Source organism: Humulus lupulus, chromosome 6 (assembly GCF_963169125.1).
Source record: "Humulus lupulus chromosome 6, drHumLupu1.1, whole genome shotgun sequence".
NCBI lineage: Eukaryota > Viridiplantae > Streptophyta > Magnoliopsida > Rosales > Cannabaceae > Humulus > Humulus lupulus.
This window is the reverse complement of record NC_084798.1, coordinates 7,781,751-7,852,675: the sequence shown is the minus strand read 5'-3', so window position 1 is coordinate 7,852,675 and position 70,925 is coordinate 7,781,751. Positions and strand designations below refer to the sequence as shown.

Sequence of the window (70,925 nt, the reverse complement as noted above, 5' to 3'; positions counted from 1 at the left end):
TATCTTTGTTATTGTGGATTTTTGGTTCAGACCGGGAATTATTTGGACACTCATAGTAGTACTTATAGATTTTCTAAGTTTAATCTATAGTTTAAGAATATTAAGTTAACCTAAGGTTTGATTAATGTGACTGATATTAAGGATTATATTATTATATTATAAGGTTTAGACATCAACCAATAGGATTTTAAGCACATGTTTTGAATGGTAATTAAGGATTAAGATTTTTGAGGATTAAATATAATAAGGAGTAAAGTTTGAATGTTATAGGGTCAGTCAGCAGCTTTGAGTACGTTGAGGGCTTAGTCAAGGCTGTTTACTCCATTCAAACTTAGCTAAAAATGTGTAATTTCGTGTTTAAATATTCAGCGAGTGCCGATATATCGCAGCTATAGGGGGCGATATGTCGCAGCACGTAGATACGGAAAACACGAAACGATGCACGGTCGCCTCGGGCATACTGGCCCAGGCGATATATCGCCTACAGGGGGCGATATATCGCCTCCTTCAGCATATGTTCAATTGTTTTTGAATTCTTTTCCTTTCAGCCATTCAAACTTCTTCATAAGTCCAGCATCTTTTGAACGAGTCTTCAGCCTCTGCTGAACGATTATTCAAATGTTCTAGAAGCGGCAATTGAAGTAGAAAGGATTCTGATGAATGTTAGTGAGGAGAAGAAGGATTAAACGATGGTTCCAGACCAAAGTCTTTGCATTGACCCAAGGAGGAACCCATGCTAGTAACAGGGATTTACAGGTCAGATCCTATCCTCGATAGTATATGTTCTAGTATCGCTTGATTGGTAACTGTATACTCGTAGATCTCGTTAGGAATGATAGAAAAACTAGACAAACCTAGTGAACTAGGTTTGTAACCGAGTTGCCTTCGGGCAAAGTAGTTCTATCATCACGAATAGTACGAGGCGTACCGATCAAGATTGCGGACATAGAACTAGAAGGAGACCTGATAGAGCTAGTGATCAAGGACTTCGACGTAATACTAGGCATGGATCGGCTAGCACGGCATGGCGCAACGATCGACAGCAAACGCAAGAAGGTGATGTTCGAGACCCCGGACGGCCAGAGACGATGCTTCATGGGACAAGCTTCAGGACTACGCACACCGTTAGTGTCACCTCTCAAAGCTCAGAGAATGATGGAGAAAGGATGCCAAGCTTTCTTAGCCAGATGTTCAATTGTTTTTGAATTCTTTTCCTTTCAGCCATTCAAACTCCTCCATAAGTCCAGCATCTTTTGAACGAGTCTTCAGCCTCTGCTGAACGATTATTCAAATGATTTTCACCTAAAAAGCCATTATTTTTATTCAAGTAAAATCAAGATCTTTTCATCTCCAAACTCTATAAATAGGACCTAGTACCCAGCCATTATTCACCATTTGCTCTAAGTTCAGAAGCTGCTAGTGTTAAGTGAGTGTGAGAGTGTAAACACCTGGTTTGGGGAAAAATCATAAGCTTAAACATCATAAGCTTATCAAACACTTTGGGAAGTGAGTTCTATAGTATTTCGGTTGTGGTTAGATTGATCTTGCAAATCATTGAGGTAACCAAAACTCTAGTTCCTTTCTGTATTATGTTTCCTTTCTCTTAGTCTTCTACTCAATTTCCTAACCTCATTCTTATTTTGGTTAGGGAATCCAAGTTCTTAAGCACTTAAGTTGTGGTAAGCATATTTTCTTTTAATGGTTTAGTCTTCCTATTCTCTTTCATTTCATCTTCTTCTTAAGACTCACTCTTTCTTATGGTTTTAGGAGTGTTCCAAAAGTCCTAACTCAGTCCATTATATCCCGGTAACTTTGGTAAGGAAAATAGGCTAGAATCAACATGTTATGTGCTTATGTTATCTATATGATTTATGTTAGTAAAAGTATTATGATATGTATATGTGTATGTTTGTAGGCTTGGGCATATGACCCATATGACTAACAAGACCCCAAATGGGTTATGGGCATATGACCTACTTAGCTAGTAGGACCCCACTAATCCCATGGGCATATGCTTGTTTAGTCTATGGGACCCCAAGTAATAATGGCCATTATAATAAGTGTATTATGTGTTATGATATGTCTTTACGTTATTATGACATTATGTTTATGTTTATGACTATGTGTTAGATTTTCCTTGCTGGGCATTAGGCTCATTCCTTTCTGTTTATGTGCAGGAAATAAGCTTTAGAGGCGGAAAGATTCGTGACGCTTAGAGGATGTGTATCGATGGTGAATGGAGTCAAGGGGCCGAGCGTTATTCGATTCGAGGATGTAGTCTTGTTTATGTTTTTTATGGTTTTAAATGTACTTTCCGCATTTTCTATGTAACTCTTTTTAGTTTTTAAGTTATTTTTGTTTTAAAGACAATGGGTACCCATATCCTACTTATTTTATGAAAGTAACCTTTGTTTCCATAAGTTTTCAATAAAATTATGGTATTTCCGCAAAAATGTAAGTTTTATGTATAGATTCGTTAATGGTCCAAGTAGTCTAGATTAGTGGGTCGTTACACACTTCTATTCTGGCACTGATAAGCTCCTGCTGAAGCGGCTTTTCTATTCCGGAAAAGACTGCTAAGTTCCCATAGCTTTTCCTACTAAGCGCGTCGGCAACTACGTTCGCCTTCCCTGGGTGGTATAGGATTTTGTAGTTGTAATCCTTGACTAATTATATCCACCTGCGCTGCCTTATGTTGAGCTCCTTCTGTGTAAAGAAGTATTTTAAACTCTTGTGGTCCGTATAAATCTCGCACCGTTCTCCGTAAAGATAATGGTGCCAGATTTGTATCGACCACCGCTGCCAACTCCATATCGTGAGTTGGGTAGCGTTGTTCATACTCCTTCAACTGTCGTGAGGCGTAGGCTATCACTTTGTCGTTTTTGCATCAACACGCTTCCCAATCCTAGCTTTGATGCATCGCATTAGACAACGAACTTATCGTCGGGTGTCGGTACACTAAGTACTGGTGTTGAGCAAGGCTTATCTTTAAGCAACTGGAAGCTTTCTTCACACTTATCGTTCCAGTTAAACTTTTGTTGCTTCCGGGTCAGGTTGGTGTGTGGAGTGGCTATCTTAGAAAAAGCCCTCTACAACTTTCTATAGTAACCTGCTAGCCCTAAGAAGCTTCTTACTTCTGACGCGTTCTTTGGTCTAGGCCAATCCTTCACGGCCTCTACCTTCGATGGATCTACTGCAACTCCGTCTTTCGATATGATGTGCCCGAGGAACGCCACTTGTGAGAGTCAAAACTCGCATTTCTTGAACTTCGCGTAGAGTTGGTGCTCCTTCAATCGCGTCAAAATCATCCTCAAATGTTCCTCGTGCTCTACTTCATCCTTGGAGTATACTAAGATATCGTCGATGAATACAACGACGAATTTATCTAAGTAATCCTTGAAGACCTTATTCATTAAGTCCATAACGCGGCTGGTGTGTTAGCAAGACCAAAAGACATAACCAACTCGTAATGTCCATAACGAGTCCTAAAGGCTATCTTAGGAATATCTTCTCCTTTTACCTTGAGCTGATGATACCCGGACCTTAAAATACAGTCGCGCCTCGGAGTTGATCGAATAAATCGTCAATCCGAGGTAGCGGGTACTTGTTCTTAATCATTACTTTGTTCAGATCACGGTAGTCTATGCACATCCGCATACTTCCGTCCTTCTTCTTCACGAATAGTACCGGAGCTCCCCATGGTTAATGGCTTGGCCTAAGTCTAGGAGTTCTTGTAGCTGCGTCTTTAACTTCTTGAGTTTTGTAGGTGCCATCCGGTATGGTGCCTTAGAGATAGGCTCGGTGCCCGGTACTAATTCTATCGTGAAGTCTATCTCTTGAGTTGGCGGCAATCCTGGCAAGTCATCGGAAAATACCTCTGGAAATTCTTGTATAACTCGAACATCTCCATCCTTAAGTGGCGTCTTCTTTTCCATGTTCGTGCTGCTGGCTAAGAATACTTGACATCCTTTCTCTATCCTTTGTTGAGCTTTGAGAGATGACACTAAATTGGTGCGTAATCCTGAAGCTTGTCCCATGAAGCATCGTCTCTGGCCGTCAGGAGTCTCGAACATCACCTTCTTGCGTTTGCTGTCGATCGTTGCGCCATGCCGTGCCAGCCAATCCATGCTTAGTATTACGTCGAAGTCCTTGATCACTAGCTCTATCAGGTCTCCTTCTAATTCTATGTCCTCAATCTTGATCGGTACGCCTCGTACTATTCGTGATAATAGAACTACTTTGCCCGAAGGCAACTCGGTTACAAACCTAGTTCTAAATCTTTCACTAGGTTTGTCTAGTTTTTCTATCGTTCCTAACGAGATATACGAGTATACTGTTACCAATCAAGCGATACAAGAACATATACTATCGAGGATAGGATCTGACCTGTAAATCCCTGTTACTAGCATGGGTTCCTCCTTGGGTCAATGCAAAGACTTTGGTCTGGAACCATCGTTTAATCCTTCTTCTCCTCACTAACATTCATCAGAATCCTTTCTACTTCAATTGCCGCTTCTAGAACATTGGCATAGGTAGTGGTTCCCAGGTTTGCTAACTTAACCCCTAATTCCATCTTTGGTCTAAGTCCTCCGATGAACTTGGTCAACCTCGTAAAGTTGGTTGGGACCAACTCTGGTGCAAACTTGACTAATCTGTTGAACTGACGAGCATATTCTTCTACCATTAGCGATGACTGCCGAGGCGTAATACTTCTTGTGGAACGGCTCCACAAATCTTGTCCATATCATGGTGGTGACATCGTTAGTCTGCTGAACTAAGTCCCACCATATTCTGGCATCCTTCTTGAGTAATGACGAGACTCAGGATATGCGGTCTGCATTACTGAGATTCATGTGCGTAAGAATTGGCTTCACATTCCTTAGCCACTCTTCTGCCTCAAAGGGGTCTATAGTCCCTTTGAAGTTTGGAGCGTGCTGTTTGCGGAACCTTTCATACACTGACTCCATATTCGGTACTGGATGTGGCGCGTAGTTCGTCACTGGCTATCCCCCATGTGGACCAACTTGTTGGGGTGCTAGGGCCATTTGTTGTAGCTGCGACTGCGGTTGCGGCGGAGGCTGAGGCTGAGTCTGCGCCTGTTGACGTTGTTGCTGCAAGAGTTCCTCGACTTGTTGTCGCCGTCTAGCGATTTCCACGGTGTTGTCAGCTGACGGTGTCGGCGCGTTGCGGCTAGTAGTAGTACGCACTCCTCTTCTGCGAACTGGAGGGCATCATTGGTCGTTGGAACAACGTTGGAGGCGTTTCCGTTGGTGCGTGCAGATCTTCGGAGCGACATCTTCACCAAAAGTTCTAACAGTCGAGAACTTGTTAGAACTTACCCTAATAGGCTCTAAGGCAAAAACTTATTCTAAAACAAACATATCTCGGACCTATTTATTATGACTTCTTATGAAAAATTATATAGGTCTTTATTTATTATTAGAGTGGGTTTCTATACTTAGAAAAACAAGTCATCTTTATTTTCTAAGTGTGTTTCTAATCATCCTATATGACTTAATTCTCAGGCTCGAAACTTATCTTTGTTCCAAAGTTAACCATATTGAGGGAGGGCTGGGATCAGTAAAATCGTTCCCACTACTAAGGCCCCCTAACTCTCAATAAGGAAACTTGGTTCATTGATTTGTATCCACCTTCACTGAACTTAGTCATTATTCATTTTTATTTATTACTCATTATGATTGCGAAAAAAATCAAACTCATACATGAAAATAAAATAACATGAACTTAATTTGGAAAAAAAAATAATTTTCACTTATTACAATCATAACATAAAGAAATAAACAAAACAAACATTGAAAAAACTAGCTATTCTTAAAAATCGGGATCTTCTACATCCGATCCTTCATCTAGCATATCATTATCTATCTCCTTATAATCATCATTGTTTTGAGCCTCAAAATTTCCTCGGGGAAGATTTAAGAAGATCCTATGTTGTTGCTCATTAGTGAATTGAAACTCTAAATCATAGGTGAACTTAAGTATGAGAGAATAATATCTTAGGGCTGCTTGTAAGTCATCGTCATTATTTATATTCTCCCATATTTCTTCTAAAGTTAAAATTGCTGACGGAAAATCTTTTAAAAGCCTAATTACTAGGACATATTGTTCTGCAGCTCTCATCATGATTTGCTTAGACTCTTGAAGGTGACTTATCTCTTTGTGGAACAAAATCAATCTTTGAGTGATCTTTTCTAGTGCTCCTATGGTGTTTCTTGGCTCCCTTATTCTTTTTAAAGCCTTAATGGCTCGGATATCCTCATTGCTTAAAGCTCCATTCATTCTTAACTGAAACATAAACACTAAAGTCGTTAGCTATACACATAGATAAGGTAACTTGTAACTTGTAACTTAAACACTTACTTGGCGGTCCGATTTGGAGCTTTGAGCATGTGTATCGAGGAGAACTTCATGCGAAGGAACCGTTTTCTCTGATACCAACTGTAACGACCCACTAATCTAGACTACTTGGACCATTAACGAATCTATACATAGATCTTACATTTTTGCAGAAATACCATAATTTTATTGAAAACTTATGGAAACAAAGGTTACTTTCATAAAATAAGTAGGATATGGGTACCCATTGTCTTTAAAACAAAAATAACTTAAAAACTAAAAAGAGTTACATAGAAAATGCGGAAAATACTTCTAAAACCATAAAAACATAAACAAGACTACATCCTCGAATCGAATAACGCTCGGCCCCTTGACTCCATTCACCATCGATACACATCCTCTAAGCGTCACGAATCTTTCCGCCTCTAAAGCTTATTTCCTGCACATAAACAGAAAGGAATGAGCCTAATGCCCAGCAAGGAAAAATCTAACACATAGTCATAAACATAAACATAATTTCATAATAACGTAAAGACATATCATAACACATAATTCACTTATTATAATGGCCATTATTACTTGGGGTCCCATAGACTAAACAAGCATATGCCCATGGGATTAATGGGGTCCTACTAGCTAAGTAGGTCATATGCCCATAACCCATTTGGGGTCTTGTTAGTCATATGGGTCATATGCCCAAGCCTACAAACATACACATATACATATCATAACACTTTTAATAACATAAAACATATAGATAACATAAGCACATAACATATTAATTCTAGCCTATTTTCCTTACCAAAGTTACCGGGATTATGGACTGAGTTGGGACTTTTGGAACACTCCTAAAACCATAAGAAAGAGTGAGTCTAAAGAAAGGAGATGAAATGAAAGAGATGGAAAGACTAAACCATAAAAACATACTTACCAACTTATATGCTTAAGAGCTTGGATTCCCTAACCAAAATAAGAATAAGGTTAGGGGACTGAGTAGAAGGTTTTGAGAAAAGAAATAACATAGAATACAGAAAGGACTAGAGTTTTGGGTTTACCTCAAAGATTGCAAGATCAATCTAACATCCACCGAAATACTATAACACTCACTTACTTCCCAAGTGTTTGATAAGCTTATGATGTTTAAGCTTATAGTTTTTCCCCAAACCAAGTGTTTACACTCTCACACTCACTTAACACTAGCAGCTTCTGAACTTAGAGCAAATGGTGAATAATGGCTGGGTACTAGGTCCTATTTATAGAGTTTGGGAATGAAAATATCTTGATTTTACTTGAATAAAAATAATGGCTTTTTAGGTGAAAATCATTTGAATAATCGTTCAGCAGAGGCTGAAGACTCGTTCACAAGATGCTGGACTGTTGAAGGAGTTTGAATGGCTGAAAGGAAATGAATTCAAAAGAGTTTGAATCCATGCTGAAGGAGGCGATATATCGCCCCATGTAGGCGATATATCGCCTGGGCCAGTATGCCCGAGGCGACTGTGCATCGTTTCGTGTTTTCCGTATCTACGTGCTGCGACATATCGCCCCCTATAGCTGCGATATATCGGCACACGCTGAATATTTAAACACGAAATTACACATTTTTAGCTAAGTTTGAATGGAGTAAACAGCCTTGACTAAGCCCTCAACGTACTCAAAGCTGCTGACTGACCCTATAACATTCAAACTTTACTCCTTATTATATTTAATCCTCAAAAATCTTAATCCTTAATTACCATTCAAAACATGTGCTTAAAATCCTATTGGTTGATGTCTAAACCTTATAATATAATAATATAATCCTTAATATCAGTCACATTAATCAAACCTTAGGTTATACTTAATATTCTTAAACTATAGGTTAAACTTAGAAAATCTATAAGTACTACTATGAGTGTCCAAATAACTCCCGGTCTGAACCAAAAATCCAAAGTAACAAAGATAATGCTATAAATACTATCATACTACTATCTATCTTAGCTAAGTAAAGTTCTTGGACTCTACACTTATCTACTTTGCTAATGTTATGGAAATAACATAACACTGTAATGTGTAAGTAGATCATATCATAGATTGGCAAGTCAGTGTAAATCATGTGCACTGACTACTCACTAATCTTAGGACTAACTTATTTTGAACATATAATCATATTTATTACGTCACTATACATAATATTAGCTATATGCTCGAGATTTAATAGAAGTTTATATTAAACAAATAATCATGAAAATAAAACATGTGAGCAAAATGATTGACCAAGTCAAAAAATGATTTCTATTCTTTTATTGATAATAAAATGAGATTACAAAGAATTTGAGTTTTAATTAGGGCATAAAACCCCAACAAAGTATTATCAAGAGATTGAACTAGATCAGGAACATAGTCTTCCTCACCAAGCCTTTGATCAACCAAGAACTAGTGTGGGTTGGTTCTCAATATGTGAGATAGAGATCTAGAAGAGAAGAAGAAGAGATGGTGGCTAAGAAAGGATTAGACGGTCTAGGTTTTCACTTATCCAATCATTGAGACTGACTTCCTTATGAAAACCCTAAATATCATATTCCTTATATAGGAAACTTAATGGGCTTTATTTAAATTTAAATTAATTACAAATAATAAGCAAAAATAAAAACCTTGGGCTGCCATAAATGGACTTGGGCCCAATCTCTTTGTTTTGAATTTAAATCCCAATTGGGCATAAATTCAAAACATTTTAATTATTTATTTTTTAATTAATTAATTAAATCCTTATTCAAATAAACTAATTATAATTTGAAACTTGATTTATTATTATTTATTTATATTGACACAAATTTATCAATATTAATAAATTTACCCAAAAAATCTCTATTATTCTCTAAATCTCATATCTCTAAAAAATTTCCAAAATTGATCTAATCAACTTTAAAAATCCTAATGGATAATTAAATCAATTAATTGAGACATTCTAGATGATTTACTCAAAGGTGATGCGGGGACCATGGATCCATGAAATCAAGCTCCAACAAGTTACTGTGAATTTATTTACGAGTAATTTCACTATCTTATTAATTTTTCGTGACTCACTATAGAATCTGAATTGAACTCTTGAATCCATAGAACGTATTTTCAAAACTATAAATACGTTATCCATTATTATAACTATTACAGTCAGTCATTCCTCTATCGATGACTTACTAACGAGGTGTGTGTAAATTACTATTTTACCCCTCATCAGTATTTTATCCTTAACTCCCACTAAGTTCCTTATAAATGATATTTCTGTGAACTTAATCACAGAAATGGCATCTCATATCTATGTAATTAAGGAAATCATCTTTTCACTTCTCATACAAAAGTTATATATTCGTATCTATGTAAGTATGGGCAAGACCGTAGGGTAAGCTAATAACAAACAAGTCAACAGATTTAAATAATATAATTAGCAGAATATTATCATTCAGAATTAAGATCAACTTAACATATGGTAAACGTTGTGACATTGATTAGATTCGATAACAACAACAATTTTTTATCAATCAATAATCAATATCGGTCCTAGTCCGATGTAACTAAATACATTCGATCTTATCTACTTGGTCAATGCCTTGGAAAAGACATCACACCCCAAATGTGTAAGTAGATCATATCGTAGATTGCCTAATCAGTAAAAATCCAATGCACTGATCTAATCTTAGGACTCGTTCTTTTGAACATACAATTACAACTATAATCTACTGTGACCTAGTCACTATAATTGTAACTATCCATGTTTGTATTATTTCAATAATCATGTAATAAAACAAGCAAGCAACACGGTTCTAAAACTAAATGGTTTCTAATATTTTTATTGACAATATGAAATCGTGTAACATGTCCGACATGGTTTTATAAGTGCATAAAACCCAGCAAACTCACACTTGCCATTTAAAAACAAATGGGACATGTTTCTCAAAACCATGCATTCTACATGCTTCACAATTATTCTCTCTGCTTGTATCTTTGTTAAGGGATGTGAAAGATTGCCTTCCAATGCTGTCTTCATCACCTTCACATTACGCCTTCACCACACATCCTCGATAATGTGGTGCTTTCTCTCTTTATGCTTTGCTCTTTTGTAGCTTCGAGGTTCTTTAGAATTTTCTATTGCCTCATTACTGTCACTAGACAAAATGAGTTGTTTATCCATTTCTGGAATAACACCATCCGTACAGAACTTTCTTAGCCAGACTATTTCCTTAGCCGCCATAGATGCAGCTATGTACTCAGCCTCCAAGGTGGATTCTAAAATGGCAGGTAGCCTAACGCTTCTCCAAATCACAACTACTGAGATGGAAGACAACTTATCGCTTCTCCAAATCATAGCTCCACCTCCAAGAGTAAACACATTTTTTCAGAAGTAGACTTCTTGTCATTAACATCAGTCTATAATCTAAATCTGTGTAGCCTAACAGGTTCAAAGATCCACCTGAAAAGACTAACATATAGTTTCTACTCTATTAAAGATACCAACCCCCAAATTTTACTGACACTTGCTCACCACTCCCACTACATAGCAGATCTTCAGTCACAACATACATCATAGTATGCATTAGACTTTTAATTTCAAATGCATAAGGAATTCGTTACTTCTTTTCTTTCTCTTGAGGAGCCTGTGGAGACTGCTGCTTAGAAAAATAAATTCCATGTCAAGACGCTAAACATCCTTTCTCAAAATTTGTTACAGAGTAATGACCAAGCACCTTACTAAAGTAGGTTGCTTGAGTTAGAGCCAAAATTCAGTTATTCCTATCCTTAATGTTCTAGCACTACAACAAATTTGACATACAATGACTCCCTACAATGTCTTACACCATTGGTGTAAGACATTAAAACTTATCAGGGGTTTTAAATGTCTAATGGTGTAAGACATTGAAAGTTTTTATTAATGACTACAATTGGAAGACATTAAAAATGGTGGAAGACGTTGGAAATAGGTTGAGAAGTGGCCAGGGGGACATCTAATGTCTCCCACTGGGAGACGTGGGACACGTGGCACGTCTCCCACTGGGAGACATTGAATGTATAGAGGGGTACATCCAACGTCTCCCACTGGGAGACGTGGGACACGTGGCACGTCTCCCAATGGGAGACGTTGGATGTACCCCTCTATACATTCAATGTCTCCCAGTGGGAGACGTGCCACGTGTCCCACGTCTCCCAGTGGGAGACGTTGGATGTCCCCCTGGCCATTTAATGAATTTTGGGTCTTCTTCTTCCTCATAACACCAAACAGAGAGAGCACACCAAACAGAGAGCACGAAAGGGGTTGCGATTTTAGGGTTTTCAAGGTTAGTTTTTTTTAATTTTTATGAATTTTAGTTAATTATTTTGATAAAAAATCATAGGTTTAGCATTAGGATGAGTAATATACATGATTTTGTGTTAATTTTACATTTTTATGCATTTTTTTCTATACATTGTTAGATTTATTTGTTTTTCCATGGAGGTTTTTTTATAGATTTAAGATTTCATAGTTTTTTTTTAATTTAACCTATCACATTGTATATATTTCATTATAATATATATGTTCATGATTTTTTTTAATTTTTATCATTATTTATTTCAAAATTTAGATATATTTTTGTATGTATATTTAAACTTTTTTTTTTTTTAAATTCTAACTATTTTGTTATATATATAGTTATTATGTTAAAATAAATTTATTAAATAATTTTAAAAATATAAATATATGCAAAAATTTATGTTTTTGTTGATTATTGAGATTTTAGGTTATGAAATTTTTTATTGATTTTTTGTTTAGGTTATAATTAGTGGCTCATTGGAGTTTTTTTTTTATTTGTTTACCAATCAATTACTTATTAGGAATTTAGTGATATTTGTTTAGTAATGTTTAACATATTAATTAATTTAATTTCGTAGGTTGTGATTTTGGTGGTGAGATTTTAGAGAGTACTTTGCATCAAAACTTCTATATCTATCAATCACACATTTGAGGTAATTAAGTTTCTAAAATTATAATAATAAGTTATATATTGCTAGATATTTAGTGATATTTTATTTATTATTTATTAATTTATTTATATTGGTTTGTGGATTTAATAGCGAATTCGATTACTACTTGAAGTAATTTTGCTAGCTTTTGAATTATTAATTGCAAGAGGTAAATATATATTCTCTTACTTCTACTTTTAATATTATTAAACAAATGTTAGAAGAGTTTGAATATCTTAAATATTCATCCATAGTGAAGTAGGTTCTGAGATTAAAATTGTGTGCTGCGGTGATAACGGAAGGTTGAGAACTTGTGTGTATTAGTGAAGTAGGTTCTGAGAAATTTGACTGTGTGCTGCGGAGCTATAAGGAAGAAACTTATTGTATGTTGTTTGAATTGTTTGTTTTGCTATTCACATGTAGATGGTTAGGTCACTATTATAGGGGAAATGCTGCCCGATTTTATCTAGGATAATAAACAATTAATTTTATATAGGCATTCTATAAGGAAGAAACTTATTGTATGTTGTTTGAATTGTTTGTTTTGTTATTCACATGCAGATGGTTAGGTCACTATTATAGGGGAAATGCTGCCCGATATTATTTAGGATAATAAACGATTAGTTGAGAACGGGCATTACTTGATTGAACATGCAAGTCCCAGGCATTACTTGAGAACGGTATTATTAATTAAAATTTACAAATTATTTTTGAAACTATAAATGTAATCAAATAATTAATTAATATATTTTACTTTATATTTCTTGCAGCTAACAAGCACATCATATACAGAGGCACAAATTGATAAGTTGCGACAAGAATGGGCGACATATATGTTGCCGATAATCCAAAGTTACCGACCTCGTTGATAGGTTTTTTTTTAATTTTTTAACTCTTTCTTCATACACAATGCAATATTTGTTCATTTTGAATATTTCTAACAAATATTGTATTTCTTGTATATATCTAACAAATATATTTTTTTATTTCAATTTAAATTAATATTATTTCAATTTAATTAATTTAAATTTAGATTAAAATAATTTCAATTTAAATTAATATTATTTCAATTTAATTAATTATTAAATTAATTTCAATTTAGATTAAAATAATTTCAATTTAAATTAAAATAATTTCAATTTAAATTAATATTATTTCAATTTAAATTAATATTATTTCAATTTAATTAATTATTAAATCAAATTAAAATAATATTAATTATAAATTTATTTAATTTATTTTTTTTAAATGTGGGAGACTTTCAATGTCTCCCATTGGGAGAGGTGGGAGACTTCCCACGTCTCCCAATGGGAGAGGTGGAAAGTCAACGTTTGACTTTCCACCTCTCCCAGTGGGAGACGTGGGAAGTGAGGCACGTCTCTCAATGGGAGACGTGGGATATATACCTACAATGACCCTAGCAACAACGTCTCACTAAGTGGGAGACATTGTAGACTTCCAATGTCTCCCAATTAAAGTCATAAAACCTCTATTTTGTTGTAGTGTAGATACTAAGAACACAACTTGCTACAACAAAATCTGGAATTTCGTTTCCAGCCAGTTTTTTATGTCTGATAATTTCTTGACATTGTTTCCAATGAGTAATATATCATCTACATAAAGGATTAAGAACACCACAATGCCTTTTTCCCTAAGTTTTCAAACACAAGGGTCAACTACATTTTATTCAAAACCTTAGGTCTTAATGTTTTCATTTAACCTTAAGTTCCAGGAGCGCGAAGCCGACTTTCTTGTCCAACTACTCTAAATCCTTCTGATTAATCCATGTGAATGGTCTGATCAAGAAATCCATTAAAAGATGCTTCTTTGATGTCCATTTTCCTTATCTCTTAATCAAGAATTGTGGCTGTGGATAAGAGTATATTAAATGAATTTTAACATGGCTATCAGAGAAAAAGTTTTCTGTAAGTCAAATTTCTCTCTCCGCCACGAGTCGAGCCTTTAATGTCTCAACCTTTCCATCAGATTCTCTCTTCTTCTTATAGACCCACTTGCACCCCATGGGCCTAAAGTCCAATGGCACATCTACAAGATCTCAGAAAAATTAAGAATACTTAGACTTTATTTCCTTGTACTTGGCTTCAAGTCAAAGATCCCTTTCAAACTTATCCATTGCATGTTTAAAGGCCAACAGATCATTGTTACTTGTGTCCCCAACCAACTGGTGGGTTTCACTATCCTTTCATAGGTACTGGGTTCCGAGAAACCCTCCCACTATGACGAGGCATCGTAACTTTCTGACATGGATTAGTGGTTTCTAAATCTACCATGTTTTCATCGACTTTCATTAGTGAGGATGGAATAATAGTTTATAGTTTTTCCATCTAATACTATTTTGCTGTGAGACTTGAAATTCATTATGTAGTCGTTGTCCAGAAAAGTAGCATTTGTAGAGCCAAAAACTTTCTTGTCTATTGGACTATAAAACAGACCACCCTGAGTACCTTTAGAATATCAATCAAACAAGAAAATCCTCATTTCGTTGTTCTAGCTTTCTACCTTTTTTCCTCAAGACATAAACATGACACCGCCAAATTCCATAATGATGTAAACCAGGTTCACTTCCATTTCACAATTCTAGTGGTGTCTTGGAGACATCTTTTGAGATGGCACAAAATTTAAAAAATCTCACATGCGGTCTAGGTAGTATGTCTCCAGAAAGCAGGTGTGGATGACGTGGCAAATATTTTCAACACGTGGCTGACACCTAGTAGAGGTTCTGTTCGACCATCGATCAGGGATGTTCCCCTGACACAGCATTTGAGTTTTATATACGACCAAACTGCTCGTATACTCCGTATATTTTTGAGTAATCTTGTGCAGTTGTAATCATATCCGAGATTATTTCCCTGTATGCCTGATTATTCGATTAATTAGGTAAAAATATCTTTGATTGATTCATGTAACTCACCTTGAGCCTATAAATAGAGAGAAATAGCTCAAGGGAGGGACTTTTGGCTAATTTTTGTTTATGCTTTAGAAGAGAATATTGACTATTATCTTTTGGTTGTATTACTCATCCCTCGAAGGCTTGTGAAACTCAAGAACCCTAGTTCTTTGATCACTCCTTTGATAATCAAGATCAATAATAGCCTAAGTGGACGTAGGTCATTACCGATTCTTGGGGCCGAACCACTATAAATTGTTGTGTTGTTTATTTTTCTTTCCATTAGATCTTATTAAACACTTTCGGTCACATCAAGCATTTGACTCCGTGTCAGTTGGCCAAAACGAGGGTCAACACACAACATTTAAAAAATGTCACATGCGGTCTAGGTAGTTTGTCTCCAGAAAAGATATGGGTAAGAAGTAGAGTTGAATAGCTTATCTTAGAACACACATGTTCATAAATGCGTGATTCACGCCGTTCAGCAACACCCGTCTGTTGCGAAGTCCTTGGGGCAGTTTCTTTATACAATTCTCCAAGTTCAATTAAATGATCTTGGTTATGATTATCCAAATATCCTCCACCCCAATCAGATTGCAAGATCTGTAACATTTCACATAATATGGTTTTAAAGCCATATAATTGAATTCTTTGAAGTTCTTAACAAATTCGCAGAATTCATATGCTTTAGGTACTTACATGAGTCTCTAGAGAAATCGTCGATGAAGCTGACGAAATACTCATAACCACCCTCACTTGAACATTCATATGTCCCCAGAAATTTGAACATACTAGCCCTAGTGGTTCTTTGGTGTAGCGTCCCGGAATTTTACTTAGTTAGCTAGATAGTAGTAGTTGTAGTATTTTAGATTCTGTGGATTTTGGTTCAAACTGGGACTTAGTTGGAAACTCATAGCAATAGTTATGAATTTTATAAGTTTAACCTATAGTTTAAGAATATTAATTATAACATAAGGTCTGATTAATATTGCTGGTCCTAGGTGTATTATTTATTGTAACCTAAGGTTTAGATAGAGCCAATAATAATATGACACTTATCATAAGCATGATTATTAGGGAATTAGAGTTTGTTATTTTATGGTTAGTTAAGAAATTTGTGGATTAGGTTGTTATTTAGATAATTAAATAGATTTTCTTGTAACTTTAGGGTACTGTAATTTCCGACCTATTTTTGACCCAGTTACATTATGAATTTTGAAACATAGTATTTCTTAATAAGTTGTAGATAATTGAATTTTCTTTCTAACGGTATCAAGATGGTCTAAATCGGAGTCCTACAGCTCCAGTTATGTTGATTTTACTACAGGTGAGTTTCGAGTTACGAGATTTAGGAAGTTAGAAGTTAGGATTCTATTTTTTTAATTTTTAAAACAAGCCTTGACTCCTGAGACCAACCTTTGAACGATTTGACCGAGTCCTAAGCCTTTGACTGAAGAATATTCAAATATTTTCAATTAAATTCGTTATTTTTAGTCAACGCCAAAAAGAAGATTTTAATTCCTAGAACTCTATAAATAGGACTTAGAACCTAGCCCTTCCATTCACTCTTCAGCTGTGATCAGACTCCAAGGTGCTAGTGAGACTTTAAGAGTGATAAACACTTGGGTTGGGAAAAAGCTTTGCAATTCTTAAGCTTTATCAAACACTTGGGAAGTGAGGATTAGAGTGTTTCGATATTGGAGTTAGACCAATCCATATGGTCAACTGAGGTACCATCATTCTTAAGTTCAATTCTGTTTGATTCCTTAGTTTCTTTAGTTTTCATTCAGGTTCTAACTTTTGTTATGGTTTTGTCGTTAGGTTTTTAAGTTCTTTGAACTTAAGTTGTCTTTTCGGTAAGTTTCCTCTTGGTGGTTTAGTTCTATTCCTTTCATCTCTTTCCTTTAGAAATACTCATTATTTTTATTGCTGGTTTTAGGAGTGTTCCAAGTCCCGCATTTGTTCTCAATTATTCCGGTGTTGGTAAGGAAAATTAGATAGTTTAGTATTATGATTCAGTTTATGTAATATATGATATAGTTTATGTTTGTATGACCTAACATTTCAGGCACAATAAATGGGTAAGTGTGTATGGACCTAAGGTGTCCAATGATGTTTGACGGACTATGTCCGGTAGGCTCGGTTGCCAAAACTTTATGACGGACCTATGTCCGGTGTATGACGAACTTTTGTCCAGGGCTTAATTGCCACCCCTGTATAAGTACTTATCTTTTTATTATATCTGACTTGTTATTTTTAGTTATGATTATGATATATGACCTATAGTTATGATTTATGACCTATGATTTATGATCTATGATCTATGACCTATGACTTATGACTTAGAGTATGACTTGTGATCTATGACTTAGATTTATGATTTAGAATTATGACTTAATATATGATATGATCTAGATGTTTGTGTTTGTATGACTTTGGTGAATATATGTTATGTTTGATTATATGACTAACCCTTGTTTGTATTTTCCTTACTGGGCTTAGAAGCTCACTCCTTGTGATGTTGTTATTTCAAGAAATTAAGGATAGAAAGGCCGGTGGCGAGTGGGACCTAAGAGCTTCGTGATGTATTCGTTGGGGACCATATATAGTCGAGCAAGATCAAGCAGGCCAAATTATTTATTTAGTTATTTTAAAGTTTATTTTAAAGTTTGTTTTATTTAAATATTGCTCATTTTTATGTTAAAGAAAAGTATTTTATTTTTATAAAACCATGGATCTATGTATTTATTTTTTTAAGTTTTTATTAAATAAAAGAGCAATATTTACGATTATGATCCAACACTGTGTTCTCGGTAGTCTATGAGAAATTAGGGCGTTACATTTGGCCTTTTCTTCTATCACAGAGAATGGATGCTTTGTCATTCTGCCCTCGAGACTAGATTCACTAATAGTATCACTTGTTTAGTTTACGAGCCCCAAGTAGCAATGGCCATTATAGTATATGTGACATATGTTTATGATATGTGTTAGTATATGTTGCGATATCAATTTTATGTATATGATTTACGTGTTAGATTTTCCTTGTTGGGCATTAGGCTCATTCCTTTATGTTTATATGTGCAGGAAATTAGCTATGGAAGCAGAAAGGTTCTTAGCAGCTTAGGGGTTGTGTATTGAGGCAGGATGGAATCGGTGGATATTGAGCGTTCGATTCGAGGATGAAGTCGCTTCTTAGCCTTTTAAAAATTATGCTTTATATGTATTTTCCGCACTTTATTTTGTAATCCATTTATTTAAAGTTATGTTATGTTTTTATTTTAAAAAACAATGGGATCCCATATCCTACTTTAAATTTTATGTAGTTTAACATTTGCCTTACAAGTTTTAATGAAGTTATGATTATTTCGCTAGTGAGTTTTATTAAAGATTAGTGTCTATGTATAGTAGTCATTAATGGTCCAAAGTCTAGAGTAGTTGGGTCATTATAGTTGGTATCAGAGCAACGGTTCATTCGCATGAAGTTCTCCTCGATACACACACTCAAAGCTCCGAATCTAACCGCCAAGTAAGTATTTAAGTTATAGTTATTATGCTTATATGTATAGCTAACGATTTTAGCATTTATGTTTTCAGTTAAGTATGAACGGAGCATTAACCTATGAGGATATCTCAGCCATTAAGGCTTTAAAGAGAATAAGAGAATTTAGAAACACCGTAGGAACACTAGAGAGAATCACTCGAAGACTGTTTTTGTTCCACAGAGAAATAGGTCACCTTCAAGAGTCTAAGCAGATCATGATGAGAGCAACAGAACAATACGTTTTAGTAATTAGACTATTTAGAGATTTTCATCCCGTAGTTGCAGCCTTAGAGGAAATATGGGAAACAATGGATGATGAAGATGAACTGCCAGTAGCAATGCGATATTACTTTTCTCTTAATTAGGTTCACTTTAAAATCAGAATTTCAGTTTACAAATGAGCAAAAGCATAGGATTTTTACGAACCTTCCTCGAGGAAATTTTGAGGCACATGATAATGAAGACTATGAAGAGTTAGATGATGATATGCTAGATGAAGGATCGGATGAAGAAGATCCTAATTGTTAGAATAGTTAGTTTCATTGTTTGTTTTATGGTTGTAATTAGTGAAAAACTCTTTTCCAAATAAATATCATGTTATTTTGTTATCATATATGAGTTTGATTTTTATTTCGCAATCATAATAAATAATAAATAAAAATAAATAATGACTAAGTTCGGTGAGAGTGGATACAAATCAATGAACCAAGTTTCTATATTGAGAGTTAGGGGGCCATAGTAGTGGGAACGATTTTACTGATCCCAGCCCTCCCTCAATATGGTTAACTTTGGAACAAAGATGAGTTTCGAGCCTAAGAATTAAGTTATATAGGATGATTAGAAACAAACTTAGAAATAATAAAGATGGCTTGTTTCTCTATGTATAGAAACCCACTCTAAAAATAAAGAAGACTTATATAATTTTCATAAGAAGTCATAATCTATAGGTCCGAGATATGTTTGTTTTAGAATAAGTTTTGCCTTAGAGCTTATTAGGTAAAGTTCTGACATGTTTCTTTCAACTCTTAGAACTCTGCTGCGACGTCGCTCCGAAGATTTGCACGCACCAACAGAAACACCTCCAACGTTGCTCCAGTGAACAATGAAGCCCCTCCAGTTCAGAGAAGGGGAGTGCGTGCTACTACCAGCCGCAACGTACCAGCACCGCCAGCTGACAACACGACGGAGATCGCCATACTGCGACAACAAGTCGAGGAACTTTTGCAGCAACAGTGACAACAGGCTTAGCCCCAGACTCAGCCTCTGTAACACCCCAATTTCCCGAGACGGTACTTAGGGAGTCCGTTTAAAAATAATAAACAATAAATATTTTAAGACACTAAAAGAAAATATTTATTTAAAATTTAAATAGACAATGAGATCTCATTATTTAAAAATAAAAAAGTTGGACGCTAGGTTTAACAACAACAACATAGAGAAAATAGCCGTTCAAGTCTAAAAATTTAAAACATGACATTCATTTAAAAAAAAAACATAAAATAACTGAAGCCCAGCCTCTAACATGTCTTGTCCATGCCTCGAGGCCGCACCACTCACTGCTTGCTTTGCCTTTACCTGCACACAGAGTACCCGTGAGCTAATGCCCAGTAAGAAGAGCTATGTAGGACATACTCCCCAAACCAGAAAACATAAACCTTCAACTAAATATAAATAAACATCATAATCATAATAATCATCGTGCGATAATAAACACCATATCACACTAACATAATGTGTGTTACACTCACACACATAAATACTAACAAGTCATGTTGATCGGACATGAAAGTAATATGCCTTGCCTGCGCTGTACTCACACTCGGCATTCCCACGGTGGCACATAGTCTAGCCTGCGCTGTATTTACACTCGGTCGTTCCCTCGAGACATCGTTGCCCTGCCTGCGCTGTACTCTCACTCGGCAGTTCCGTGGTGGCATCCTATTATCCTGAGTTATACACACCCAAGATAATTCCTGCAAGTGCTATGCTCACACAAGTAGGTAGAATCTAGTAGCACACCTGCTCTATCATCTAAGCATGTCTACTAACTAAAATCCCTAGCACTATCCTCATGCTAGTCAACCTAATGCAACAATTCAAGTCACAAATATAATTACATAATTAAACAAATAAGAAAACAAGGTTGTACGCATAACGTACACCCTATGCGCAGATGTCCACTCTTCTTACCTTAAGCAGTGAATTGTCCGCTGACGTGTCCCGAACTACTTGTTGTGTCACATCGATGACCATTGGCTCCTAGACGTCCAATTACACAGTGAAAATTCAGGGAAAATAAAAATGAGCGTTAGGGTTTTATTTCGAAACCCTAATCATTGAAATAATTTAACTATGCAATTTTAACATGCATGACACGTAAATTAAAATCATTTTCCACAAATGTTCAAACTATCATGTCACATGCATAAACAATAATGTTTCTAACGTATCGCATGCATTCATATAAATATTTTTATGTGAAAATTACCAAAATACCCTTTAATATCATAATTACATTAATGACTCAACAATTTTATAAAAATTATCATATGACAACGAAATTTAATAAACAAATTTTCCAAAACCCTAAATAATCAGAAAATGCTCATATAAGACCAGAAAAATAATTTTTAACATTTATAAATTATTTTTCCTCAATTTCTCAAATAATTTAAATAATTTAAAATAATTATACAGCCAGCCTAAAATTCAAACTAATCATACATAACTATTCAAAAAGTTAAAATTAACTTATAAAAATTATTTTAGAATTTTCTGGGCAAACTAACTATTTTTCTTAATTGATTTAATAGAAAAACCAATAAATTCAAGAAAAATAGATAAACGATTTAAAAATAATATTAATATTTTTCATGTTTAAAATATAGGATAAACTAAATAAATCATGAAAATTACATAAACGATACAAATTAGAAATAAAATTACACAGAGCCTTAGAATCTTATTTTAAAAATATACGAAAATTCTCAGAGTTTTTAGAATACTTTATGTTGACTGCGTTTTTGGCCAACGACGTGAGAACGTCAAAAACAATAAAGCCTTCAAGAGAAATAAAACGAAACAAACAGTTTTTGAACAGAAAGTAAATAACACACGCAATTTTTATAGTGGTTCAGCCCCAATATGTTGGTAATAGCCTAATCCACTTAGAGTTGTGATTATAGATCTGTACTCAATATCAGATGAACTGAGCCAACTGAGTTTCTTCAGTACAGATTACAAGAATACAAGAATTTTTTCAGATACAAGCACTTTCTCTCTAGAAAATTTAGACCCAAAATTTCCCCAAAAGTCTAAAAAGAAGCAGAACCCCTTTTCTAATCCCATAAGCCATATATTTATAGGCTTAGGATCATATATCTGCTCTCCCCTAGAATCGAGATATTTCATTATATTTAAATTACAAAAATATTCAAAATGTAACAGAACACCCAATTTGTGGGAAGAATGAGAGATTCCCCTGTATGCTAAGACCAATTCTTGTTGAAGCCATTTTTGGGAATCTTGACGTAGTCTGTTTCACCTGGTTGATGAATATCACCTTCTGGTCGGCCATACCTCTACTGGACAGTCACGCACTTGGCTGGTAGGACACGCACTCCTCTGGTCTAACATGGCACTCTGGTCTAGCATGCCATATCTCTCGTCTAGCATGACACTCTGGTCTAGCATGCCATATCTCTCGTCTAACATGGCACTCTGGTCTAGCATGCTATGTCTCTGATCTAACATGGCTCTCTGGTCTAGCATGCCACATCTCTGGTCTAACATGGCTTACTGAGCTACTCCTAAGCCAAGTCACTTTATCACAACTCTGAGGAGCCAATATATTTATTGACTTATTAATGTGTCTTTTACGGACCATGTACTGCCACTTGTCACCTCTATTATCACGTCATCGATCTCCATTTTTTGGGGATAACACTTTAAATAATTTTTCCACATTTATTTTCTTAAATCACATATTTAAAAGCAAATAATTCTTAACCTGCCAAGACATAGTTTGGTGTTCTGGATTGCTGTTCAGAATCGGTTGAGAAAAAGGGAAAAGCTAAAGAACTATAACTTAATAGATGAATCTCATTGCTTGTTCTGTCGGCATCACACAGAAACAGAGGAGCATTTATTTTTCGATTGCTCTTTAGCTTGGCTTTGCCTTCAGCAAGTGAAGAACTGGCTTAGATGGGGAGCTGAATCAAGGCATCTGGGTAGTCTTCTCAGGTGGTTAGAAAGAGCCAAAATAAGTAAGTTCAAGAAACAATGCTATTCCGCTGCACTTGCAGCTTTGGTTTACCAAGTCTGACATGCCAGAAATGAACTTCTCTGGAACTCGAAGGTGATGACAGTAGATATGATTGTAAAGAAGATTAAGGAAGATATAAAGTACAGAGTTAGATGTGTTTGGCCCCAACATGTCAATACACTAGAAATAGAATGGTTCTTGGCCTTATAAAACTAATGGTGTAAAGAGGGATATTTTCTAACAGTTCACATATTTGTATAGATTTTGCTATTATTAGGTCTTCCATTGAAGATGCTATTAGCTTGTATAGTTGTTATTGGAGTAATGAAAAACTTGATGATTCATCAAAAAAAAAAAAAGCAAATAATTGAAGAAAATGATCAAATACAATCAAAACTTAAATCTAAACATACAAAACAATTCTAAATCATACAGAATTCATTCAAACATAAAATAATATTTTTCTGAGTAATAAAAATATTTTTCATAATTAATCTATATTTAAACTTAAATAAATCATAGTAATTCAAAGAAAAATCAGAAAAATACCAAACCAGTTGGAAAATCCTCTAAAATTAATGTACTAATTTTTAGGATTCAAAAATAAAGGAAAAAACCTCCATCGCCGTCGCCGGCGAGATTCTAACTCCTCTTTCCACTTGTTTTTGACACTCCTAACCGGTTGGAATTTGTTCCCAAAGATCCCAGCACCTCAAATAACCCTTGGAGCTCAAGAAAATCGACCCATGATGGCCGGATCATGGTTGTCTTCCCCGTCGCCGGTGTATCGCCAAAAATGGTGGTCAAAATACAAGATTTTGTTTCAGAGCTTTTTGAACAATTTCTTCACGTCCAAAACACTTTTTAGGGTCCCTCTAAGCTTTCTAAACACTTCAAACAAACCCGGAACCTCCCATGTTCTCTTAGATCCGAAATTATTCAAGAACACCCACTTTAATGGTGAAAACTTGTGATTTTTGAAAACGACATTTCTAGCCCCTCTTGTCACATCAAAAATATTCTTTAGATCATAGGAAAGATATTTCAAACACTCAAAACCACCCAGAAATTTTCTAGAGCTCGCAAACCCGAATTCTCCCTATCTCTCTCTAGAAAATTCAAGAACGTCTATTTTCTTCCACTAGTGCGACTCTCCCTCTCTTCCCATGATTTTGAACTGTTGAGAGGCCCTCTAAATCGTGCGTAAACAAAAAGAAATGAAGGCTTAACCACTTGGTTGTTGTTGACCGATTCTAACCCTATGCTTAAGGAATTTCTTGTATTTCTTTTAAAATAAAATAAAATAAATTGTGATATTATTATAACTGATTTAAATTTCGAATTTAATCAGTTAATCGCATTTGAAATCATATTCTAATGTCATTTAAATGCCCCTCAACTAAATTCAAACACGGGGACATTATGGTCATTTCATAATTACATGCAATTACTATTATTTAATCAATTTAAATAATAATGCAATAAACCGTATAATAAAATAAAATGAATTAATATCATGTTATTAATATTATTATGCTCATAATAATAATAACATTCACAACATAAATAAATAATTAAATTAACCCACATAATTAATTATTTATTAGGCATTATGCACATGCCGAGATTTGAATCTCATTCTAGATTCTCAAACATAAGAACTCGAGAATCTTTGTTATCATTGGAATCCATATATATTTAAACCCGTAAATATGTAAAATGAAAAAATACTCTCAGTGGAAAAATTACAAAATGACCCTTTCGAGAAAACGGATATTACAGCCTCAGCATTCACCGCAGCCGTAGCCACAGCAAATGCCTAGTCCACGAGTCTATTTTATTTAAACTTGGAGTTTTCTGGAAATCCTTCAAAGATGAATTCTCCAGAGTTTCTCCCAAGATATCCGAAGATCCCTCCTTTACAAATGTTCATGAAGTCTCTATTTATAGAGAATTCTCAGAGTTCATTCCCACATATTTCGAGAAGATACTTCTGCTTATTAATTAAAATAATGATATTAAATACTGTAACTCCTATATACAAGGAAACGTCCCTTGAAGACCAGGTAACGTGTAACAGAATTGTTAATATCCCTTTAATGTTGGGATGTTACAACAATAAGTATCTTTAAACATACGGAACGCGTTACATCAGATGACTCATCAAATCTTCGAGGTTAGCAACCAGCATCATGTCAGTCAAGGTTTACGGATAAGTTACGAACTAAATGCCTTATTCCAAGACCAGCTATGAGCAGATAAATACCATCGAGGCTGTTACATTTCGAGCTTGTACTCTTTAAGCTCGGACTACTCGATCCGAAGACACCCGACAACAGATGTATCCTGATGGTATATTCTTTCGAGCTTAGAAAGGATCTCAAGGTTACCCGTCTTGCTTCGAGGTTTTGACATCTGGACCGCGAACATGCATTTTATATATCTCGAGCTCACACTTGATGAGTCCAACTTTTCAGGTCACAATCTCAGGTCTCAAAATCTGGGTGTAACATATATTTATATCTTATGTCATTATTACATATATGTTTGGATGTTCAATACACCCAAATTTTCCCAAATGCAAGAACTCAAAAATTTCTTCTCTTTTTTTTTTTAAAAAAAAACGATAACTACCTTTTCTCTCTTCGACCCTTTGTTTGCTTCCAGTAAACACGTTTTAAAAATATTTAGAAAGGAAGTTAGCGTTTTGAAGTGGTAAGATCATTTTTTCAAGGAATTCTTTATAGTTTTTTAAAATAAATAATAAACTAATGTTCCACAATTAAATTTAGAAAATTTGACCAATTTTATGAATATTTAATCATGTTAAATCAGAAAAATAAAGTCTCTAAAATGTCCCTTGAACCAATCCCAAACTTGAGGGTATTATGGTCTTTTCAAAAATTCAATTAGTTATTATTATTTAATTCAATTAAATAATAATAATATTAAGGCAAACTAAAAATTACACATAAGATGATAAAATAATTTCAAGCATATTATTATTACTATTATGCCCATAATAATAATAATTTTTAATTAAATAAATAACAACTTAACCCGAACTGTTATTTATTCACTTGACATTATTCTCATGCTGTGATTCCACAAAAATACTCAAACATGAGAAACTATAAATTTTATTGCCATTGGAAATCATACATATCCAATATTCCATCAAAGGAAAAGAAAAAAAAAAGGCAAAGATGCACACAATAGAAAAATTATGAAATCGTCCTTCCAGAAAAATGGATATCACATATGTTGTAGATGAAAAAATAAAACCTTATAATTTAAAAAACACAAGTTTTATTTTTCGTGGATTGTTCATCTTCCAAAAATAAAAAAATAATAAAATCACACGACAAAAAAAATTACAAAATAGTAAATTTATAAAGCATCTAGATAATTTAAAAATTACAAATAAACTGATATGCTTTTAGCACTTGAACTTAAGCTCTTGAAATTTCAAACCGCCATAGCTCCAGTCCATCTTGTGAGATCATCCAAAGCTATTTTGTAAGTACACAGTTCATAAATTCAAAAAAAAAAAAAAATTAGAAAAGCAAAATAATTGATAGCAATCTCCAAGAGTGATCTTAGCGCATTTACAAAACATAGAAGGGATATAAGACTATTCCGTTAAAGTTAATGAAAAATAAACCGGTAAAACCAATAATTTTTGTTGTCTATATACTTTTTATATAAAAGAGATATATCTAGTGGTCCCATACATTGATTGTAATTTTTATTTATGATATTTATAATTAATGACTTCAAGAGTATTAGAACAAGTGGGGTGACTAAAGGGTCTTTCACCTAGCAGACTATTCCATGGGAAAGAAGACAAGGAAAAGTGACTAAGACGATAGTGAATTATTCATTTATAAATGTAACAATAATTCTTATATTGTCCAATTAAATTTATATATATGAACTATTTAACGAATTTACATAATCAAAATCGATGTGTGGATATCTAGACCAACAAAGTCTCCCATTTATAACTCTCAAAACAAAGTATAATTCAATACATAAAGTCTCTAACAAAGACTTTGCGTATATAGGACAAATTTTTTATAGGGGCTTCACGTTAAGCCCTATTGGTGGGACTTTTCACTGTTCTCGACCCGTGAACAGTTTTTGGTACGATATTTTTCTATAACCGTGTATATTGTAGTTGTTTAGAATATTCTGCAAATTTTCAGAAAATTCTAAATAATTTACAGTACCGAAAACTAGGTTCAAACATATTGTTTTCCACGCGCATAAAAAAAATTAGTCATGCGTGCAACAACATATTTGAACCTAGTTTTCAGTACTGTAAACCATTCAGAATTTTCTGAAAATTGCGTTGATGCTCTAAATAGCTACAATATACACAGTCATAAAAAAAATTCCACCGAAAACTGTTCAAAGGTCGAGAATACTGAGAGCCCCACCGGTAGGGCTTAAAGTGAAGCCCCTATAAAAGAATTGTCCTATATATATATATATATATTTATATAGTACACGAATGACTTGTATTTGATGTCTACTTTATAAAGCGAGAGACAATATATATATATATATACATATATCTCTTCTATTATAATAAGTGTGTAGATAACAGAAATTTTTAGTTTTAACAATTTTTTATTTTTTTATTGTTAATTTTAACAGAATATTCTTATATTTAACATAATATTATTATTATATTTAACAGTAATTTGTAAACACTCAAGGGGTTGTTTGGTATGAGGTAAAGTAAATGTGGGAATGTGAATCTAAATCCCTTCCTATGTTTGGTTCAAATTTTAAGAGGGCAAAGTTAATAATTTGTGTGAGCCCCACATGTATTTTAAGGGTAAAGTGAATCATTTTGTACACAAGAGTTTAATATTACTTTCATCCTAAGTCCCTCTACACTTTCTAAGGCAACTCAACTACTCAAAACAAACACCCCCTATAATTAAATAATTAAAAAAATTAAAATAGGATATTTTTGAGATATTTTACCATAATAATTATTTAAAAATAATAAATAATTAAATTAATTAAAATAGGATATTTTTTAGATATTTTACAATAATAAATATTTTTAAATAATATATAATTAAACAAATTAAAATATGATATTTTAGAGATATTTTACAAGGATAATTATTTAAAAATAATAAAATCATACGTTTTATAAGTTAAATAAAATTTAATTAAACTTAAATTCAATTATTAGAATAATATCACATTAAACCTATAATATAATCTATTGTGAATTAGCAACAAATTACTTTTACAAAAAAAACTAGGAAGAAACTTAAATTTAAAATTCACGTATAATATTTAATATTATATTAAAAATATAATAAATAATCTCTTATTATCACACCCAAATTAAAAAATTAGAACAAACATAAAATTAAACAAAAATAAATAAATTATTTAATTAAAATAGGATATTTATTTCAAAATTTATATGACATTAATATAAATTTAATAAAAATAATTAATAAATTTTATAAATAAAACCAAAAAAATGTTGCACATGTTTGTATCTAGTATATATATATATATAAAACTAGATATATATATATTGCTTGTATCTAGTATATATATATTGCACGTTGTTTGTGCAAAATATATATATATATATTTTGCAGTTTATATGTGTGGTGGTTCACTTTCCATATTGAAGTATGTTTCTAAGAAATTTCTTGTTTATATATAAGAACTATTCAAACAACCTCAAAATGGGGAAGAGAAAAAAAAATGGTGACAATGACAGTAAACTACAATTCATTTATAATTTTGAACATTTATTTATGAATGATGTTGATAATTCATCTCGACAACTCCATCAATTGTTATGGGCACTTCAATTCGGGAAGTATGAGTCATTTCAACTAACTCTGTATCAACTCAACTCATCTACAACCTTTTTCTCCAAAATAAGAGAGTAAAAATAATGGAATATTATGCATGGTTAACTAGATTTATAATTTATATATCATGTAGTGTTGCGGAGAAAGATTATTATGAGTAGTTGTATTGGTGAAATAATTTGGATTTTGGGTTCTAAACAAGATCATATATATGATCATATGCAATCGCTTTTTTTAGTTACGTTGTTTGTAAGGAAAAAAAGTGTTGTATAAACTATCATATAAACAACAAAAAGGAAACATTGTAATAACACTTCTCTTTATGAAAAAGTGTTATGCAACTACTCCGATATATGATGGCATCATTTTTCTTAAGACATCAAAACGTTTTATGATATGTATTTCATAATATTTTTTGGTATTGTTTGAAACATGTTTTCTGGTAGTACACGTACCCATATACAAAAATTACATAAAAAAAAATTATATATCATAGAAATGAAATATATATAAACATAATTTTAAAATAAGCCTTAGAATGGAAACATTATAAATTCTCATTTAATACAATAATCTAATTAGAATTTCAAATTTAAAAATTCTCATCTTATCTTAGTACATTTCATCTCTAACATTCAATCCAATAAAATTTATGCATATTCATTTCCATGTACAGTCAACTATAATTTAGAGATTTTATTTCTTCTTTGAATTAATTGAATAGAGTTAAGAGTAATCAAATATAGTCATAACGTGTTGTTTCGTTTGATGTGTACTTTATAAAGCGACAACAGACATGATCACTTTCCATAAACTATAAAGTCTAGTTCTATGAAATTTCTTAATTTTAATGTCTTGTTTATATATATATAAACTATTCCGTCAGAAAGAAGACAAAGAAAAGTGGCGACGAAGATAGTCAATTATTAATTTTTATAATTTCGAGCATTTATTTATGATGCGACACCTAATTAAACTAAATATTATGTTTCCATGTAGTAATATTTCTTTATCCAATTAAATTTATATAAGAGTTATTTAACAAATTTATATGCCAACAACGAATTTATATATGTGTTACTTTTGTTTGCCATTTGGCCTAGTGTTGTGTGAGGTATTGTGTGGTAGGCCATAAATACTACCAAATGCAGATAAAAGGGAGATGACCTTGTCCCAACGCTTTTAGTCATGCTACTAAGTTAGAGCATGACTAATGGAGTGCTATAAAGGTGGTGTATAGCTATTTTTTAGCTGATCATCATAAAATGGAACTCGAAGGTCTAAAATGTGTACTAAATTTAGCACATGCTAAAAAATGTATCAAATTTAACACAAAATATAGCATGGATCAAATATGACACAAAATAAATATCACTTTTTTTAATTACACATTTGTCACTCATTAATATGATTTATTAATTGAAAAATGATTTTAATTTTTAATTTATATTTTAATAAAAAAATAGTTGTGTTGTATATTTTTAATAAGCATTAATAACTGTATTAACTTTTTTTTTATTAGCAAGTTTGCACCTTATGCATTGGAGTAAAAATGTAAAAAGTTGGCCAAATATAACATTGACACATATTTTGGGCCAAATTTGGCACAAAATATACACCATCTATAAAGACCCGACTAACTTAAAGACATCGGACCTTTAAAAACTACTAAGACATACTACTATCTTTTGGATATATACAAAAAATAATAGAACTTTATTATAGAAAATCCAAAATACGGGATCTCATTGTTTATACATAAAATCATAAAAAAAATTAAACATTTATTATAAATGTTCAAATGCTAAATGGGGAAATCATAAATACATAAATAAAAGACTCAAATGTCAACGTCATTCTCAATCGATTCCATTGGTCCATTCCTTTAGTCCTCTCCCAATACACATGCCAAAGCCACCTAGGATCTGTCCCGCCTTCCATGTTCATTTACTTGCACCATCTAAATAAAAAGGAATTGATGAGCCTAATGCCCGATAAGGAAAAACTATTAAACATAAAACATAAAAATGGATGACAATATTAATGGTCATTAACACATTACGGTAGTATGTGATATAAACCATCTATAGTCATCTTACTACTATTTAGATGTAGGTTTAGACACAACTATAATCTACGATAATGATAAAAATCTCGGGATTTGCTATCTAAGCAACCATTTTTTCCAAGCGACTAAAAGACATAAAAACAACATACATACATACATACATACATACATACATACATACATACATACATACATACATACATACATACATACATACATACATACATAAAATCTAACTTATTTTCCTTACCAAAACTGGGGTATATTGGAGACAAGTACACGATTGGAAACTCCTAAAACCAAACAGCAAAACCATATGTTTCCTAAAGAAAAGAAGATGAAAAGAATATCTAAACCATCAAGACAAGAACTTACCGAAAACCTTAACTTTCAAAAAAATCAAACACCTAACCAAAAGCCATTATAACAAGTTAGGATTTGAGGTAAAAGAAAAGAACAAGAGGAATCGTAATGAACTAAACTTGAGGATTAAGAGTACCTTGGATAGCTTAGAACTTTGATCAACACCTCAATACCAAAATCACACTCCAACTTACTTCCCATGTGTTTATAAAAGCTTAGATTTGAAAGCTTCCAACTCCAAAATCCTAGTGTTTCTTTCTAGAACGAATTTAGCAGCTTGGAGGCTCTGAAAAGTTTTTGAAAGATGATGCAAATGGCTAAATGAAGGCTCCTATTTATAAAGTTCAAGGAGTGAAACTAACTCCCATTAAAAAGAAAAAAATGGAGTTTTCTGCTCAACAGATGCCCAGAACTTGGTCAAAATCGTTCTAGAGTAAGTCCAAGTTGTTGACAGTTGTTACTAGCTTGGATTCCACGGAGTTTCAAAATATGCAGGTGGAGCCGATATATCGCCTCTTATAGTCGATATATCACCTGCCCCATATTCCCTAGGCTCTGTGGTTTCGCTCGTGCAAAGTCGACTTATTTTCCATATCAACATAGGCAATATATCAGCCCCTATAGCTGCGATATATCGGCTTACACTGATATATTAAACACGTTTTTGCACACTTGAAGTTGTTTAAACCACTTTGACTGAGTAATACGAGATCCTTGATAAATTTATTCATCTAAAATCCTATCCTTAATAAACATACATGTGACGAATGCCACATTCTTAATTATTCTATCTAAACGATAAGTTTATGTTTTTATATTTTATGTAATGATTTACCCTACCTCAAATATTAGACAGGGGACGTAGATGGGTTATCATACACTACATGTGATCTAATCTACCTCAAATATTAGACAGGGGACGTAGATGATTTATCACATGTCATAATGGCCATTATTAGTATAGTCTTATATAGTATATGTTATGATATGATTTTATGTGTATGTTTATGTGGTTAGTAGTTTTTCATTGCTGGGCATTAGGCTCATTCCTTTATGTTTATATGTGCAGGAAAATAGTTATGGCGGCGGAAAGATTCTTGGCAGCTTGAGGATGTGTATTGAGGCAGGATGGAATCGGTGGATTGCGCGTTCGATTCGAGGATGAAGTTTTTAAGTCTTTTAGTTATGATTTCTATGTATTATTTTTCGCACTTAATTTTGTAACCAATTTATTTAAGTTATGTTTTTTTTTCAAAACAATGGGATCCCACATCCTAAATGAATTTTTATGTATTTAACCTTTACTTTGCAGTTTTTAAATTAAGTTATGGTTATTTCATATGTACGTTTTCTTAAGATTAGTATAGTAGTCATTAATGGTCAAAAGTCTAGAATAGTTGGGTCGTTACAAATAAGCTTGTGGGTTGCTGATGTTCCGCCTTTACTTCTAGCATATTAGACATTTGGACACATACTCTGCTACATCTTTCTTCATTCCCGGCTGCCACCAATTTAGTGCCTTAAGGTCATGAGTCTTCTTGGTAGATCCAGGGTGAACAAAGTATGGGGTAGTGTACGCATCTTCTAAAATATTCATCTTAATTTCATGGTTATTCGGCACGCATACCCAACCTTTATATTTCAAGAACCCTTGTCCTGTTATAGAGAAGTCTGTGGTCTTGCCTTCTTTGACTGCAGCCATATCTCTATATGTATGATCTTGGCTGGTATTAATGATTGTTTAAAAAAAAGATCCTATTCTCTATACATTCCGCTGCGTATTATGAAATTTTCTTATTTAATACCAACAATTGGGATAGCTGAGGCCCAAACTGCCAGGACAAATGAGCCACACCAGCTGCATACCAAACTCAATTAGGCCAAACAGATGGGCATGGTGTCACAACAGCAAACAAAAATTTTCGAAGAAGGGGGACTTGTTCAGTCTCAAACACAGACATCAAAATAGAGTTCAAAGAAGGCTCCAACTGAATGGAGCATGTCGCGCTTTAGAGTGTTTGTGAAATGTGACATGCTTTTGAAGGTGTGTTAGATGATCGACTTGGAAGGCTAGATCAACAAGGCCCTGCTTGAAGGTGACAAGAGCTTGGAGGACGCCCCACACGTTTTGAGTCATATTATTTGAACAAGTGTTTTAAGGTAACATTATCAAAATATAAATTTAAAATACTACATTTTGATACTATTTTCTCATCCGATATATTAAATCGAACTAGAAATTAAATTTTGATGATTCTCATCTAAGTTCTTGTGTAATTTACCATCTACCATCTACCATCTAACATCCAATCCAATAAATTTCTGCACAGATTAATTGCGTCTGCAATTCACTTTTGATGGAGATAGTAATATCTCCTCTATATAAAAATTTTGTGTAGATATCAGAAATTTTTGGTTTTAACAATTTTTATTTTTTTTCGTTAACTTTAACTGAATATTCTTATATTTAACGGTAGATTGTAAACATGACTTAAACTTAGATAAAACTATATAAACAAACAACTAAAAAAATTAAAATAAGCTATTTTTTTAAGATATTTTACAATGATAATTATTTAAAAATAATAAAATCATATGTTTTATAACTAAATAAAATTTAATGAAACTTAAACTTCACGTTTGCTTAGTTTTAAAGTTGTAAACAATGTCGATAATTTTAAAAAAATAAAATGAATTATAGTTATATAGTATATATAAATATTTATATCAATAATCTTTACATATATGACATCTAAATACAACGTTGACATATATATATATATTTACATAGCTACATGACATATATATAAAATATAATAATATTTAAAAGGAAATTAATAATAGAAAAAAAATAAGAATTGAAAAAGTCATAGTGTAGACAATAATATAATTGCATCAACTATTTTTAGTTTCTAATGTATCTCACAATGTTTTTTTGATGAAAAAAAGAGCTTCAATAACTTGATAAAAAATAAACTATCACACAAATTTATAAGCTAAAAAAAAAAATGATATGTATGCCATTATTATTTTTAAATAAATATGATTTAATTATTTAAATTATCAAAAAATATCTTAAAAATATTATATTTTAATTTATTTAGTTATTTTTGTTTAAGTTTATGTTTGTTATAGATTTTGAATTTGGTAATTAAATTTTATTTAAGTTATAAAATATATGGTTTTATTATTTTTAAATAATTATCATTGTAAAATATATCAAAAATATCATCTTTTAATTTGTTTAATTATTTATTTATTTAATTTTATTTAAGTTTAAGGATCATATTTACAATTTACATTTAAATATAAGAATATCTGGTTAAAGTTAATGAAAATAAATAAATAAAAAACCATTAAAATAAAAAAAATTCATTATCTACATACCTTTTATATAGAAGATATATATATATATATATAGTCGTCCCATACATTGATTGTAGAGAACATTTTATTTATGATATTTATAATTCATTAATCATATAAACTTATATACATATTAAATGTTTAACTAAATTATAAACAAATTGTTCTTCAGACATATAATTCATAAATTTACTGAATTACGTAAAGCATAAGGGCCGACATAGACCAACAATTTCTCAACCATTTGTAACTCAAAAAAGATAATACTCTTTAAGATATATTACAATATATTTAATAGACAAATTATGAATACTAATGATAATAATAATATGAGAATCAATTAGCTAGGGCAGCATTATTTTGAAGTAAAACTATTCAAATCTTAGCTTAGTGTCAACTGTCGACGTGTGAGAGAGAGACTTTTCTCATGTGGAACTAATTAATGACTTCAAGAGTATTAGAACAACAAGTGGGGTGACTAAAGGGTCTTTAACCTAGCAGAGTATTCCATGGGAAAGAAGACAAGGAAAAGTGACTAATACGATAGTCAATATTGTTCATTTATAAATGTGATGTGAACATTTATTTATTCATTTATCAATGTAACAATAATTCTTATATTCTCCAATTATATTTATATATATGAACTATTTAACGAATTTACATAATCAAAATCGATGTGTGGATATCTAGACCAACAAAGTCTCCCATTTATAACTCAAAACGAAGCATAGTTCAATACATAAAGTCTCAACAAAGACTTTTCGTCTAGAATTAATTTTTCTTAAAAAAAAAATATATATTTATATAGTACACGAATGACTTGTGTTTGATGTCTACTTTAATAAGCGATCGATAATATATATATACATATATATATATATGTGGTGGTTGACTTTCCATATTGAAGTATCTTTATAAGAAATTTCTTGTTTATATATAAGAACTATTCAAACATTTTCAAAATGGGGAAAGAAAAAAAAATGGTGGCAATGACAGTGAACTACTATTCATTTATAATTTTGAATAGTTATGCGTGCAACATGTTTGAATCTAGTTTTCGGTACTGTAAAATATTCAGAATTTTTTTAAAATCGCAACGATGCTCTAAATAGCTACAATATACACAGTCATAAAAAAAAATTGTGCCAAAAACTATTCAAATGTCGAGAACACTGAAAGCCCCACCGGTAGGGCTTAAAGTGAAGCCCCTATAGGAGAATTGTCCTATATTTATATAGTACACGAATGACTTGGATATGATGTCTACTTTATAAAGTGATCGACAATATATATACATATATCTCTCTTCTATATAATAAGTGTATATAACGGAAATTCTTTGTTTTAACAGTTTTTTATTTTTTATTATTAATTTTAACGGAGTATTCTTATATTTTAGAAAATATTCTTATATTTAATAGTAGTTTTTAAACACTTAAAATAAAATAAATAATTAAAAAAAATTAAAATAGGATATTTTTGAGATATTTTACCATAATAATTATTTAAAAATAATAAGTCTCAACGCTTGTTGCAGTCAGGACATTATAGTTTGTGAACCTGGGCTGGTAGGGTTGGTGTTTAGGTTGTTTGTCGGTCGGTGTTGACTTCGCTTTTTTTCTCCATTCTACTCGGCCCCTGAGGTACTCCTCTTCTTACCATTGCCCCCATTGCTGGCTTGAGGGTTTGCGATGTTCTTGCTTGTCTTGGTAGTGGTTAGATGGTTTATGCCTTTCTCTTCCTTCATGATAGCGTCATCTAGCTCATGTATTTGTCTGCTCGGTCTAGGAACTCCTGCAAGGTGTTGATGGGTTCTTGTGGATGCTATCCCACAAGGGACTATGATAAATGATTCCTGCGGAGATGGAAACGAACTTCCCTTCATCTCCTACCATGGATGCTTGGTTGCTTCTCTCATGAATCTCTGGATGTAGTCCTTTAAGGATTCATCATTCCCTTGCTTGATGTCAGCTAGCTGATTGGCATAAGCTGGTTGAATCCGTCCGACACTCAAGACTTTGCAAAATTCCTTCTTGATTTGCTCCCAGGAAGTGATGGATCCAGGTTTGAACTTCCAATACCATTCTTGAGTAGAGTCAGAGATAGTGGTAGGGAATACCCTACACCTATAGTTGTGCTCCACACCGAGTAACGCCATCTAGTCTTCGAACTTTCCAATGTGTCACATTGGGTCCTCCTTCCCAGTGTACGTTGGAAGCTTCGGGGTCTTGTACTTTAGTGATGGTTGAGCAGCTTGGATCTTGGCACTAAAAGGACTCCCACTCCTATGAGCTAGCTCGATATCAGAAGGATTCTTTGTCAGTCCCTGAACTGCTGTGGTGAGTGCATCTATCTAGACCTGCATTGCTGGTGGGATCGCTACTCCAGGTGGGGTAGAAGTCCCCAGTACCCCCTCCTGAGTGCTGGTTCTCCTGTTGATGATATCCCTCAGATCTTGAGGTTGTGCATCTTTCCCGAGCCTATCGAACACGATATTGGTGTTGTTCATCGGTTCCTTTCCCTTGCGAGACTGGGGATATAAAGGTGGTAGGTCTACCTTGTTCTTGTCGGTGCGATCCTGCCCCCGAGCCCCTCCTCTGTGACTTTAAGACTTTGATCGACCATTCTCGTATCTGTCATGTCTTTCACATGTCTGTGCCATTTCGCCTGTCCCCCTGGAAGGGGGCCTTCGGGATGGTAACCCTTTTACTTTGGGAGGAAGTGTTGTTCTTTTTAGTCATGGAGGAGGCAGTCTTGGACTGCACCTCCTCATCCTGTCTTTGGGAAAGTGGCTGTGAGAGCGTCCTTGGAGTTCGACTCCTCCCTATTGCTACTATCTCGCATTTCTGCTGCCTTAGCCAGAGTCTCCCTCATCGCCTGAGCAGCAACTTCAGCGTTCGTCGGGCTAACTGGGTAGCCGACTCCAGTGCCACAACCGCTGCCTGGTGTCTCCAGTTAGCTTCTCGCTCCCTCTGGGTCATCCTCTGGACCTGCTCATCAATCTCCTGCCATTGTTGTTCCATAACTGCCTTCTGGAGGGCAATGTCTACAGCAAAGACCTCCTACCTCGCCAGAAATTGAGCCATCTCCTCCTGGGGAGCATCTTGTGGATTCTCTGCTTCAGATTGATCTTCAACCTCTACCTGAGGTTCATTCATGGAATCGATGGGATCCTGAGAGGTTGAATCCCTAGGAACCGTCTTCTTCATCTGACTGGATTTTGGAGGCATCGTAAAAACTGATGAAAGTGTGTTTCTTGATTTCGTACTCACAATGAAAGCACCAAAATGTTGACCTATGAAATTGGCCAACGGTCGTATGTATGATATACGACACCTTTTGAATGATACAAATGTAAATATACGGCAGAGTACTAATATCTTATAACAAAACACACAAGAATTTATAGTGGTTCATCCATGTTCTTATGAACAGTAATAACCTAATCCAGTTAGTTTTTAGTATTAAATTGCTCGATGGACAATTACAAATATAAACTCGGCGTTCACTCATCACAAGTTCGTCCTAAAAGATTGATTCAAAAAGTCTCGAAAAAGAACCCATGAAATGAAGCCCTGGGTCCTTTATTTATAGTACCCAGTGGCTGTTACATGATCAGTAAGAGTGGGGATCGTGGTTTGGTACACGATCATTGGGAGTGGAGATATGTGTCCACTTTCCCATGATTATGAGACCGTGGGTCCCCTTGTTGTTTCTCTGGGTCGTGGCTAGCGATGCACGAGTGAAACCTTCAGGAAAGGCTAAGTCTTGGTTGGTTATGAGACTTAGGTGTCAGAAAATAGCTTATTGAAAATTTTGTATAGAAGCTACAGTTAGAAGCTAAAGTTGGCAAAACCTAACTTTTAGCTTTTTCTAAAAATATCGTTTTGAAATTTTTTTGCAATAAACTTATTTATTATATATTACTCAAAATAAAAATATTTGAAATAAGTTAATATGATAATGAAATAAACAATATTTAATTCTTAAATATTATTTTTTGTTCAAAAAATATTTTTATAAGCTATATTTATTAGATATTTTTTATTTTAGTAATTTTAAATTAAAAAACCACTTTCATATGGAGTTTCTATTACATTATTTTTCTGTCTCATACTATTTTTAAATTATAAGTTATTAAAAGCATATCAATCACCACAAGAAATCTGATATTTACCTACCAATATTTTACCTACCAATATATATTGGTAGGTAAAGGGAACCTTTACCCACTAATATTTATTCGTAAGATTTATTGGTAGGTAAATATTGCCAATATTATAATATTTTAGAAGGATGATTATCTACTAATAATATGGGTAAGTAAAGAGTGTTACCCTACACATATACTGGAGGGAAATTTTTTTGCATTTGGCGCCAATATTTCTCTCTTATTATTTTAATTTTTAATAAAAATGATGCTGAGTGGTGTGATGATGTGTTAAAAATATCCTACATATCATCTTACTTATTTTTAGCATGTCATATTATTTTTAACAAAGGTACAAATCTTAAAAACAAATAAACATTACAAAAACAAAAATTAAAATTAAATTAATTCTAACTACTAGTAAAAACAAAATCATAATAATATATACTTTATCATTTAATCCTTTCGGACATAAAAAAAAATGCTCTGGTTGTCTTCTCTCTCTCCCTCTTAGAGCTGGGACTCAAATTTAGGCGGAGATTCCGACACTAACCCAACACCCAATGGCTCCTTGTCTCAGCCCGACCCTTCTCTTTTCCCTCTTTCTCTTGAACAGCAAGATGCCCATCTAAAACTCCACGATGCCCAGCCCCAACCGGATACTCAAGATGCTGAAAACAACGAAGACGAGGACGATGAAGACGATGATGAAGCTGATAATGATGATGCTAATGAAAACACTGAGCGTCCTAAGCTTGACGACGGCTTCTACGAAATCGAAGCCATTCGCCGTAAAAGGGTCCGCAAGGTACTTTTTCTATACCCTTCTCTTCAATACTTTCGTGGGTTTGCTTTACTTTCTTGATTATCCCTAAAAGTCTTTTCCTTTGTTTTCCAAAACCAAAACCAACAATAGGGTCAGCTTCAGTACCTCATCAAATGGTGCGTATCCCAACCCTCTTCCTCTTTCTCCTTTTACTTAACTTTGCATTTCTTGTTCTTTTACCTGTATATGTCAAATCTAATCTGTTAATGGAATATTTGTACTTAACGTTATTTGCTTTGTAAGGCGTGGTTGGCCAGAGACAGCTAACACCTGGGAGCCTTTGGAGAATCTCCAGTCATGCTCTGATGTTATTGAGTCATTTGAAGAGAGGTATTAAATGTTATTGTCCAGAAAGCAGAAACAATAAGTAGCGTCTTGTATCCTGATGACCGCTCTCATTAGGTTTATTCATCTATCGCTTATATTTCTCTGGAAATGGATTCTTTGTTACTTATTATTCACTTTTATTCTGAGTTTTAAAATGTTCAAGGGAAGGAACTTAGATTGAAGCAACAATATTTCTTTGTCTCAGCATCCACACAGGACATCATTCGAAGATTCAAAGATGGTCACAATAACTTTGATGAGTTTCCAGAGAAGGTTCTAATTCCTATATAATTAGTGTATTTTTTAATTTCCTTGTAACCATATGAACTCAACAACCATGTAATGTTATGCCAGCTTCTTTTTCTCTGTTCGTTTCTGATTGATTTTTTTCTTTGTTATTGTTGTTCTTATTTGTGCCCAGCTGGATGTGGATATTTCTTGAATTGCACTGTTTACTGATCATAACAATAATTTACCTTTTAGATTTCGTATTTGGGATCTAGATGTATTTTCTTCCATTAATATGGTAATATGAATTTGTCTTGTTTGTTATGCTCGTAAGTTTATGTTTCTCCATCTTATTCAGGTTGCTCTACAGTTGAATGATACTCATCCATCACTTGCCATAGCTGAACTCATGAGAGTTCTTGTCGATGAAGAGAATTTGGATTGGGATAGAGCATGGGGATTGTTTGTGCTTTCTTGTTAATGGATAGCTTTGGAAGAAGGCTATGCTCATCTATTTGAAGAGAAGTGTATATGAGAAGTATATAGAATATTACTACCTCTTTATATAAGTTTCAGGTATGACTCTTCAATTTGTATTGTGTAGTTATTGAACATATTTCCTTTAGTCTTTTTGAGAGTTAATTTCTTACCAAAGTCGCTGTTTCCTTGCTGCTTCATGACCATTTTTTTCCAATTTAACAATTGTTGTTTTCAATACCATTATATAATTGGGTATTCATGTAAGTTAGGATCTAGGATCTGTTGCATATTTGGCTTTGGATGATTAGTGTCCTGTCTTAAACTGAGACTTCTATCATTGTTGTTTCTGTTCACTTTTTTTTTGTCTTTACTTAGTCAAGAAAGACTGTAAGACTTGTTCAATATTTTGAAGTCACATAAAGTTCACAAATTACGTATGTAGCTTTCTTGTTATTGCTGATTATTGAATTTTGTTTATTTGTCTACTTGTTGTATTCCTTTTACTTTTAATATTTTAAAATTTTAATATTGAATTCTCATTACGTCTCATAATTGACTGGACTTTTGACATCAGTTTTCTTAAATTTTTTGAACAAATTGGTAAGTAGTAGGTTATAGAGCTGCTGTGATTATTTCCGGAAACATATTGTTGGGGTTAGAGCAAATGATACCAAGCTTTGTTTTGTGATTACTTTGTTTAGTCAAAATGAGCTTAAACTTTGAATATATATATAGGTTTATTACAAATTTAATATTGAGTATTGAATTTCAAGTGCCCCTAGTGACCTTTGTGCCTTGACTAAAATGCACGAGCTTCCGTATATTTATAAATAAATAAATAAAAAATTGTCATTTTCTTGAACGACATCAGCGTTATCATGGTCTCTTGTCTGTGACATCCTCAGCTAGCCTTGCAAAGATAGGCCTTACTGTCTTTTTAATAGGACGCATTCCTATCTGGTTTTGAATTCTGAAGTGGTTTAAATGAGTAGATAGACCTGAGACAAAATTTACCAACTTTTTGCCATTTCTAATGTTCAAACTTGCAGAAAGTCTTAATCCCAGTTTTGCAAGAGACAGGTAGGTTACACAAGGCAATCTCATCTGATGTTGGATGATTTCATTAAGGTACTTTCCAATTTACTGTATAATCTTAATCTGTCATTGGTGAGAACAAAATTCTTGGGTATAATTGAGGTTGGGATTGTGACCTATGAGTATTTGTAAACATTTTTGTAACATTTCTATTTATGGAAAATATACACAACAATGCTAAGTATGATTCATGCAGAACCACAGAAGTAGAATGAAAGTCTCCTTTAAAATTATGAATTACGAGCTAATCCCTGATTGTTTTGGTTCTTTGTCCCTTGTTGCTTATATAGTGTGGAATTCATGTTGAATCATTTTTTTTTCAACTATACTAAATGTAGAGATTAAAGTAGTTCATTTGAATCATAATCCTTATGTTGTCTACCTCTTTGATTGTTAATATGCTTCACATTTTCTTATATGTTCTTACTGCAAATTTATCAGATTGAAAATGAATACAGAAATATTGAAGGGAAGTTTGGGCAGAAAGGAAAGGACTATGTTAAGTGGGCAGCAAAAATGGCTTTAAGCCTTGGTGCTGGGGTTCCATGGGTGATGTGCAGCAAACTGATGCTCCGGATGAAGTTGTAAGGTCTTAGCCAATGCTTTAAATTTTCTGAACTTATATATTATGGCTGTAAGAATGTATAGGGACAGGTGAAACTTTCAGAGTAGTGGCGGTTAAATTTTATCAAGTGTGGTATCTTAATATGCTGTTTTTCATAAATTACTTTCTTCATTTACAGATAGATGCATGCAATGGATACTACTGTGACGGTTATAGGCCAAATTCCTATAACAAACCCACGCTTTGGACTGAAAATTGGGATGGATGGTAAGCTAATATCTTATAAAATCTCATTATTATTTTTTTCCTTTTATGGCTGTTAAAACTGTGTGACACCCCTTTTTGTATCCCTACTTCCTTACATGGAATTTAGCACTTAACTTTCCCGATCACTAAGATACAAGTTCCAAGCCAATGTTTTAATTTCTTTCTGAATCTTTTTCATAGTTTTCTTATCAGTTTTAATGGTACATTATGTATAAGTTATTGTTATCATCATTATTATTATTATTAATTTTTATGTGAAACAAATTTGTATTAATAATGGATGATATGCTGTGTATTACTGTAGACAGCCTTTGAAAGACTGCTTCAATCTAATACATCTAGTAAGACGTAAAACATAAAAACTATCACAAAAACTAACTCATTACAACTACAAATACCAATGACCGAGAAGCATTGAGAACGATTATGCCTTAAAATGCTTACACTTGAAAATCCATACAGTCAACCAAGGCTTAACTTTTTCCCAGATAACTCCCGTGTCCTCTTCTCCTTCATTGGAAATTTTATTTCTTTCTAATCATATATTGCCTAATGGTACTCTTTATAGAAGTTCCAAGTACATATGACATTTTATTGTCACTTGTTATCTTATATTTATATGGTGCATCTAATCTATGATACAGAATTATGGTGCATTCTTGGAGAAAGACGGAGCAAGGTTTAGAGGGCAAGTTAAACTTACTGGATTTCAAAATGGGGATATAGACCTCTCAAAGTCTTTATGGACCTACCAGGTGTGTTCAATTTCAAGGTTTCATTTCCTTTGTGTTGGCTGTGAAAGTAAAAGTTGTTGGCTCCCTTTAATATATTTTTGTTTTCTCCCTTTTGCATGATTTGCTAGTCAGTTAAATGGTGTTGCACCTAAATTCACTTTTTATCCAGGTAGATAATGGTATCTAGTAGACATCTCTCAATAAAAGTCGATGTTTTGTTTCAAAAAAGACGAAAAAAAATTGTATTTGAATTTTTTAGGCAAAAATTCTAGACACCCTTTAATAAGTTATCATTATTTGATATATTTAAGGTTGGGATTTTAAAGTGGATTTCGTATTGTTTAACATGGTTCTAGGTTGGGCTCAAGGGAGAATTCTTGAAGATATATGCTGCAGAAGAAAATGAAAAGGCAGGGTGGACTGATTTAACTCCAGATGCTGATCCATCGATATTAACAATTTGATGGCACCGCCTCCACCACCTCCAATAGACCAAGCTTCAGATGCAAATTTAAGAGTCGCCATCTATTTTAGTTCGGGAGTCACAAGATGATTCTTAGTTTATTTATATTAATTTACTAAAGAATGAACTTTATGAAGTTTTTTTTTTTATTTTGGTAGGGGTAACCTTAAAATGATAACTTTATGACTTATTTTAGTATTGAACATTATAAAGAATTTTAGCATTAAACATTTTATTATTGAATGGTTTTTTTCTAGTTTATTTCTAATATAGAACATTTACAAATAACTATTATTATCTTTTACCTACACATAACCATTAAATTTGAACAAAATATAAATTGTGTAACAAACCAATAAAATAATGCTATGTGGGTTAATAAAATGATACCACGTAGGATGCCACATATGATGCCATGCAGGATGCCACGCAGGATGCCACACAGGATGCCACGTCATCAGACACGTAAAACTACAAAAACCATGTCAACATACACGTAGGATGCCATGTCATCAAACACGTCATCTGATGACTCATCAATTGATTTATAACTTAGTGGGGTCCACTGATTCTTTTACCTACCAGTGTTAATAATTGTAGGTAAAGACTCTTTCCCCACTAACTTTTACCTACCAATCTCTACCAGTTAAATATTGGTAGGTAAACCATATTACCCACCATTAGGCTAGTTTTACCTACACTTACAATTGGTAGGTAAAGACCCCATTTTCTTGTAGTGAATGTCATGCTTTAGGAAAAAAAAAAGGAAAATAATTAATTATAGATATAGAAAGTGAGAGTTTTGAGATAACTTAAGTTTTTTGCGTATTTGTGATTATATCAATGACTATATTATAATCCACGACCATTATAATTAGAACCTTAGGTACATGAACTAATTATAATATATATATATACACAATAGGGGGCACTCTTAATGGTTACTACATATGGATGATTACCTTAATATTAACTATTAGATTAAGATCAATGGTTTATATTTATAGTTGTTAATTAATATTTCAAAAAATAAATTTTGATTTTTTTTTAATTTATGGAAAGGCTACCTGATTACATGGCGATTACATATTTATTAAATTAAAGAATTAAAAAAATCTTATTTAACCATTATATATGAAAATTCGAAATTAATGTAGAAAAAAATATTTACCTATTGGTGACTTGCTATATCAAGTCAATATGTTACCACATCATCATAATTGTTAGTACCCATCTATGGGGAGTAACCATTGAGAAGTCTTCCATACACAATAATAATATTTTATAGAGTAATGATATGTACACACACAAATTACACCACTACAAGAAATTCATACATTAGCGGCGGGGGCCTCCGCCGCTAATTGTTATTAGCAGTGGGACTCCGCCGCTAATAACCCGTGCCTAAATGTTTGTCGCTAATACTCGTTATTAGCAGTGGACTGACACACCCGCCGCTAATAATGTAATATTAGCGGTGGATATTAGCAGCGGAGCCCGCCGCTAATACCTTTGTGAGAGGCATTATCATTAACCGCGGGGTCCGCCGCTAAAATTGTTTTTATAATATTTTTTAAAATTTATTTGAAATAAATTAATATTTATTAAATTTAATTATTTTTAAAAATAATTCATAATATAATTTAACAAAAATAATCATTTAATTAATTTAAATATAACTAATATTAAAATTAATGTGAATAGTTTTAATATTTATCAACCTAATAAATATCGCTATTGTCATTAAAAATAAATACAATATTAATTCAGTCCAAATACATAAACTAGTAACTAAGTAAAATCATTAAGATTAATATTGAAATTGTCCTCATCTTCAACATTTTGGTTTGGCTATGAGGACGAAAACTGTGGCGGTGGCGATGGCTGTGGCGGTGAGGGTGACGGCTGTGGCTGTGATTGTGGCGGTGAAGGAATATAAGGTGGATGTGATGATCGTCCGAGCGTGAGGCCCCCAAACTGATCTCGAGGCTGTGGCTGCGACCCACCCCCAATCTCACCATATCTCACATATGGTTGCTACGAAAAACCTCCAACATCCCCATATCTAACATTAGGTAGCGGAGGCTGCATCGATCCTCCTTGAAAATCGGTAAAGCTGAAATGTAGTGGAGGAGACTGGGAAGAGCGTCCAAAAATGTATTGGTTTTGATACTGAGGAGGTTGTTGCGACGACACATGTGGCGGATACGTTGAGTGAGGCTGGTACAGCTGCTGTGGTGGATGCTGTGAAGGAGGCCGGTACTGCTGCTGTGAAGGCGGCTGGTACTGCTGTTGTGGCGGTGTATGAAGATCAGGATTGGCAGTGTTACACTGAGAAGACGAACCACCTTCGGATTGTAGTGGCAAATACCTCTCTAGAAAACTGTCAAACCTTGGGTCATACCGTTTACTGGGAAGCTCAAGTACCACAGACTGAAACGTCTCATGAATTGCCTTCATCATCAGAGCCATAGTAGTCATATCTTCATTAGGCGTAGCAGCAGTATTTGATTGGGACTGACTTTGATCTGTAGAGCTAGAGGGTGTCTTTTTTGCCTTCCCTTTCGCCCTATAACCCACTTCTCTTTGGTAGTCAGATCTCTCCCCAAGTACTTTACTTAGTATCTCGTATTGATCGACCGGGGACGAATCAACGCCAGATACATTTAGAGATGCCTCACTCTGCTGTTGACTTTGCCTCTCAAGCTGTGACCTCTGAACCTCTGCCGCCGTTTTTTCCTGTATAAAGATAACATTATGAACAAAAATTAGAAACATTAGAAACAAGAAAACAATACTATTCACTTACATAATCTTGTTGAGCTGCCTCATTGACAAAATATTTTGTTGATTTTCTCATATGAGCATCCCTCCAAGTATCAACAACATGCACATTTGGGTTCTCCTATACAAATGTAAACAAAATGTTTCATAATGTGTTATTTTATGAAATTAAATTAACATCTTCACTTACATATTGGTGACGCTTAGCTTCCATCGACTTTGTACCTTGTGTTGTTACATACTTCATTTGTTTTCTGTTTGCTTGATTTTTAGCGGAACGAGCCAAAAATATTTTGCTCAAAAACATTTCACAAATATTCTGCCAAGCATCCTTAGTGCAATGGTCAGGTGGCTTAGAGAGGACATTCTCCAAATCTTCTGGTCCAGCATAATGATTTTTGAAGTGTCTATGTCTATTGTTCTTTCTCTCGCGATATCTTTTGCCCAACTCCTTGTTGACAGTTGCCAGAACTGACTCACGTTGTGGATGACCGTCTATATTATAGTAATACTGCATTAAGAAAAAAAATTTAGATAACTTTGTAAATAATGGAATTAAATAATGAAAAGTATAAGATTTGTAATTTTTTTACCCTCATACGATCAAGCACTTGATCCTTAAACTGTTGAGGTACACCAGCAAAATCCAAATAATGCCCCGGACACAAAATGGTAATTAGAGTGCCCAACATGCGAATAAAAGCTTGATCCTCCTGCCCAACCACTTTGTTGGTCACAGGATCAAGCTCTAGATCCAATGGTTTCCTAGCTTTTTTCCTTCGTTCTTCAAGAACATTATTACTAGCAAGGCCACGACCTTTTCTTCTCGTCGGCTGGGCTTTAAAATTTATTAACAATAATCAGTATTAGTATTGATATTATATTTATCTAACAATATAATTTCTAAAAATAATTTTGATATGCAATATTTAACCTGACCCGCAAGATGATGGTACCCTAGAAGGATCTGGCGGGTCTTGACCCCCACCATCTTCGCCGTGATAAGTAGCTATATCAGCTGACATTATACTTCAGTTTAAAATTTATTAGTTAGTGATTAGCATTAAAATAGAAGTATATCACATTGAATTCATAATAATAATAATAATTACAAAAAAAAACTTTATTATATTTAAATATATAGTTTTGTTACACAAATAGAAAAAACTAAATAGAGTAATCACTATCATTTCCATCAGTAATCGGAGACACATTTTCATCTTCACAAAGCTCAACTATATTATATTATAATTACAAAAAAAAAACTTTATTATATTTAAATATATAGTTCTGTTACACAAATAGAAAAAACTAAACAGAGTAATCACTATCATTTCCATCAGTAATTGGAGACACATTTTCATCTTCACAAAGCTCAACTATATTATATTATAATTACAAAAAAAACTTTATTATATTTAAATATACAGTTCTGTTACACAAATAGAAAAAACTAAACAGAATAATCACTATCATTTCCATCAGTAATCAGAGACACATTTTCATTTTCACAAAGCTCAACTAACAATTCATCCTCTGCATCTGCAACGTCCTCATGTTCTGACATATCAGCTTCGTCATCACCCTCTTCATCAGCTCCAACATATGCAGCATGTTGATCAGATTGCATAATCAACTCTCCGAGGTCCACAGTCAACACAAAATATAATGAACTTGTTTCATGTACAACATCAATAACATCATTAACCTCATCAGAATTGTCCTTAATGTCCCAAATCTGTCGATGATTCACATCTTCTACAACTTTCCAATCACGACCTCTAAGTAAATCATCGAGATAGAAAACTTGCTTAGCTTGAGTAGCAAGTATGTACGGCTCATCTTTGTACCATTCACCATTGACGTTTATATTGGTGATATTATTTTCAATGACTGTTTTCTTCATTCTTGGATTTGTATTAAACCATTTGCACCGAAATAATGCCACCGAATATGCACCAATGAAAGAAAGTGTCACTACTTCTTCAAGCGTGCCGTAATAATTAAAACCTTCTATTCCGGAAACAGACACTCCACTATTCTTTGTGGTGCGCTTTTTGTCTCGATCGTGTGCAATAAATCGAACACCATTGTCTATACAACCTTGGTAAAAGGTTGACAAAAAATCTGACCCAGATGCTAAAGCTAACAGTTCATCACCATTTTCCAAAGACCCAAGCTTGTGCAAGTCATATATCTAAATACATAAAATGATATTAGATTCACAAAATATATCATTAATAAAATCACTGTTCAAAGTTCAAAGTTCAAAGCTACCTTTTTATGAAACCACGAATGAAAATTTTTCCTATGCAAACGATCATGATCATCATCTTGGTATTTTTGTTTAATCTCTTGTAGGTGTTCGCTGTTAATTAGAATAGTGTTACGATTCTTGATAACAAAAAGCTGATAATAACCACACATGTTCTAATTTATAAGAGAATAAACTTACTCTAAATAAGGCTCAATTTAAGGAGAATTCTCAAGTATGAACCACTCAGCTATTTCATGAGTATTATGATCGAGAGGCTTCAAAGTTCCCTTTGTGAGTGGACGACATTGAGATTGGAAAACTGTAAGATTTCGTGGGATTTAAGTTGCATCTTCATTTCGATCAAGACGGTTAAATCTTGTTTCAATGTCTTTGAAATACATTGAACAAAAGGTCAAAGCCTCATCTGCAACATAGCTTTCGGCGATTGACCCTTCAGGGCGAGCTTTATTTCCCACATAATTCTTTAATTTTTTCATGTACCTTTCAAAAGGATACATCCACCTCATAAATGCCAGGCCACCCAATATTGCTTCTTCTGGTAAATGTAATACCAAATGAATCATTATGTCAAAAAAAGCTGGAGGAAAAATCAACTCCATCTTGCACAATATCTTAATAAGATCATTTTGTGCTTCCTCAATATCTTTAACATTTAAAGTAGTCGAACATATTTGCCTGAAGAAATTGCACAATTCTTCAATAGTGGTCGATATAGATTTTGGAAGAAACTTGCGAACACCGAGAGAAAGTAATCGTTGCATTATCACATGACAATCGTGTGACTTCAACCCAAGAATGTTGTATCATTCTCGGACACTTTCTTCTTCAAATTTGAACAAAAGCCATCTGGAAATCTAACTCCTTTTATAAACTGACAAAACTGTTGCCTCTGCGCCGGAGTTAACACATAAGGAGCGTGCGGCTTCATCAGCTTCCCATTTTCATCTTCATAAATCCTCAATGATTATCTCACACCCATCTTTTTCAAATCATGTCTGGCATTAGTGGTGTCCTTAGATTTATCATTGTCTAAGATGGTGCCAAGGAGACTATCACACACATTCTTCTCAACATGCATGACATCTATATTGTATTTTAATTTGTTTGTACACCAATACTGAAGCTCGTAAAAAATACTTGTTTTCCTCCAATTACCTTCATCTACTCCTCTTTTACGTTTCACACCCCCAAACTAGACATGTTTTCCTGGAACTTGCGCTGCAAGAGCATTAACTTGTTCTAGTATATCCTCACAAGTAAACTGTCTAGGAGGACGCCTTCTCTCAACTTCTCCATCGAACTCTTTGTCTCTTCTCATTCGATGAGTACTTGGCAAGAATCTTTTGTGACCAACGTAAGATGTCTTATCGATCACTCGGATGGAATTTGTGTCCTCATTACATATAGGACAAGCTTTGTATCCCTGACCACTCTATCCAGACAAACTACTGCGAGCTAGAAAATCGGTCACTGTCCACAAAAGGGTTGCCTGCATCTTGAACATCCTGTTGGTCGTACTATCTCTTGTATCAACTCTGTTAACCCACAGATCCTTCAACTCATCCACCAATGGTCTCAAAAATACATCCATGTCCTTACCGGGTGATTTTGGCCCAGGAATCAGGAGGGTCAACATGAAATAATTGTCTTTCAGGCACAACCAAGGTGGCAGATTATAGTTTGCCAACACCACAGGCCACATGCTGTATGCAAGGTTCATGTTGCCAAATGGATTAAATCCATCAGCAGCTAAGCCCAGACGAACATTTCTGGGATCCCTTGAAAAATCAGGATGCTTGGCATCAAAGTCCTTCCACGCAGAGCCGTCCACCGGGTGTCGCATCACCCCTTCATCTTTTGATTTCCCGGCGTGATGCCATATCATGTGTTTTGCTGTAATCCTTGAACTGTATAATGTTTTCATCCGAGGGGTCAACGGAAAGTAACGCATCACCTTGTGTAACACTTTTTTTCCTTTCGTCATTTCAGAAGTAATCCATCTACTACTTCCGCATACTGGACATGTCTCTTTAGATGCATGCTCATTGTAAAATAAGCAGCAATCATACTGACACACATGAATGGACTCGTATCCCAACCCTAATTTTTTCAATCTCTTTTTCGCCTCGTAGTACGATCCGGGGATTTTGTTTTCCTTAGGAAATGCAAGCTTTAACAACTTCAGCAATTCATCAAATATGTTGTTAGGCATCTTCCCTCTAACTTTTAGATGCAATAACTTTGCTAAAATTTCAGGGATGAAATCCAATCACATCCAAGATACAACTCTTCTTCAATCTCCTCAAATAACTCGTCATAATACTAACTCCCACTGGGATCCCGTTCTACTTCCTCTGCTGTCGGTAAAAGGAAGTCTTCCACAACGTGAATCATCTCATCGTCTTCATTCTCATCAACCACCTCATCAGCAACAATTTCTTCCACCTCACCATGAAAAATCCTCTTATCATAAGCTTGATGAAAACCCCTATCAAATACGTGTGCCCAAACTACATCTAAAGATTCAAATCTATTATTATTGCATCTCACACACGGGCACCTAATTCTTCCATCAGAATCTTTATGTTCCGACGCCATCCTCAAAAAATCTTGCAGACCATTCCAATATTCTTGACAACCACGATTTCTCAATGTTGTCCAAGTCTTGTCAATCGCCATCTAAAGTGTTATAAGAGTGTGAGTTTTAGTAATGTGAATAGAAATGTATAACAAAGGAGATTTGTTATCATTTTTGAAATCTTATGCACTATTATAATATCTTATGCTATTTTATGATGTTTTATTAGATAATGTTATTTATAAATAAATAATTTTTTTTTCCTAAACTAATTTATTATTTATTCATAATTTTTAAATATAATTATCAATTTCTATATTCATAATTTAATTAGATAATATTAAATCAAACTTTTATTATTTAATTAATTAAATTAATAAAAAATAAATTATTATTTATTCATAATTTTTTTAAATTTTATTAAATATAATTATCAATTTTTATATTCATGTAATTTATATTTAACAATGTTATTCAATAAAAAAATTAAATTAAATTATTTAATTAGATAATATTATATCAAACTTTTATTATTTAATTAATTAAATTATTAAAAATTAATCAAAAAATAAATTATTATTTATATAATTATTTATTCTTAATTTTTTATACTTTTATTAAATATAAGTATCAATTTCTATATTCATGTGATTTATAACTATTTAATATTAGATAATGTTATTCAATAAACAAATTAAATTATATAATTTAATTAGATAATGTTATTCAATAAACAAATTAAATTATATAATTTAATTAGATAATATTATATTAAACTTTTATTATTTAATAAATAAAATTAATAAAAAATAAATTATTATTTATTCATAATTTTTTTAAATTTTATTAAATATAATTATCAATTTTTATATTCATGTAATCTATATTAAACAATGTTATTCAATAAACAAATTAAATTAAATTAAATTATTTAATTAGATAATATTATATCAAAATTTTATTATTTAATTAATTAAATTATTAAAAAATTAATCAAAATATAAATTATTATTTATTCTTAATTTTTTATACTTTTATGAAATATAATTATCAATTTCTATATTTATGTAATTTATAGCTATTTAATTATTTTTTATTATTTAATTAATTAAATTAATAAAAAATAATTAAATACTAATAATAATTTATTCATAATTTTTTAATTTGTAATAATAATAATAATTTTACAAATTAATTATTATTTGACTTTAAGGCTAATTTTTTTTTTAAAAATTGTTGACGCCGTTTTTCGCCAACAGATAAAAGAAGAGAGCACGTAAACAATTAAAGACAATGACTAAAACAAACAAACGAGTCAGACACGTGGTTTTTACGTGGTTCAGCAGTTAAATCTGCCTAGTCCACGAGTCTCTGTTATTAATCTCAAGATTATCTCTGAACAATCCTTTAGCATGAATTCTCCATAGTTTTCTCTCAAGAATCAGAAAATCGGTCCTTTACAATGGTGCATCACTTCTCTATTTATAGAGAATGATGCAGAATACTATCCCACATATTTTGGGTAGTTACTCTTTTGTGAATAAAAATAAATAGCCTTAAATGCCAATAATCAGATATAGAAGGAAACGTTCCCCAAAGATCAGGAAACGCATAACTGACTAAATAATATCCCACGATTTTTGGGGATTTACATCAATAAATGAGGATCATATCCCATATCTACAACACTTGTAGATATTCAAGGTAGTCATTGCGTATCTCCAAGGCTTCACGTCATTGTGCGAGCCGCTGACACTTCCCGAGCTGACATTTCTTTCGAGATGGCATATCGAGCTCGAGATCCCTGCTCCGAAGTTGCTTCTGAAGATGAGGGGCTCACAGAGCTATCCTTCGAGATCGAGATCATTTCGAGGTCACCATATTCGAGGTCTGTACCATACTTTGCAGGCTTCGATTTACAATCGTAGAGCATACCCTTAACCCTCACGAGACCATTCAATGCGAACTCAGCTTTCGAGGTCATATTTGCTACGGCTCGAAATCTGGGTATAACATTTTGCCCCCTCAAAAGTATTTGTTCGAATCCTAAGAGAAGGGAACTTTTGAACTACTCTTTTCGGGAACCATACCGTCACATTCTCAAAAACGGACACGTGCCAGATGGGTATTGCTCACTTTAGGTACTTGAGTACCTTGGGAACATGCCCACGATCGTTCGTCTGACAGCTTTTCGGCGCTATCTTATCATCAACTCCCCTCCATTCGATCTGTTGAGGATTTCACTCAACGTTCCTGATTAATTCAGTTTTCCCACCTATTTATGCAAGACTCCCTCTTCGTCTTCTTCACATTTTCTCATCACAGACCAGAAAAAAGAAACACTCCCTAAACCTCTTACCACAGTTTATGCTCATTGCATGTTTTCCAGGCCGAAGAAACAAAAGAATCCTGGTTTGTACGAGTCAGTGAGTTCTTTCCTGCAACCTCTTCTCCACTCGACGATTTCGCTGCACTCCCCATTACTGTGTAAGTACGCCATTTTTGTTGTTCCTTTTATATTGTGCTTGCTGTGTATGTTAGTTTACGTTATTAGCATGATGCGATAGGAGGGTTTGAACCGATAGGTTTTTAGGCTTTCTGGATTTTCACTCTGGAAGTTCGTCTCTGGTTTATATTCAGATTCAATCGTTTGAATGTGGTTTCAACTTTCTGGGTTTTGAAGATTTTAGGCTATGTTTCTTGTACACCAAGTTTTCGGGTAAAAACCCTTATTCTTGACAATTACACGAAACCTGAAAAAGCCCTTTCCTGGCTAACCGCCACCTTTCTTTCCCTTGAACTTCGGGATTTTCAAAAAATCATCCACGTTCTTTTTCTTCCCTGTGGAACACGCGCTCTGACTCTTTAGTGAGGGTCTTAATATTTAGTTTCTTGCCCTTAGTTATCCGAGCTTATCTTATCGAGTTCGTGATCCTTGCATGCATGGCCCTCACCATTTTTTCTTTCTCGTTAGATGTCACAGAATCTGGAAAGACGGTGGGGGTCATTACGAGCAATCCCTTACGAGCCCAAATCTCCGAGCCCGGAATCGGTCTTTGTTCGGAACCAGCGTCGGATTAAAGAGTACGAGATCGCACGCGAGCAAGAAGACATCCGAGCCCACTATCGCCGCCAGATTGACGAGGTCATCGAAAAGAAGAGAAGGGTCCTTCGGGAAGCCATCTATCCGGAGCCGAACCCCGGACCTAGGCCAGTTCCCCTCGACCCCGCGTTAAAAGTCACGGTAGCATACCATCCGGGGGAACTTCAGTTTTCCTTAATGGCGGAGCCTTCGTCTTCGCAGCCTAGGAGGGAGATGTTCGAAGCCGAGTTCTACCAGAGCTCGGTTACCACCTCCGACCAGATAACTGACATCCTGGCCCTTCATGGCCTTAGCTCGTTGGACACACTGAACTGCCGAGCTCCGACAAGACATGAACGGAGCTGCTTCGCTTCTGGGGGCCGTGATTCCAGTGTGAAGTACGCGGCCTGGAGTCAGGAACACCTAAAGGCAGGAGCTTTGCTGCCCCTGAAGTCCTTTTTCAGAGATTTCACCGATTTCGTTGGGTTGGCTCCATTCCAACTCAACACCAACTCATACAGGGTGCTGTCTGCCCTGAGGTCCTTATTCCACGAGCTGGGGTGGATAGGACCTTCACCCCAAGAGATTTTATACCTCTTTTGTTTGAAGAGTAATCCCTCCCGAGCTCGGGGAGGAGATGGTTTTTACTATCTTTCGAGCTATCCCAAAGAGACAAAAATCTTTGAAGACCTTCCGAACCATCCCCCTGACTTCAAAATGGCTTTTTTTTGGACAGACGGTCTGTTCCCGTCTCGACATCGTTTGTTTAGGCGAATTCGTAAGTATTCTCGTTACTTTCTATTTTTGAGCTCGAATCTTTAGTCCTTGTATCCATGTTTAGTTGAAGTGTATCTCGCCTTTCAGCTAACTTTCAGCGTCCCACCCCCGACGAGACAATGAAGGAGCACAGAGGGAGCCTGCTCCGACTCCCTTATGGCAGGAGGTCTCTTTCATTTCTGTTACATGAGGACAAGCTTCGAGCTTGTGGCTTGTTGGGACAGGGCCAGTCAACCTCCGACTGGTCCAGTAAAAAATACGAACGCTGGGAGGAAGTGCCTCTGCCCACAGGCATCCTTCCCCCGAGGAGGGAAAGGAAAGCATCTCTCCCAATTCGCTCGAGAAGTCCGCGGTCGGGGAACGAGGCCAATGATGAAGCCTCCAGCTCAGACTCCGATGGAGGTAAAACCCTTCCTACTTCGCGAATGTGGTCCCCCACTTTATTAAAACACAGTCCCAATAGACTAGTCTCGTGCCCACAGGATAGATACCACTTCTACATATGGAGTTGGGTAGATGACTGTGTCCATAGGTTTGACAGTGGGCTCGGGAAATACGACATTATGTATACCACGGACGAGATGTGGAATGGGATAGCTATGCAGTATGGGACCAATGATTATAGGGACCTTTCGAGGTTATCACCAACTTATAGGGAAGGCCCTCCCCCCGCCTCTTCTGAAGACGGGGGAATTTCATGGTCCCCAAGCTCAAGCTCGGGGGAAAGTTCCAGTTAGGTTTTTTCTTCAACTGGTTTACACCTTTTCCCAAAGTTATTATCTTTGTTTAACTCACTGTCATTATGCAGGTGCCATGAATCCCGACCTCGACGCCGTGCTCTTTAGTGATGGGGGAGCTGGCGCCCAGAAAAGCAAACGCCCGAGGATACCAAAGAGGCCCGATCGACAGTCAAAGGTACCTAAACGTCACGAGACGACTCCCACGGCCCAGATCACTGCGGACACCTCCAAGGAGCCGACTGCCCAGGTCGACGGGTCAGGCTCAACTGCATCCATCTCTCAGCTTCCCACCGATACCCGGTTAATAGTTGCTCGGCCTCCGAAGAAACCTTCTACCTCGACGGTTCAGCTGCCAACGGCCCGAACTCATACTGAGGAATATGTACTTGATGGTACCGCTGGGGCAGAAGGGGCGCTTCTCAGCTCGGACGTCCTTTCTCGGGTAGGCCAGAGCTTTTCTGGCTTTGGTGCCGACCACTGGGACCTCGTGCGCAAGGCCTCGGACTGCAACACTCTTTATGAGAAGAGTATCGAGCTCTCCGCCGCGGTAGCCTTCTCAAACACTCTTTATGTCTTAGAGTATTCATGTCTCTGATTATATTTCTGATTCATTCTTTGTGTTTCAGGCCCTTGTTGTTTCAGCGCAACTCAACTACAAGCTGACCAACGAGGTGCAGACGAGCTTAAATCTGGCTCAAAAGTCGAAGGATCTCGAGCTGAAGATGATTGACGAGCTCAAAGACTCGAAGTCTGAAAATGAAAGATTGAAGACCCGTCTCGAGGAGCTTGAAAAATCAAACGCTGAGCTCGAGAAGGCCAAAGCCAAGCTCGAAGAGGAGAAGTCTGCAACCTTCGATTTCATGGAGAGCGAGAAGACCCGCCTCCTGGATGAGGCTAAGGAGCTGAGGGAGAAAGCGGTTGATCAGGCCATGTACAAACTTTGGGCCGACAATGCCGATCTTGACACCAGCTTCCTGGGTCCTCTCGAAGCCACATATGTTGAGCGGTGGAATGCCCGTCTTTTGGAAAGTACAGCTGCTCGAGAGGCGACCCAGCAGGATAGTCATGCTATTCGTCCTGGAGGGTCTGGTGATATTGATGCTGAGAAGGCCAAGGATACTCTTCTTTCTTAAATCCGTTCTCGAAGAGATCAGCTATCGGGGCTGCGTCCCCTCATTCTTGTAACTATTTAAATTTGTGCCCACAGGGCTGACACAATTTCTTTATATGCTTTACATTTCTTGGCTCGAAATATTTTACATTTTTCTTGCATTGATGAGTTATGTTTATTTAATTCATACAAACATAGTTTAGATTTAGGCTCGAAATTCGATGCATTCATGCATAGTTTATTCGAATTATCCGTTTCCGACCTCGTTATTTATCAAGGTCGTACATTACTTTAACCATGAACTAAAAAGTACTTATATGGCATGTAATATGAATGATTTGGTTAATCTTTTAGTCACTTTTCCTCATCCTTAGTATCTTAGCTCCGAGGTTATGAGTTCGAAACTATTTTAAGATGTTCCAGCCTCGATCTCGACATATTTCGTGATGGGTTTAGGCTCCCATTTATCATTGATCGATAATTTGGCTGGTTTGTTCCAAACCTGTTATGCTTGCACATCTGGTTAACTCCAAACGTTTTTGGTTTTTGGTAGTTCGGTAATGTCCGAACTATCTAAGCCCGTGTACTTGGTTATTTCCAAATATTATGTTTTTTGATAACTCGGTTAAGTCCGAAATATCTAAGCTCGCTCGGTTAAGTCCGAACTATCTAAGCTCGCGTATTTGGTTATATCCAAATACTTTTTTGTTTTTTTGTTTTTTTTTAAGCTGGAGGTATGTGTATGTATACCAATGATGCCCCCTTAATATCCTATGAGTGTGATCATAGGTTATTAAATTAAGAGAGATTGCAAAAATAAAAATAAATTACATGTGAAACAAAGTAGACCCTTTATTTGAAATTCAAAAACAAACTAAGTACAGAAAATCATGGTTACGGGCGACACTTCCTTCACTATTGATAATATGGTCTCAGGTGTTCGCCATTCCATGCTCGTGGTATGAGGCTCCCATCTAATCTTGCAAGTTTGTATACGCCAGGGCGGATGACTGATTCTATCTGGTATGGTCCTTCCCATTTTGGCCCGAGTACTCCTGCTGCTGGATCTCGGGTTGCTAAGAATACTCGTCTCAAAATCAGGTCTCCCACTCCGAACTTTCGCTCTCTAACCCTCTTATTGAAATATCTCGTGGTCCGTTGCCGGTAAGCAGCATTTTTCAGCTGAGCCTCTTCCCTTTTTTCTTCGATCAAGTCTAGGGTTTCTTCGAGCTGAATATGATTGGAACTTTGGTCGTAAATCTGAGTTCGAATTGTCGGAATTTCGACCTCAATGGGCAACATTGCCTCGCAGCCGTATGCTAGAGAAAACGGGGCATGCCCAGTTGATGTCCGAGCTGTAGTTCTATATCCCCAAAGGACTTGGGGTAATTCCTCAGGCCATCGTCCCTTTGCTTCTTCCAACTTTTTCTTCAAGGAACTCTTGAGAGTTTTATTAACGGCTTCGACCTGACCGTTCGCCTGAGGGTGAGCCACTGACGAAAAGCTCTTTATTATACCGTTCTTGTTACAAAAGTTGGAAAATAAGTCGCAATCAAACTGGGTTCCGTTGTCAGACACAATCTTTCTTGGCACTCCATATCGGCATACGATGTTCTTTACCACGAAATCCAGGATCTTCTTCGAAGTTATGGTCGCCAATGGTTCAGCCTCCGTCCATTTTGTGAAGTAATCAACCGCGACCACAGCATACTTTACTCCTCCTTTTCCAGTTGGGAGTGAGCCTATGAGGTCGATGCCCCATACCGCAAAAGGCCATGGGGACGTCAACATGGTTAGTTCGGAAGGTGGAGCTCGGGGTATCGTGGCGAATCTCTGGCACTTGTCGCATTTTTTCACGAACTCGAAAGAATCCGTTTTAATGGTTGGCCAGAAATATCCTTGGCGTATAATTTTCTTGGATAGGCTATGCCCCCCGGTATGATCTCCGCAAAACCCTTCATGAACTTCTCTAATAATCTTCTTTGCCTCGGGGGGAGTCACGCATCTGAGCAATGGCATGGAATACCCTCTTCTGTATAGCCTTCCATCCAGGATGGTGTAACGAGGAAGTTGATACATTAGTTTCCGAGCCTGACTTCGATCTTTGGGAAGAATTCCATTTTCGAGGTATTCAACGATCGGGCTCATCCAGGTCGGTTCTGTCTCGATCATGCATACATCTTCCTTGTCTGACTCAGTAATGCTGGGTGCTGACAGATGTTCTATGGGTACAAAATTCAGCTCCTCATTTTCCGTGGAAGTGGCGAGCCGAGCTAAGGCATCTGCATTTGAGTTTTGTTCTCGGGGAACTTGTTCGATTGCATAAAACTCAAAAAACTCCAATGCGTACTTTGCCTTCTCCAGATAAGCTGCCATTTTTGTGCCACGAGCCTGATACTCTCCCAAGATTTGATTAACTACGAGCTGAGAGTCGCTGTAGCAATGTATAGCTCTGGCCTTGAGTTCCTTTGCTATTCGTAGTCCCGCCAGTAAAGCCTCGTACTCAGCTTCATTATTAGATGCTTTAAAGCCGAACCTTAATGCAGAGTGAAATTTGCTCCCTGCAGGGGTGATCAGAATAACTCCTGCCCCCGCTCCATTTTCATTTGACGACCCGTCGACGTAAAGTTTCCACAGCTCGTGGGCCGTGGTTGTTACTTCGTCGTCGGCTGTACCGGTGCACTCTACTATAAAATCTGCCAACGCTTGTGCCTTAATGGTTGTTCTCGGATGGTAGGTGATCTCGAATTGTCCGAGCTCAACAGCCCACTTAAGGAGTCGACCAGATGCCTCTGGTTTGGACAAGACTTGCCTTAATGGTTGATCTGTCAGTACATGGATAGGATGTGCCTGAAAGTAAGGGCGGAGCTTTCGAGATGAGTGGATCAGACTGAGGGCGAGTTTCTCCATCAGTGGATACCTTGACTCTGCCCCCAGTAATCTTTTACTGATGTAGTAGACAGGTTTCTGTATTCTCTCTTCCTCTCGGACGAGCACCGCGCTTATCGCGTGTTCAATTGTTGAGAGATATAAGAACAGTACTTCTCCCGTCTCAGGTTTCGATAGGATAGGTGGTTCGGCTAAGTGCCTTTTTAGCTCTTGAAAGGCTAGCTCGCACTCGTCTGTCCATTCGAACTTTTTACTTCCTTTCAATAAGTTGAAGAACGGGAGACCGCGGTCCGTTGACTTCGAAATGAACCTGCCCAGAGCTGCCATCCTGCCAGTCAAGCTTTGAACATCTTTATGCTTCCGAGGTGAAGGCATATCGATCAGGGCCTTTATTTTATCGGGATTAGCCTCGATTCCACGAGAGTTGACAATGAAACCCAGAAATTTCCCTGAAGACACCCCAAAAGTGCACTTCTGAGGATTCAACTTCATGTTGTACTTTTTGAGCACGCCAAAGCACTCTTCGAGGTCATCAACATGGTTCTTGTTAAGTTGAGACTTTACGAGCATGTCGTCAACATAAACTTCCATGTTGTTCCCTATTTGCTCTGAGAACATCATGTTTACGAGCCGCTGGTACGTGGCTCCGGCATTCTTGAGTCCGAATGGCATGACATTGTAGCAGTAGAGCCCTTTATCCGTAATGAAGCTTGTATGCTCTTGGTCGGGGGCATGCATGGGAATCTGGTTATATCCAGAATAGGCATCCATGAATGACATCAGACCATGCCCCGCCGTGGCATCCACGAGCTGATCAATTCTCGGTAGGGGAAAATAGTCTTTCGGGCAGGCCTTGTTGAGGTCTGAGTGGTCAATGCACGTCCTCCATGTCCCATTGGGTTTCGGGACCAACACTGGATTGGCCACCCAATCAGGGTAAAAAGCGTCCCTTATAAAATTATTTGCTTTCAGCCTGTCCACCTCCTCCTTTAGTGCTTTCTTTCTGTCTTCATCCAGCTGCCTTCGCTTTTGCTGCTTCGGAGGAAAGCTTTTGTCTATATTCAATGCGTGGCTCGCTACATTAGGGCTTATTCCCACCATGTCAGAGTGGGACCACGCGAAGACATCCTGGTTTTTCTTCAGAAAGAAAATTAATTGCTATTTTGATTCGTCTAGGAGGTGTTTCCCGACCTTCACCTTTTTCGAGGGACTAGATTCATCGAGCTGAACCTCTTCGAGCTCCTCCAAAGGTTGGAGGTCAATCTTCTCTTCAATCCTTGGATCGATCTCCTCGTCAATTTTTAGAACTGTCCCGTCTTTATACCGTATGACAACAAGTGCTTGCGCGCTTGTTTGTTTCTTTCCCCTTAAGGAAATGTTGTAGCACTCCCTTCCTGCCAGTTGATCTCCTTTCAATGTTCCGACCCCGCTTGGAGTTGGGAACTTAAGGGCTAGATGCCTTACAGATGAAATTGCCCCCAGCCCGACCAGGGCGGGTCTCCCGAGCAATACATTGTAGGCAGATGGTAACTCTACTACCACGAACTCCATCATCTTGGTCACCGAGACTGGATAGTCTCCCAAGGTCACAGGGAGTTCAATGGACCCCATACAGGCGGTTCCTTCTCCAGAAAAGCCGTACAAAGTGGTTGCACAAGCCCTCAGGTCGCGAAGGGAGAGCCCCATTTTCTCTAGGGTTGCTTTATAAAGAATGTTAACTGAGCTCCCATTGTCTATGAGAACTCGGCGCACTCTTTTGTTGGCAAGCTGTAGGGTGATGACGAGTGGATCATGATGAGGGAACTGGACGTGAGAGGCATCCTCCTCGGTGAAGGTTATAGGCTGAGTCTCAACCCTTTGGCTTTTTGGTGCCCTTGGTTCGGGTTCATATGGAGACCCGTCCCCTGTCTTCAGCTCATTCACATATCGTTTTTGAGCATTTCTGCCCCCTCCTGCGAGATGAGGACCTCCCGAGATGGTTATTACGTCCTCTCCATCTATCGGTGGAGGCCTATCCTCATCTCGAGATCGAGAGTTATTATTCTGTGTTGCCGGAAGCGCGGCTACTCTCTGGCTGGCAGTAGCCTGTCCAGTATTATGGTTTTTGACATACTGCCGGAAATAACCTCTCGAGATCAATCCTTCAATCTCGTCCTTCAGCTGTCGGCACTCATCAGTTGTGTGGCCGGTGTCCCTATGAAATCGACAATACTTGCTGGAGTCCCTCTTGGACTTTTGATTCCTCATAGGATCCGGTCACCTGAAGGGGACCTGGTTTTCATTAGCCAGGTATATGTTTTCCCGGGACTCGTTGAGCTCGGTATGCACTTTATATACGGAGAAATATCTTTCTCCTTTTTTCTTCTTTCCTCCATCAGCCTCGGGATTATTTCCCTCGCTTTTTTTTCTCTTGGAAGGATTCTCCGAGGCAGGCTGTGTAACTAGAGGGTCAACCGAGGTTGAGGCGGAGTTAATGTTTATCGTTGTAGTTTCGGTCTGCGAGGTCGCTTTGAGTGTTGACCTCACTTCCTCTACATTAACAAATTTCTGCGCCCGTCTGTTAAACTCGGTTATCGACCTCACCGGTTTCCCTTGTATGTCATCCCAAAGTGCACTCCCGGGTAAAACACCAGCTCGGATGGCCATCAAGTGCCCGCTGTCATCCACGTCACGAGCTCGGGCGACCTCTAGATTAAATCTTGTCAGGTAGCTCTTTAGTGTTTCGCCTGGTTGTTGTCGGACGTTAGTCAAAGTGGATGCTTCGGGTCTGACTCCCACCATAGCCCGGAACTGCTTCTTGAAGTCTCTAAACAATTGATCCCACGAAGTTATAGAATGTCTCTTGTACTTCTCGAACCAACTCTTGGCAGGCCCGGCCAATGATGTTGGAAACAACATACATCTGAGCTCGTAACCCACGTTACTAGCTCTCATAATAGTGTTGAATGTACTCAGATGGCTGCATGGGTCGGTTTTTCCTTCAAACGCTGGGACGTGAGGAATCCGGAACCCTTGGGGGAACTGAGTGTTAGAAATATTGGGAGAAAACGGCTCGAGCTCCTCATCAGAGTCCTCATATCGACCGTTTCCTCGCTCATTCTTCAAAAGCCTAAAGGCTATTTCGAGCTTATCGATCCTTTCTTGTACTGGGTCCTTAGGCGGTGTTTGGAATTGATAGTCATTAATCGCGATCCCAGGCTCGCGTCTCCGTGAGGGATCTCTACGCCCATTCAGATGATTCCTAAGATCCGGGTTTGTCTGATCTCCCTTTCCCCTGCCCTGATTCAGGTGATTGCGCAGGTCGGGATGGCTCTTGTGATTCCCAGTATTTTTACGACCCCGGTCGTGTTTACTGACAGACCTTGTCTCTCCGGACTCATCGCTAGTGAAACTCATCGATCGGTCATTTCGTGGTGGATCCTTTCTACGTCGCCTCGTCACTGCAGTGCGAGATCGGGACGTCTGACTTCTCTCGGATGGTGCGCCTTTCCGCCCCTGGAACGTCTCCCCGTTTCCTTGTCTCTCCCCTGTACGCCCTTGATCCTGATCTCGACCAGGTTGAGCGTTCCCGCGGGGAGGTGAAGGATATCTTATGGGAGACGGAGGAAACCGTATAGGTGACGGTGGTTGCCGTCCTTGCCTCGGCCTGGAAGGTCCAGAATTTGCCCGAGATGGGCCGGTTGCGTTTGGTGCGCTACCAGGAACCTGAGTCCGAGCCTCGACAGGAGCTTGGTTGTTCTCAGTTCCTGCAGGCACTTCCACAGGTGGATTAGGCGGGACCCGAGCTCGGGTACTCCTCTGAGGCCTAGAAGGAGCAGATGGCTCTGTTGGTGCTGGAGGCTGAGCTGGCCTCCTTGTGTTAGCATTTTTTCGTGGACGTCCGCGGGGCTTCCGGGGAGGAACGTGCACGTCCCTTGGAGGAGGGGCTTGGTCTTCGCGCGGAGGTGGGGGCTGAGCCACCTGCGCCTCCGCGGCTATCCTAGTCAACTCCTCGTTACGTTTGTTGGCATCTGCCAGCAGTTGTTTCAGTTGCCGATTCTCCAATTCTACAATAGGGACATAACACTCAGGGTTATAGTACATGTCCTCATCCCTTGGTTGTGGAGGTGGTCCCCGGGAATCAGAGGACCCACTCCTTTCATCAGCGTCCGGGTTCTCCATTGGCTGTTTTCCAGGACGCCTTGGGTAATTTTCTTCAGGAGTGTTCTGATTGTTTGTAGCCATGAATCTCTCAGGGATGGATGCTTGAGGCTCTCAACGAAAGCACCAAACTGTTGACGCCGTTTTTCGCCAACAGATAAAAGAAGAGAGCACGTAAACAATTAAAGACAATGGCTAAAACAAACAAACGAGTCAGACACGTGGTTTTTACGTGGTTCAGCAGTTAAATCTGCCTAGTCCACGAGTCTCTGTTATTAATCTCAAGATTATCTCTGAACAATCCTTTAGCATGAATTCTCCAGAGTTTTCTCTCAAGAATCAGAAAATCGGTCCTTTACAATGGTGCATCACTTCTCTATTTATAGAGAATGATGCAGAATACTATCCCACATATTTTGGGTAGTTACTCTTTTGTGAATAAAAATAAATAGCCTTAAATGCCAATAATCAGATATAGAAGGAAACGTTCCCCAAAGATCAGGAAACGCATAACTGACTAAATAATATCCCACAATTTTTGGGGATTTACATCAATAAATGAGGATCATATCCCATATCTACAACACTTGTAGATATTCAAGGTAGTCATTGCGTATCTCCAAGGCTTCACGTCATTGTGCGAGCCGCTGACACTTCCCGAGCTGACATTTCTTTCGAGATGGCATATCGAGCTCGAGATCCCTGCTCCGAAGTTGCTTCTGAAGATGAGGGGCTCACAGAGCTATCCTTCGAGATCGAGATCATTTCGAGGTCACCATATTCGAGGTCTGTACCATACTTTGCAGGCTTCGATTTACAATCGTAGAGCATACCCTTAACCCTCACGAGACCATTCAATGCGAACTCAGCTTTCGAGGTCATATTTGCTACGGCTCGAAATCTGGGTATAACAAAAATAATTAGATAAATTTTATTAATCTTTATCATTCTTTATTTTATTAATAATATTTTAAACTTATCATTTCTATGCCAATATCCCTGTAACTAATGGTTGTAGTCAACAACCATCAATCACAAGCGTACCGTGACAGAGAAAATAAATTAACTTCTAATTAGCTACTAATTAATTTTTTAATAATTTTGAATTAATTATAATAATACTAATTAACTAAATTATATAATATTCATTACAATTCTCATTATGATGACATAACATATAACAAAAGAAAAATATTTTACTTAATTAAATTTCACAAAAAACATAAAGCAACATACTAATATTTTTTTTAATTATAAACTAATAAATAAAAAACCACCAATTCAATTGATTCAAAAAACCTTAATCAAATCATAAAATCTACAACTTTCTCACCATACTATAAAATCTACCAAAGTTTTCTCATACCTGAATATTGAGACAGGGTTTAGGGCTAGGAAATCTAGAGTAGCTCTATACTTCAGCAGTAAACTACCAAAAACAATATCTGCATATTGAATTATGGAAAAAAAAAACCAGTAAAATATAGTATAACTGAGCATAAATAAATACTTCTTAATCCATAAAAAAATTGGTCGATTCATTCCACTAAAAGCAGAGAGAGAACAAAATCATACAACCATATATACAAGTACACAATTATATACAAACTTTATAACATGTTCTTCAAGATCCCAAAATTTCACAGCCCAATTCCACCAAGTTAAATATTGTTCAAATATACAATGCAAACAGTTCACAAAAATATCATCTCACCACTCGAATATCTATCTCATCAATAAAAAAAAAATTCCCAAAATAACAAAAGAAAAATGGAAATCAAACCCTAAAAATGAACAAAACTAACAAAATCGAATCAGCCCAATTCAAACACATAGCTATATCGTCACAAAAGTTCGTAAAGAAAATCAATACAGTTGAAAATTTTGAAAAGTAAACAGATACCAAAAGAAAATGATTGGAGAATAGCCCAGTCAGAGATTGAATCTTTCCACGAACACTAAAGCAGTATCCAAAATGATAAGCTAAAATAAACATAAACTAAACCAAAGCAAAATTAGAGTACTTCTCAACGAAGAATTAAAAAAACTTACTGAGAGAGAAAGAGGAGAAGATTCAGGATTAGAGAGGAAGAAGTTGAGCTCGAATCGAAGTGCTGTTAAGAAAAGAAAAACCCAAAATCAATATGCAATTAGTAGAGTGATAGATATATAAATAAATATATGTATATATATAGCAGCCGAAGAGAAGAGACTCTAAGGCAAATGGTAGAGTCTAACCTAGAATTGAAAGGCCTTAAATGAGGTGAACTCAATACATGAAGATTCAAGGAGAAAGCCCTGAGACAATGGCACCAGAAATCTTGAGTAGAAAATTTTGGTGTGAGTAGAAATAATAATCCATTCCGGAAATCATATATATACTTATGGATAATTATAAATTAAAAAACCATTATTTTAAAGAATATTATGTAAAGTTAGTTAAAATTTAGTGGTAGGGCGTTTTATTTCCACCGTTTCCAAAAGGTACTAAAGCAGTTTGTACATATAATCCAGCACAAGAACACATAAACTCAAATTTCCCATACCAAATTGTGTAGCAAATGTTACCAGAACCAGAGCTGGACGAGAGAATACTGGCGAGCGTGCGCGAGAGAGATCGACTGGCGGAGGGCCTCCCTACAGTGTGGCCGGGCTGAGAGAACAATGTAGAGTCCCAGAATTTACTTAGCTAGTTAGATAGTAGTAGTAGTAGTAGTAATAGCTAGTATTAGTTATAGTATGGTCATTACTGTGGATTTTGGTTCAAGCCGGGATTTAGTTGGAAACTCCTAGCAATAGTTGTGGATTTTATAAGTTTAACCTATAGTTTAAGAATATTAATTATAACATAAGGTTTGATTAATATTGTTGGTTATTAATATGATGATTATTATAAACCTAAGGTTTAGATAGAGCCAATAGGATTATGACACTTGTCATATGCATGATTATTAAGGAATCTGTTGACTACGTTTTTAGCCAACGACGTGAGAACGTCAATTACGACAAGCCTTCAAGAGAAATAAAAACGACACAGACAGTTTATATAAAGAAAATAAAGAACACACGAGATTTTTATAGTGGTTTAGCCCCGATTGTCGGTAATAGCCTAATCCACTTAGAGTTTGTGATTTATAGATCTATACTCAAGATCAGATGGACTGAGCCAACTGAGTTTCTTCAGTACAGATTATGAAAATACAAGAGTTCTCTCAAATATCAGCACTTTCTCTCTCTAGAATACACAGACCCAATTTTCTCTCTCAAGAAAGAAGAAGCAGAAGAAGCCCCTTCTCTCATCCCATAAGCCTCTATTTATAGGCTTAGGGTCCTCAACTGATATCCCCTTTTGATAGGGATATTTTATTATATTTATTACATTTAAATTACAAAGAAACATTCAAAATTTGAAATGTAACAAACCCCCCATTTGTGGGAAGAATGAGAGATTCCCGCGTATGTTGTTGGAGTTGTGTCTGACTTAGTCTCCTCTAGCTAGTTGGTCCACCTCCTACCCACTACCCATGCAAGTGCTGGTTGAACATGCATGGTGGTAGGACATGTTTTTGGTGGGTTGAACGTGCATGGTGGTAGGACATGCACTTCTCTCCTCTAACATGGCACTCTCCTCTAGCATGCCATGTTCCTCCTTGAACCAATCTCCTTGGTTTCTCCTCGGACCAAGGTGGTCCGAAGCAACCTCCTTGGCACCTCACCTTGGACAACATTGAGGCCACCTCCTTTAGCATCTCCCAACTATGTTCGATCGTTCATTGTATAGACTCTCCTTGTCAAAATATAAGTCTCCATTCTCTTGCATGAGACTCCTCCTCTTTAGCTACTTAACTTGGACACGTTCGAGCCAACACTTTGGAAACCTTGGGAGGCTTGCCTCCTACACACCCTTGGGGTCTCCTAGGACCACATCCTCCTTGGGGTCTCCTAAGACCACTCCCCTTAGCTCTCCTAGGAGGCACTCTCCTAGATGCATTCTCCTTAGCCTCCTAGGATGCATTCTCCAATTTTTGGGTATAACATTTGCCCCCCAAGTTTATTATACGATTTCCCTCGTATGATAAACTTTTCTTCTAGCAAAATGCTCTCGAGGTCATCCAAAAGCTCCTACCCGGATGATAACTTTCACGTAAACTCCCATGACAGAACCTGTCTTGTGATTTCTTCAAACTCTATTTCTTGATGTAATGAAAACATAAACTCCCTTTGTATATGTTGCAAAATAATCATAGTATAGAGACAGGTCGTTGAATATCCTCGATTTATTTTTATTTTTTTTAGCAATTTGGTCTGATCGAACCATGGGTGAGCTTCTTGTTTTCTCCTCCGAGGCAATTTCTTGGCTTCTCAGACTAGGGTCCGATCGGGCATATTTTTGCATTCTCCTCGGACCAAGGTGGTCCGAGCCATACATCTTGGAAGTTCACCTCGGACATGTCCGAGCCAAATGTTTGGCACTTATGCATGGTCTTCTCCTCGGACTTGTCCGATCGAACAGTTTGGAACACATGCATGGTCTCCTCGAACATGGTCCGATCGGAGCTTCACTTCTCCTCGGACATGGTCCGATCGAAGCTTGTGTGGCCTCTCCTTGGCCAAAATCTAAGTCCAATCTCTTGGCATCTTTAACCATGCCGATCGGATGAACACTTTTCTTGGCATCTCCAACCATGTCCGATCGGATGAACACTCTTCTTGGCATCTCAGACCATGTCCGATCGGACATTGCATACCCTTGGCCAAAAACTAAGTTCATCTTTTGGGTATGCATGGGACTTCTCCTCGGAGTTGGTCCGAGCCAACCATCTTGGAACGCATGCATGGTCTCCTCGGACATGGTCCGATCGGAGCTTTCATGACATTATCCGATCGGACACATGCATTAGGCTCCTTGGATATGCTCGACCTGCACCATGCAAAACATGGTCTCCTTGGATGTGATCCGATCGGATGCAGGCACTCTCCTCGGGTATGGGTCCAAGGCAATCACTTTGGCTCTTCTCGAACATGTCCGAACCACACACCTTGGAAGCAACTAAGGTCCGATCGAACACTTCTTGGCTCCTCCAATTATGTCCGATCGGATGCATATACTCTTAGACACAAGGCAGGCATGCACTCTTGAGTTTATCTTTTGGGCATGCATGGGACCTCTCCTTGGACTTGGTCCGAGCCAATCTTTTTGAAGCTCACCTCGGATAGGTCCAAGCCAAGCATTTGGGTCCTCCAACCATGTCCGATCGGACCCTTGGCACACATGCATGATCTTCCCTCGAACTTGTCCGATCAGAGCTTTCCATCTAGGGAGTCCTCAAGCTAAGGTCCGAGCCAAGCATTTGGCTCCTCCATCTATGTCCGATCGGGCCATGTTTGACCTTGTCCAAAATCTAAGTCCATGGGACCTCTCCTTGGACTTGGTCCGAGCCAATCTTTTTGAAGCTCACCTCGGATAAGTCCGAGCAAAGCACTAGGATCCTCCATCTATGTCTGATCGGACCTTGAGTGACCTCGTCCAAAATCTAAGTCCATGGGACCTCTCCTTGGACTTGGTCCGAGCCAATCTTTTTGAAGCTCACCTCGGATAGGTCCGAGCCAAGCACTAGGATCCTCCATATATGTCCGATCGGGCCGTGTTTGACCTCGTCCAAAATCTAAGTCCATGGGACCTCTCCTTGGCCAAGATCCATCTACTTGGACGCAGCTGGGTTCCTCGGACCAGACGCATCTCCTCGGACGAATGCCCCCCACTCCGATCGGATATAATGTAGCTTCCAACCACTCAAGCGTGTTTCTCCTCCTCAGATGCAGCACCTTAGGCACCAATATTTCTGGGCCTAGATCCTTGGACGTAGGCGAGATGCTCCTTGGATCAACATGCATCCGATCGGCCATCTCAAGGTATGCTTGGACATCACATTTTTCAAACACTTTAAGCACCTTCTAAGCATGCACATCTGATCGGACATAGGCAACATTACCATTTGGACGCTTCTCCTTGGAGCTAGACACACCTTTCGTACCAAACATGGTATACTCCATGCTATAATTTTTTCAAACATTTCACCTTTAGGCACTCTTAGGTACGTTCAGGAAAAACCATCAAAGCACCTTGTTCGAACCTCCCAAAATTATTTTGAGAGATTGATTTCTCTCAATCAATCTTGGTGAAAACTTGACTTCTCCTCCCAAGGACAAATTTTCACCATGTAGCATCTATTTTGCATGTATTTGTTTGATTCACTCCAGGGAATGTTGATCGATGATACATGCTTAGCCGACCAGGGAAGTTGTATCTGCTCTCCTGAGCAAGAAAACTTTGCACCTGATGAGCTAAACTTGTAGCTGTTGGCATTTATACTTTACTTCTCCTTGCTAACTTAAAACATTCTAAGTCTCCTCTAGACTTAAAAAGTTATAAGTTTTTTGTGAAGAGTAAAGTCACTCTGGTGTATGCCTTAGATTTTCGCATGAGTACTTAGTTTTCTAACTTAAAAATTCTAGACATTTCATAAGTCCATGCTAAGTATACTTTCTCACACTCTTATTGCTCTAACATTTTATGAGCATGATGTTTAGGGTCACACGAATATCTGCTCCTAACTTGAAATTTTAAAATTTCCAAGTTACTTAAACTTTGCCAAGCAAGTTAGCTTAATGGCCTTTTTGGACTTCGAAAATTTACAAGTCAGCCT

General features: G+C 36.2%; 2 protein-coding genes and 2 long non-coding RNA genes across 4 annotated transcripts; 3 read left to right on the top strand and 1 right to left on the bottom strand.

The window, feature by feature from the left end:
• Positions 1–11,514: 11,514 nt before the first annotated feature.
• Positions 11,515–13,593, top strand: LOC133783754 (uncharacterized). The gene is made up of 4 exons (XR_009870942.1): positions 11,515–11,666; positions 12,259–12,333; positions 12,892–13,010; positions 13,101–13,593. It is a non-coding gene; the product is annotated as an uncharacterized LOC133783754 (long non-coding RNA).
• Positions 13,594–30,648: 17,055 nt separating this feature from the next.
• On the bottom strand, positions 30,649–31,627 carry LOC133783753 (uncharacterized). The gene is made up of 3 exons (XR_009870941.1): positions 31,472–31,627; positions 31,348–31,379; positions 30,649–30,864 (listed from the first exon to the last, which is right to left on the bottom strand). It is a non-coding gene; the product is annotated as an uncharacterized LOC133783753 (long non-coding RNA).
• Positions 31,628–39,275: 7,648 nt separating this feature from the next.
• Positions 39,276–41,192, top strand: LOC133781564 (uncharacterized). Its single transcript, XM_062220604.1, has 5 exons — positions 39,276–39,662; positions 39,771–39,796; positions 39,924–40,010; positions 40,213–40,280; positions 40,594–41,192. Exons 1-5 carry the CDS (start codon positions 39,496–39,498, stop codon positions 40,714–40,716), a joined length of 471 nt encoding a protein of 156 aa, XP_062076588.1. The 5' UTR covers positions 39,276–39,495; the 3' UTR covers positions 40,717–41,192.
• A 1,228-nt stretch (positions 41,193–42,420) lies between these two features.
• Positions 42,421–44,074, top strand: LOC133781565 (beta-galactosidase 9-like). The gene is made up of 3 exons (XM_062220605.1): positions 42,421–42,642; positions 43,312–43,397; positions 43,733–44,074. Exons 1-3 carry the CDS (start codon positions 42,558–42,560, stop codon positions 43,838–43,840), a joined length of 279 nt encoding a protein of 92 aa, XP_062076589.1. The 5' UTR covers positions 42,421–42,557; the 3' UTR covers positions 43,841–44,074.
• The last annotated feature ends 26,851 nt before the right edge of the window (positions 44,075–70,925 follow it).

Coding starts and splice junctions, on each gene's coding strand:
- LOC133781564 (XM_062220604.1), top strand. CDS start 39,496: ATGCCCAGCCCCAACCGGATACTCAAGATGCTGAAAACAACGAAGACG. Junction 39,663..39,770: donor GCCGTAAAAGGGTCCGCAAG/GTACTTTTTCTA, acceptor AACCAACAATAG/GGTCAGCTTCAGTACCTCAT. Junction 40,011..40,212: donor ATTGAGTCATTTGAAGAGAG/GTATTAAATGTT, acceptor TCTTTGTCTCAG/CATCCACACAGGACATCATT.
- LOC133781565 (XM_062220605.1), top strand. CDS start 42,558: ATGCATGCAATGGATACTACTGTGACGGTTATAGGCCAAATTCCTATA. Junction 42,643..43,311: donor ACTGAAAATTGGGATGGATG/GTAAGCTAATAT, acceptor TCTTGGAGAAAG/ACGGAGCAAGGTTTAGAGGG. Junction 43,398..43,732: donor AGTCTTTATGGACCTACCAG/GTGTGTTCAATT, acceptor ACATGGTTCTAG/GTTGGGCTCAAGGGAGAATT.